At 50.0% G+C, this 60,867-nt stretch overlaps 6 protein-coding genes across 18 annotated transcripts; 4 read left to right on the top strand and 2 right to left on the bottom strand.

Moving 5' to 3' along the window:
• The first annotated feature begins 1,367 nt into the window (after window positions 1-1,367).
• LOC122367294 (calpain-B-like) lies at window positions 1,368-19,680 on the top strand. 8 transcript variants are annotated; one of them, XM_043340272.1, is made up of 18 exons: window positions 1,396-1,478; window positions 2,346-2,594; window positions 8,911-9,087; window positions 9,377-9,446; window positions 10,037-10,154; window positions 11,060-11,194; window positions 11,566-11,734; window positions 12,030-12,211; window positions 12,504-12,615; window positions 12,889-13,027; window positions 13,374-13,537; window positions 13,908-14,168; window positions 14,922-14,963; window positions 16,120-16,252; window positions 16,593-16,601; window positions 17,527-17,776; window positions 17,958-18,031; window positions 18,797-19,680. In XM_043340272.1, the coding sequence occupies exons 2-18, from the start codon at window positions 2,556-2,558 to the stop codon at window positions 18,880-18,882; spliced, it is 2,160 nt and encodes a 719-aa protein (XP_043196207.1). In that variant the 5' UTR covers window positions 1,396-1,478; window positions 2,346-2,555; the 3' UTR covers window positions 18,883-19,680. The 8 variants fall into 8 exon arrangements, with proteins under 8 accessions (XP_043196211.1, XP_043196207.1, XP_043196209.1 ...); XM_043340273.1 differs by lacking the exon at window positions 16,593-16,601 and having other exon boundaries at window positions 1,398-1,478; XM_043340268.1 differs by lacking the exons at window positions 1,396-1,478; window positions 2,346-2,594 and adding an exon at window positions 7,094-8,017.
• Window positions 19,681-19,747: 67 nt separating this feature from the next.
• On the top strand, window positions 19,748-21,618 carry LOC122367296 (techylectin-5A-like). Its single transcript, XM_043340277.1, has one exon. It carries the CDS (start codon window positions 20,065-20,067, stop codon window positions 21,154-21,156), a length of 1,092 nt encoding a protein of 363 aa, XP_043196212.1. The 5' UTR covers window positions 19,748-20,064; the 3' UTR covers window positions 21,157-21,618.
• Window positions 21,619-23,330: 1,712 nt separating this feature from the next.
• On the top strand, window positions 23,331-29,418 carry LOC122367293 (splicing factor U2AF 35 kDa subunit-like protein). 4 transcript variants are annotated; one of them, XM_043340264.1, is made up of 5 exons: window positions 23,331-23,377; window positions 25,926-26,028; window positions 26,818-27,052; window positions 27,341-27,546; window positions 28,816-29,418. In XM_043340264.1, exons 2-5 carry the CDS (start codon window positions 25,985-25,987, stop codon window positions 29,099-29,101), a joined length of 771 nt encoding a protein of 256 aa, XP_043196199.1. In that variant the 5' UTR covers window positions 23,331-23,377; window positions 25,926-25,984; the 3' UTR covers window positions 29,102-29,418. The 4 variants fall into 4 exon arrangements, with proteins under 4 accessions (XP_043196199.1, XP_043196200.1, XP_043196202.1 ...); XM_043340265.1 differs by having other exon boundaries at window positions 23,335-23,384; XM_043340267.1 differs by having other exon boundaries at window positions 23,348-23,371.
• Window positions 29,357-34,114, bottom strand: LOC122367292 (abscission/NoCut checkpoint regulator-like). Of its 2 annotated transcripts, none has more exons than XM_043340262.1 (8): window positions 33,757-34,114; window positions 32,792-32,952; window positions 32,461-32,613; window positions 31,954-32,248; window positions 31,586-31,707; window positions 31,146-31,272; window positions 30,541-30,615; window positions 29,357-30,309 (listed from the first exon to the last, which is right to left on the bottom strand). In XM_043340262.1, the coding sequence occupies exons 1-8, from the start codon at window positions 33,802-33,804 to the stop codon at window positions 30,151-30,153; spliced, it is 1,140 nt and encodes a 379-aa protein (XP_043196197.1). In that variant the 5' UTR covers window positions 33,805-34,114; the 3' UTR covers window positions 29,357-30,150. The 2 variants fall into 2 exon arrangements, with proteins under 2 accessions (XP_043196197.1, XP_043196198.1); XM_043340263.1 differs by having other exon boundaries at window positions 29,750-30,309; window positions 34,036-34,054.
• A 171-nt stretch (window positions 34,115-34,285) lies between these two features.
• Window positions 34,286-38,970, top strand: LOC122367291 (D-aminoacyl-tRNA deacylase 2-like). 2 transcript variants are annotated; one of them, XM_043340259.1, is made up of 3 exons: window positions 34,690-34,928; window positions 37,822-38,127; window positions 38,444-38,970. In XM_043340259.1, exons 2-3 carry the CDS (start codon window positions 37,978-37,980, stop codon window positions 38,840-38,842), a joined length of 549 nt encoding a protein of 182 aa, XP_043196194.1. In that variant the 5' UTR covers window positions 34,690-34,928; window positions 37,822-37,977; the 3' UTR covers window positions 38,843-38,970. The 2 variants fall into 2 exon arrangements, with proteins under 2 accessions (XP_043196196.1, XP_043196194.1); XM_043340261.1 differs by lacking the exons at window positions 37,822-38,127; window positions 38,444-38,970 and adding an exon at window positions 35,791-37,007 and having other exon boundaries at window positions 34,286-34,928.
• Window positions 38,971-40,720: 1,750 nt separating this feature from the next.
• LOC122367290 lies at window positions 40,721-60,269 on the bottom strand. Its single transcript, XM_043340258.1, has 2 exons — window positions 60,101-60,269; window positions 40,721-43,415 (listed from the first exon to the last, which is right to left on the bottom strand). The coding sequence occupies exons 1-2, from the start codon at window positions 60,113-60,115 to the stop codon at window positions 42,408-42,410; spliced, it is 1,023 nt and encodes a 340-aa protein (XP_043196193.1). The 5' UTR covers window positions 60,116-60,269; the 3' UTR covers window positions 40,721-42,407.
• Between the last annotated feature and the right edge of the window lie 598 nt (window positions 60,270-60,867).

Below are 60,867 nucleotides of genomic sequence, written 5' to 3'. Positions count from 1 at the left end.
TCTCTCTCTCTATCTTTCGCTCTCTCTCTCTCTCTCTCTCTATCTCTCCTCTTCTCCTCTCTCTCTCTCTCTCTCTCTCTCTCTCTCTCTCTCTCTCTCTCTCTCTCTCTCTACTCTCTCTCTCCTCTCTCTCTCTCTCTCTCTCTCTCTCATCTCTCTTCTCTCTCTCTCTCTCTCTCTCTCTCTCTCTCTCTCTCTCTCTCTCTCTCCTCTCTCTCTCTCTCTCTCTCTCCTCTCTTCTCTCTCTCTCTCTCTCTCTCTCTCTCTCTCTCTCTCTCTCTCTCTCTCTTCTCTCTCTATCTCTCTCTCTCTCTCTCTCTCTCTCTCTCTCTCTCTCTCTCTCTCTCTCTCTCCTCTCTCTCTCTCTCTCTCTCTCTCTCTCTCTCTCTCTCTCTCTCTCTCTCTCTCTCTCTCTCTCTCTCTCTCTCTCTCCAGCCTCTTGTCATAGGCTGGAACTGTGTCTCATGGTCCATGAATGTTTATTTGAACGCGGCTTCGGCAAAACAACAAAATATTTACATGTAACGGGCATGCTAGTGTGCTCTCCTACAAGACTCCCTGGGCCTCATACTTGTGCCGGAACGCCAGTTTGTTTGTCCGTAACAATCAGAGTGTCTGTCCCTGCGGGCCCCCAAACACCAGAGGCAAGCAACATTCATGTGTAAACGAGACGTCTGCACCTCACTCAGGCGCTAAAGTTGAACTGCAGTTGAGCGACGAGCTGAAACCAGAATATGACAATGGTGTGGAGGTGGAGGTGACGATATCGTCACACATTTTAACAATGTGAGGCATTATTCATATGAGTGTCTTGTTCATGCAGTTAAAGACCTTAGGTATTCTGTGGGCTATCGCTTTATCAGCTGATAGTGATAGTGATTTAACCATCCACTTCGATATCGATTCAACGTTTCCGCTTCGGCATTCTGCTATGATAACCCTGGGTGACTCATCATCACATGAGGGCTAACACCTGGTATTGAGGGCCCCACGCCGCACCCCGCCCGGTACTCGCCCTCTGACGATCCCTGGTGGCGAGGACCACACCCTGCACCCCGCCCAGTACCCGTCCTCTACGGTGACGCTCTCTTCAGAGGGCGCCCTGGTCGTACCGAGGCCCTCAGCAGTCACATCGGTCGGTACAGTTACTGGGACCTGTTGATCCGTCATTTCCGACAGTGGTTAGTGCGATAGCACTGACACAAAAACTCCCCAATGGCCCAATTCTTCGGTGAACGCGACAGTCATCGCCTATTGATACGCACCTGACTAGCTTCTCCCACCCCTCCTATCCCAACAATCTACCCCCAGCGGGCACTTCACTCGCTGCGCTCGGACTCTGGTCGGGTCCGATCGATAGGTCACTCTGTCCGGCACCGCGGTCATCGGCACACACCCCGCGGCTGTCGGCCGGCGCCGTTCAGACGCCAGTGGGACGCTCTCCGGGGCGGGCGACTCGCCCGGGGCGGCCGAGAGGGGTGTGTCTGTCGTGGAGAGGCGGCGTGTTAGTGCGTGCGGGTGTGCGGGTTTTCGGAGAGGTCGAGCAGCGTGAGAGCGCCTTCCCGTCGCTTCCCGAAAAGAAGTTGTGTGTTAAGTGGTCGAGGACGAAGTTGCTAAAAGTGTTGGTTCCGCGTGGTTCCATATTATATAAATCTCTAGTTGATTCTGGTCTATGGCTCACAGGATAGCGAGTAGGAACTCCTCAGTCCTCACCCTTTGTTGGATTGGAGCATTTATTGACTGCGAATCATGGTTCGGGGCTTATCACACTTCCGTGACGAGAAACATGACATTTGCCGTGACGGCCCGCTAGTGGGTCATGGGTCTTCCAGTGACACCTCATATCTTGTATTCGACTTTAGGGCAATAACTTGTATTGGATATTTTGGGGCTACGCTTCTCCCGCGACGACTCAACTGATGTCCCATTACGGCCCTAACACGTAACGCGACTGACATGAGCCTCTCCTCTGCGAACTTCGCCCGGCGAAGTGTCCCGTCGTGACGGCTCCGTTACGGCTGCGCGGCATTGACCTTCGTCACGTCTACCGGACTGCAGGAAGGTCTGTGTCGCGCGGTCGGCGCTCGCTCGACGCAGCCCGCTCTGAGCGTGCTCTGCTAACGCTCAGCGCCGCGCTGGATCCGGTCCTCAGTACTGGCTCAGACTCGGTGCGGACAGGACAGACAGACAGGGACGGTCGTGCGGATAGTGTGTGCGGGCCGTGTGAGAGGTGATGATGTGACATAGTGGACAGCGACGATTTTATAGCTTTGCGTACTCTGAGAGTAGACTTCCGCTGTAAAACTGGTTAGGACGACATAACTATTTGCTTTTGGGATTTGCAGCGTTGTAGCTGAAGATATAACAGGGTAACGCCAAGACTGTGAAATGTGAATTTACTTGCGGGGAAAAATGCAGACCAAGAACCGGTAAGGTGAACGCTAATAAAGGTGACTTATTAGTAGACGATGCAGTACAGAAGCTGACCAGTGTGATATAGCCCAGCTGTGATTGACCGTGATTTAGTCCATCTGTGATATACCTATACCGGCACAATGCGGCTGAAGATTGAAACCGTCAAACCTACTTACCGCGTAAGTGAAACCTCGCCATCGCTTGGGGTGGTGTACTGTTCATAATTTGGGCATTTTCAACATTGTAGGTATGGAGATGATGTGGAGAGGTTGTGGCACCTAACGTACTTCATCATTGAAAAGCGCACCATCTGGCGTCCGCTGGTGGTGCAGGCCCCGTTAGGCTGTATTTTGTGTCGGTCTGATAACGCACTCTGCCCGACTCGGTCCGATGGCTGTTGTAAACAGTGCGCACTGCACGGTCTGGGATAACTCAAACCGGGCCGACTTTTATCGGCTCGTCAATCTAATAGCTCTGGAGAGGAACTACGGAGTTCACGGTTTTACTCGTATTTTTCACATCCATTTTGTCGAAAAGTCCGGGATCCTGGAAAGGTGTTTTCCACGAATGCTAAATGTGTCTGCAAAGAAGGCTTATCCACTACATCTGAATCAGTCATGTGCTGGCTTCATGATGCCAGGTTTAACACTTCGTGTAACTAGCAGGAAGTTGCTATTTATATCCCATAAACCTTTTCCTTCTTTGTCGAAGGCTACTACGAATGTTATTCACCCCACAGGGAAAGTATGTACCGTTTTCCTTAAATCCGTGTAAGAAAAGTGATAAAATTGAAAATACGGCCCCAATTTCAATGCATTGCACTCACTTCTCTTTCAAAAAGTCTTTCTTTGCTGCAGGCAGGCGTTCCAACACTGTGCGCCGTTCAGCACTCGCTCGTGTACCGTTCAGAGAGAGCAGACCAGGCCCGACCTTGGTCGGATCACACACCGTGCGCCGGTGTTCCGCCGGCGGAGACAGGCGACGGAAACATTGAACAGGAATAGCGGACGGTTAGACCCGTCATGGCGGTCTTTGTGGCATAAGTTTGGAGTTCCCACTTCGTTCAATATCATTGTGAAATGTAGCGGCTGGGGTAATCGGTGACCTTGCGGAGTTGAAATTGTACTAAGGCTTGCCTTTGTCTTTAAATCGATTGCCTTATGACCTTCGGTACGGGCGTCATTAACACTATTTATCTGTGGCCTTTTAAGAGAATGAGACATTACTTTTTGTCAGATATTTTATCACCCGAAGTCCAAAGTTGAGGTGGTGATTCCTAGCAATGCGCAGATAAAAAAGGATGTGTGTTACCAGGGTTAGCCGTTTTTTTCAATAAGCTACTTGATTTTAAGATTCTTTATTGTTACGTTGAACGTTTTTTTCTGTCCTCTTAACCTACCTCGCGTAGCTACATTGAGGAGGAACGTTTCATTTTGCGAAAGACGCACCGCATTCAAAACATAGAAAATTAGGCCAACTCTAGGTATTTGTTTGCTGGGATGGAAGAAATAAGTAAATGTATATTTGAATTCAGTGTATTATCACAATTGGACTTTCCGTTGTTAACCCGCGCCCCAGTGGCGGTCTCAGCCAACTTCGCCCTAGTGGGGGGGGGGGGGGGGCATATGTTACCACCCACCTCTAACTCAAAAACTAAGAGGGCTAGAAAGACGCGGTAAAAAGCAGTCGATAGCTCTCAATGCGTACGTTTGAAAGTATTTCGGTCATTTTTCACCTTAGAGCAATATTGGGGTCACCAGAGGTCATCAAAGGTCAAAAGTTGCCAATTGTCATTATATTTTTCAGAAAACATGCCGCTATCTCAGGAACTATGGTAGCTAGAAAAACGCATGGAAGTACAAACGATAGCTTTTGAACTCTTCTTTTGAAAAGGTCATTATCAATATTGACCTCAGGTCAACGGTTTAGCCTCCAGAGAGCAAAAACTCCCAAAATAGCTGTTTTTACGAAGTGTTTTTCGACAATAACTTTCTACTACAAAAAGCCACGACATTTCTATTGCCAGAATCGTGTTCCCCTCGCCGAGACGCGTCGAATGAACTATAATTTGACCTTGAAAGGTCAACTTGAAAATATGACCTCAGGTCAAGGTCATGACCTTACCGGAAAAGGTCATGTTGCATATCAGTCGATGCGTCTCAACAAGACAAACACAATGAGACCATCCCCGGCGTTCTATCTCTTTCCACTCGCGAGTTATTGGCAAAAATCTGTTTGTAGCCTCAGGTGACCTCGGATGACCTGTCTAGAGGCTATCAGTAAAAATGACACCTTGGTCATCACGAGTGGACTAAATCATTGTGATTCTAAAATATTTGGACTGTTCCGATGCGTACACACGGATCTAGAGGCATTTTCATTTTTCTCCATTGACTTGTAATGGAAAGGTCACGCCACTGACCTGACCTTAGGTCACAGATATAAAAAATCCGAGATATACAAATTGTAGGCGCCCATAACAGCATGCAATCCACCAAGTTTCAAACCTTTCTGACAAACACTGCAGGCTGGACATGATTGCAAACTTTTTTTTAGGCTTGGTCAGTTAACTTGACCTGGTGACCTGACCTGACATGACCTGGGGTCAAAAATTTCACACATTGTCCAAAATTGATGTACCAAAAGCTACCCCAAGCGGCGCGGCGCTACGCGCCGCGGTTTTTTATTCACACGCAAAAAACGCGAGAGGGTGGTAACATATGCCCCCCCCCCCCCACTGGGGCGAAGGTTAAAGATTTGCTAACGCAAACTGGCCAAAGTTGTAGCAAAATGTTCTCCGAAGCGGAATATATTTTAATTACCTGTCCCTGCGAAGTGTAAATGATATGGATAGCTATACATTTGCCTGTTTCAGGTTTTCCGTGTCCTCACATTTTTTTTTCAAATTTAGTGGTTCACCCGTAGAAAGCCGGCGCCCGGCGTGCGGTCGTATGTGGTTCTTGTTCTCGCCACTAGATGGCAACAGTAGTAAACGCCTGAAGGTATGCTGCACCGCATGGCACAGTGGCTCGCGGGCGGAGATGAATTCCTGGAAAAGCCGTTCTATCCCAGCGTGCTAACTTTGGCGGTGATTGGAGTTAGAAATGCATCCTATCATTTCCGAAACCAGGAGTTTCGTGGCTATAAAGTGGCGGGCGAATGCCAGCCACAACTGTTCAATAGTTCCGCCTACGTGGTTACTATGCGAGCAACGTGATGCAGGATTTCGCAGACAGGGTTTGAAGTTTGTTGGTAGGCTTCGCCCAAGAAACGGCATAGTCATGGACGTAAAAACGCTTCATGTCACTTAAACGTTGTACAGCGTCACTGATTAATTAGTTTTTAAGATGCAGAAGGGGCTGAGCCTCAACGCATTGACCCAATAAAACCGCATGAATAATGGTTTAGACTTAAAGCTCATTTTTGTGTTAGTATATCGCTTGAGGGCCACTGGGAAACCACTGTCTGTGTTACTGAGCCATTGATAAACTTCTCGGACGTCACGGCACCTTTTGACGATTGTTGCGTGCCAAATTCCCATGCTGGTATACACGCAGTAATTATACTAATGGTGTCGCTGGCTGTTTTGCTGGACCACCGTCTCTGCCAGGCGTGTTGTGTCGTGGTGCTTTTGCATGTGTAGCAGCCTGTGCCAGATGATGTTTCTTAGCTTCGTGTCATAGAATGAGAATCGTGGCTTTGCAGGGTCAAGTGATAGGTATTCTGTGATGATAGTCCCACCGCCAGGAAGCCTACGTGACAACGGATGCCACTGAGGTAGTGCAACGTTATTTCGTAAGAAAAATTGCCTTTCTGTCCGAACTTGGCATCTGGCACTGCATAGCCCGCCAATCCCAGACATTTAGTTACAGCGGTCATGATTTAACACATTTTTTCAGCGAAGTGCCTATTCTACAAGGCTTTATCATAGTAAAGCAAGCTTTGTTCGGTTCTGAAGAGAACAAACTGAAAGCTTTGCTGCACAATTACCTACAGCCTTCCCACAAATCTGTCTATGGCATATTGCCTGACCCTCAGGCCACCTATTTGCGTCCAATCTCGCTTATCCGTCATTCCCTCCCACACTCACATATGCCGCCCCTGACCGTGGACACAGGCTGTATCGAGACTGTTCCGCTGGTGCGTGGTCCTATATCTGGCTGACGTACGCGATAGCGCTATCGGCTTCTCGCTCATTTCGTGGGAAATGCGGTGTGTGGCCTCTGTTACGATATGGTATCGGTATGACCGGTCACCGCCAGCCCGTGGGAAGGCGTTGGGCTGACTGATGGTCCTATGAAGCCGGGTGTCAGCCCTGACCGGGAGTTGTACTCACGAGTACTTCGAGCAGCGGCTGTCCGGGAGCAGGCCGGCTGTGCTGGGTGCTGGTGGAGCTCTGGGAGCACAGTGGATCGGGAGCCCGGGGGCGGCTATCGCACGCTGACACATCCGCTCGCGTTGTGTAAGATTCCGAGCGCAGTCCTCTCCACTAGTCCGTCGATAGCTCCCGTCTCGATCGGCTGGCTGTGCTCAGTGTCACCGCGATTCGCTCACATTTTCAGCTTAACAGTGTGGCTGTTCTCGTGTGGTCGGATGGCGCGGTGACGCTTTGTGTGAAAAGATTGTAAGACTCCTATTGTCGCCATTGTAGTTTGGTAGTCGGTCGTCCGCTGCAGACGCGCACCTCAGCACCATGTCTGAGCGGCGCTGGACGTCTGGCGGCGCCAGTCCGGCCGTCAGTGGACGAGCTCACATCTTCCGGGAGACCCTGGCGGTCACCGCCCGCGTCAGGTCGTCACAGGGTGTGGCGACCTCGGAGGACGGCACCGCTCGGTCCTCAGCCCTTCCCTCGGTGAAGCTGAACCGCAGCTCGGCGCCGTGGTCCAGCCGCAGACTCAGCGCCAACATGGAGCGGCTGAGGGCCAAGTTCGGCGGCTCGTCCGACTCGCAGACCCCCGGTCAGCCTGCCTGGTCCGACCGAGAGCGGGAGGATGGGCCTCCCGTCACCCACGAGGAGCCCAGACCGGATGTGCTGCCCCGCTACGAGCGGCACGGAAAGCCGGCGGGAGGAGAGACGAGACCGGATGTGCGCTTGGACCGTGAACTTGAGATGAGAGGAACGGAAGACGTGCATTGTTACAGTGAGTCGGTGACTGCTCGCAGTCACCTAAACAGTAACAGCAGTCGAGCTGGTGAGGCGACAGTCCGAATGGTTATGCCGCCGGTAGAGGTCCTTATCTCTGGGAGAACCACTTCGACCGTGGAATCTACTAAGTCACCAGAGCAGTCGCGCCGGAATGAGTGCCGTGAATCGGGAGACGATGTCCCGGCAGAGAGTCATGTCTCGCGATCAGAACTTCCACTAGTTGAAGCTCATGTCTCTGGGGAAGAGCCTTCTCCCATAAACTCCCGTGTCAGTTCTGGAGTTTCGGAGTCCTCCGCCGGTCTTGCCGCGTTGGAGCTGGAGGTGGTGCCCCGTTCGGCGAGCGGTCGTCGTTTGGAGTCTGGTCGGGAGAGGAGACAGACCCGGGGACGGCTGGAGGCGCCGCGTCCCTGTCGAGTGCGGATGTCACGAGCCCACCGCGCCGCCCAGGCTGTGCCGGTATGTGCGGTTAGGTCTAAATGGTCCCGTAAATTGCGATAATTACTGCTATTAGCAGAGTACGAGATAAGAGTATCTGCTTTATGAAAATGCTTATAAAGACAGAACCTTTTGACAATATTTATCCACAGTATTTCGACTGTGTCTCTCCTGTGTCCTCTCTTCTTCTCGATCCCTGGCCATGTTTTGATCTTTTGCAAACTCACCGAAACGTGATGGAAAATGATCTAGCGAATGGCTCAAACCATAAACAGTGAACACATATTCCTGGCAGCTAGCCTTGCAGCTGGGCATTTTGCACCTGCTGGTCCTAGAAGCCTCTCAGTACTTGCACACAGGCTTTGTGATAACCGCTGACCCATCATAATTTAACGAGCCCGTTGGCCAATGGATTAGCATGACATCCAACACGATCAATATGCCGATGTGTCTAATTATCCCTATTTAATATCACTATGGTTTTTGGGTATGTCTTCAGTGTGACCACTGTAATTTCACCGTGACCGATGGTTATTTTATGAGAAGTTAAGATTGGGTACCCAGAACTATCTAGGGTATTCCGTACTCACGTGGAAATACAGATTATGTTAACAGTAACTACTGGCATATACTTTATCCTCAACACAGCTTCAAAGTTCAAACATTTTATCCGTAACCCGTACTGGCTCGTACTGAGCCCTGCTGACGCTGACTTTTGCAGACTTCCCCCCCCCCCCGCTCCACAGTGTCCCCTATTGATTTCATAATGATCCCCTCTACTGATTCTCACTGTCCTTGCTTGACCTTCTCTGGACCCCAATGACCCATGCTCCTCTCCTCAATGACCCCATGGTGAACACATGCTGACCCCATTCTGAACCCATTCTGACCCCTGCTGACCTATTCGTCCCCAGATGAACGAGCGCGGCTCGGGTCTGCGGCCGCGCGGCACGGTCCAAGACTTTGACAAGCTGCGCCGCGAGTGTCTCCGCTCCGGTCAGCTGTTCGAGGACCCCGAGTTCGCCGCCGAGGACTGCTCTATCTTCTTCTCCAAGTCACCGCCGAGACCGTTCGACTGGCTCCGACCCAGCGTAAGTGGGATGGGAGGAAGTGAGGGAGGTGGGACGCGACGGGACGGGATGAGATGGGATCAGATGGGATGGGATGAAATGGGATCAGATGGGATGATATGGAACGGGACGATGCAGGATAGGAAGGATCGAACACCAGTCATCACGTTCACTCAGCAGGCATAACGCATCATGCATGGCGGCAATGCTTTGATTTTTTAATTACCTGTTGCTCTCATAGATTGCGCACGATTGGATAGCATGGATGTATTACGACGATTTCCTGACCATGACATCGTTTGTCCCGCAGGAGATAGTCAGCAACCCTCAGTTCATCTCCAGAGACGCCTCCCGGTTCGACGTACAACAGGGAGAACTGGGTAAGCATTCTGACATCATAGAGGAGCTTGTCGAACCCCAGAAACATGGCACATAGACAGCGGATGAGAACGAAATCAAATTAAAGCGTGCGAAAATAATGCGGGATTGGTTGCCTGTGTTCCCTTCTCATTTAGGTCGTCTCATTCAGCTAACCTTTTGGGTGGTGTTGTGGAAGTCACCGTCATTGTTCGCACCCTCAGTCATTAGCGCCTCTATCGGCACTCATCGATTTACTATTGACGAGTAAAGAGCTTTTTTGTGCCAGGTTCTGTAAGGCTGGGATATTCGTGTGTTTAGCCTGTCCGTGGAGCCCTCTTATGTTCAGTATAGAAGGTGTGACGTTGCGAGTCATGACTGTGGTGAACAATTTTTAGTGTCAACGTTGTTTATGCGCGCGTGACACGCCTGTCACCGCTACATATTCACCTGTTGTCTGTTAGGGTATTAGGGCCTTGTTTGTCTAATCTGCCCTCCGGTCTCTCCGGTCTGGCCCTTGGTGTGTTATCTGATGTCTGGTCTCTGGTATGGTCTCTGTCCTAATCCCTGATCTCTCCTGCTCGGTCTGAATATTCCCTCTGTTCCCCGGCAGGTGACTGCTGGCTGCTGGCCGCCGTCGCCAACCTCACCCTCAACAAGGACCTGTTCGCCCAGATCGTGCCCGACAACCAGAACTTCGAAGACGAATACGCTGGCATCTTCCACTTCCGGTGAGCTTCGTTTGTGTGTGAGACATTGGCAAATAGCTGAGTGACGAGTCCCTGCCCGGAGATTGCAAGAGAATACCGGACTGATTGGGAGGTGATAAGTCACCTGTGAGCAGGTGACTTATCATCTCCTCTAAGTCACCTGTGAGCAATCAACAGCAAATTTGATTGCATGGATAACGGGTTGTGGCGCAATTGTTTGCAATATGGCGTGTCACATCTGTTGTGGTGATAATGCGGTGATTCCCTGCTATCGTTATCATGAGTAATCCGTTTTGCAGTTTCACAGCGATGTCAGCCTAGCACCCCCCTCCCCGCCACCTCGTTTGTGCGCAAACTGCACTGTGGCGGTGGCCGATTCACCCGTTACACTTTCCTCCGCTCGAGCACAGTTATACCAACGCGTGACGACTTAATCAGCACGATCAGAGTTTTTCCAAGGTGACACCGTGTCTAGATCGCGATAAAGTGCGGTGCGAGGTTGGTGACGTCACTGTGAATGTCATCATTCACAATCAACGCCGCTGGCTCACCATACCTCACTCTTTGGTGTGCAAGAGTTGTAGTTATCGCTGAAGCTATATCGGACCCGCTAAAAGTGGACCAAGGTTTTACGAATGATAACCACAGCTTAGCATATGATACCGTCTCATTTACTCATAGCCACTTTTAGCCACACCCTGTGACGTGAAACCGTTCCCCGGTTGGTGATGTCGTTCTGCCGCTGCTCACGGTGATATGTCACCACTGTCTGTGACCTGGTGACGTGTCGCTGACCTGTGACCCAGGGACTTGCCGTAACCCGTGACTTCGTGTCATGTGACTGCGGGCGCGTCATTGTGTCATCTAACCATGACCCTTGACTCTGGCTGGCGTGTGACCCGTACCTGTGCCTCGCGTACCGCCAGGTTCTGGCAGTACGGCCGGTGGGTGGACGTTGTCGTCGATGACCGCCTGCCCACCTACAACGGCCAGCTGGTGTTTATGCACTCCGAGGATAACAACGAGTTCTGGTCGGCACTCCTCGAGAAGGCCTACGCCAAGTGAGTCAGTGGACTGCAGTCTGACCCGGGAGAGATACAGAGGGATGTTTTGTAGGAATATTCGCGACGATTCACAGGACGATGTAACACTATTACCGTGGCATAAGATGGTTGATAAGCGACACGGTGCATACAGGATAGACATTACTGGCTTATCATTGAGAATTGCTCAATCGCACGTCAATGTTCTGTTAAGTTTTGGTCATTGTTTCAATAAGAGTCGAGTCATTGAGCTATAAGTCGTTATGCTCGATAAGCTTAATGTAACACTTCAAACAATGCTCATCCCTTTCAGCTTCACAATACCATGAGTCATGACCATGGGCCTCTTGTTCGATATCTAACCCATCCCATCCCCCTGCCTCTTTCAGACTGCACGGCTCGTACGAGTCGCTGAAGGGCGGCACCACCTGCGAGGCCATGGAGGACTTCAGCGGCGGCGTCACCGAGATGTACGACATCGACAAGGCGCCCGACAACCTGTTCCAGATCCTCCTCAAGGCCGACGAGCGCAAGTCGCTCATGGGATGCTCTATCGAGGTGGGTGTGCACATGGGTCTGCTGAATACCGGGAGATGGTGATGCCCAAGAAAGCTTAAGTGTGCTGAGAGATAAGCACTACGTTTTTATTGCTGACTAGCTATCGATTTTCGTAGTGGTTTTCTACTTTTTTTTCATAGTTTTGGTAGCTTGATCAGCTGCTGTTAAATAGTCCCAATTTATTACTTTTAATTTGTTTTCTCAAGTTCTTATTTATAAATTGACATTCCTGCTCAGTGTGAAAATTATGGATTAATCCACTTTCACAAGCTCTCTCCCTGTCTCTGTGTAACAGCCGGACCCGAACGTGCTGGAGGCGGAGCTCTCCAACGGCCTGATCCGCGGCCACGCCTACTCCATCACCAAGGTCTGCCTGGCCGACATCGAGACGCCGCGCGTCAGCGGCCAGATTCCCATGGTGCGCGTGCGCAACCCGTGGGGCAACGAGGCAGAGTGGAAGGGCGCCTTCTCCGACTCGTGAGTGGAATAGGGTGGGAGGGATTAAGGAGATGGGGGGGGGGGGACAGGGGGTGTGATGTGTGCACTGGAAACTGGTGAGTGCGACATTGTGCCGCTACTGGGCTTGCTGGCGAATAACTTGGATAAGCTATAACGATATCTTCTGCTACCGTCGTCCCCCGGAAGGGGGGGATGGAAGTGTTACGTTTTTTTTTTAACGACTTGTTAGACAACTATTAGGAGCTCGCTTCTTGCACCCTTTAATGTTAAAACGTTGATGTATCTTAGGGAATCTGTGTGTTGTTCCTAGGTCTCCAGAGTGGCAGTACATCCCTGAGGAGTCCCGGCAGGAGATCGGCCTGACCTTTGACGCCGACGGAGAGTTCTGGATGACCTACAAAGACTTCATCGGTAACTTCCAGGTACGGCGGCCTAGTCAGTGACCAGTTCAGGTCAGTTCGTCTGCATATGCCAGTTATTGCGGACCATTTTGCTGAAACCATTTCACATCAGCCGTTTCGTTACGGTAATGTGTTAGCAGAAAACATGGCATCTCGGAGTCGGTACGTTCTCTCAAAGACACACGCTATAACCGCGCCTTTTACCGTTTTAGTGTCTGGAGATCTGCAACCTGCGCCCGGACAAACTCGAATCGGGCGTACATGATTTAACCATGCCTTTCACCACTGTCTTAGCGTCTGGAAATCTGCAACCTGAGCCCGGACAGTCTCGAAGAAGATGACGAGGAGAACAAGACGAAGCGCTGGGAGATGTCGGTGTTCGAGGGCGCCTGGGTGCGCGGCGCCACCGCCGGCGGCTGCCGAAACTACATCAGTAAGTCGCCGGCTCGACAGCGGGATGGTGCAGAGACTCACATTCGTCTTGTGACTAGCTCGCAACTCGGTGTGACTTAGATGTTCTGGATAAGTTACTTATTCACTCCAATATGAAGTTGAATTGCTAATATTATGTCGAACTTTTTGAACCTGATTGATTTGCTTTTATGTTCATGGTTTTATCTATTAAATTTATATAGTAGGTATTACATACTCTTCAGACCGAAGGTAAATTCCTAACTGGAAATAGTTTGTGTGTCAACCCCTAAATAAATAAACAAGTGCACGCTTAAAAATTGTCTGATCCCGTGAGCGTCAAATAACGCCCACCTGCCCGCCCGCAGGTACGTTCTCGTACAACCCTCAGTACGTCATCAACCTGGCCGACCCGGATGAGGACGATGACGAGGAAAAGTGTACAGTCATCGTGGCGCTGATGCAGAAGAACCGGCGCGCCCAGCGCAAACTGGGACTCGACTGCCTCACCATCGGCTTCGCCATCTATCACGTAAGATCAAATGGTGTCAGGCTAAAGGGGTAGGTTTTGTGTAGTTGAATTTGCGATCGGTGTCACGTGATAATTGTGTAACATTATGCGTTGCTTGCCGAACAGTTTAGATGGAAAGGAGATTTGAAATGATGTATATTGCCGAATAGTTGCAGCCTGATCTATTGCATGCACTGAGCGTAGTTGTGTTGGATATCACGTTTATCATAACTGATTATCCCATCATTGTCATGCGGAGGGGAGGGGCGCAGTAACTGAAACATCTCTCTACACACCACATTGATGTGGTGTGTAGAGAGTTTAGGTGATCACATGACCTGACCCGACCTGACACTGCCTCACGTGACCTGACCCACCCGGCTTTTCCCAGGTGCCGGACCCGGAGAGCTCCCCTGTACCACTGGACACCAGCTATTTCCGGTACAACTCATCCGTGGCGCGCGCACCGAGCTTCATCAACCTGCGCGAGGTGTCGTGCCGCTTCAAACTGCCGCCGGGCAGCTACTGCATCGTGCCGAGCACCTTCGAGCCGAACGAAGAAGGCGAGTTCATCATACGCGTCTTCTCCGAGAAGAAGAACAACATGGAGGAGAACGACCAGGAGGTCGGCCCCGGCAGCGTCGACGACTCGGTAAGTTGTGGAGGAGGAAAGGGGAGGGAGGGAAAGGGAATCGGGAGGAAGGCAAAAAAGAAAGAACCTGATTGAACGGGAAATAGGTCATTCGGTGTTTAGGAGCGTTTTTGGATGATAACGGATTCGGCGATGCCATGATTGTTACGATTGGCTAGTTCGGCAAAGTTTTGTGTCACTGTCTGATGCACCCTGATAGATTTGAATATCACTGCTTAGGCTCGACGTTCATTCCTGCATGTTTTGCTGTCTAGAGAACGGTATGGTATAACCCTAGTTCACTATAAGCATAAGAGCTTTTATTTTGAGGATGTGACGTATGCAAGCTTAGAATGGACGTATGAGCTAAAATACTAGAGCATCGATGACTTTTTGTTTCACTAATATCCTTCTTCACTGACGGCTTTTGCACTGAGTGGCCTTAGCAGCTTGTCGCCGGACCCACCACGTCTCAATCACGTTTCTACCCTTCGCTTTGCACTCGAATTATGCACCTATCCCTCTCTGACTGTTAGTCCAACTTCACTGCACCCCACAGCTGCACATCCAGGACTCTCAGCAGGACATCAACAGGACTCTCGGTCTCCACACGACGCTGTCCTACCTGGTTCCCGTTTTCCCCCATAGCACGACTTGAACAATGAACTTCATCTCCTCACATTATTGCCTGAAATCTCCGTTTTCCCACGGCACGCCCTGGCTCGGCCTTCCCTTCGACACAGCCTAACCGGGCGCTCCCGGCACCGGTTTCAGATTGCGTCTGGACTGGGCATTCGGGACGGCGGTCCCGGCGGTGTGAGTCCGGGGTACCGCTAGGGTTCCTCTCGCTTCGCTCGCTTAGCTTAGCTCGTTGGCATGCCGCGGGAAGTGGGGCTGCTCCGCTGGCATGTGGTCGTATGGTTCGATTCGGTGGTATCTGGATGTTATATATGCGTCCGGCCATGTTGGGCGTATGTAATTGCGTCCCGTTTCGGTTTGATGTATGGGGTTATCATTTGGCTCAGACTTCCAAACTTAATTAGCCTCCCAGACCCAAAATATAGCTACCTGTCGCCATGCATTGTTAGGCTGAAATGTAAACAAGTTTACCTCAGTTTTGCTGTTCCTTGGGCGAAGAGCTTTGTGCTTTATTATATTCCGCCTTATTCCTTCTGCTATAAGGGTGGCGTTTCAGGTTTAGTTGTCTCGCTGCTCGTGGGAGCCGCTTATGCCTATGATGAGCAAACTCGTTAGGTCGCTGTGCTATCGGGTGCCAGAAAAAAAATCAACGCTAAGCAATTCGTAGTTAACCATAGGCCATAGCTGAAACCGTGTCACATGTCTTGGGGGATTCATTTACCGATTATCTTTCTTGGTACGTTGCCTACTTATTTTGTCACTAAATCGCTGTGTAGTGCGCAATGCGTATCCTTTAGAGATTCTTCACTTTTTTGGTCCTCCCAGGATTCTTAGTTTTCCACACACTCATTCGTATCACGAAGGTAACGTATCACCCACCCATTCGTATATCGTCGTTAGGTATTTGTATATAGACCAGTCCAGTATAGTGTGATTATGACGCTATTTTGTCATTTATCTGAGCATTTGTGATGAGTCATTTAGGGGACCCAGAACATTTATGATGTATCGTTCAGTTTCTTTCCTAGCCAGGTAAATATTTGTCACTCACCTCCAAGGTTTCAGATATTGGGATGACGGCCGTCGTAATGTATCCAAAATAACACTGGAGTAGGTATTATAATATGGCTTTAACTGAAGTCAAGGGATAGTACGCTTGTTTAGTAGATACCAGCGTCAACAGCTTCATCGAGTTCTCCTCACGCGAGTATCCTCTCAGTAACTTTAGACAGTTCACCAGTCTCTGACCCCGGCTACCGGGGAGCAGGCCTGGGCCATGAACAGCTGTACCGTGTGACTCCTCCCTGACCACCGCGTCCCTCCCCTGGCGCAGGTGAAGCCGCAGCTGGAGGAGGAGTCCGAGTACGATCAGATGGTCCGCGAGTTCTTCAACAAGATCGCCGGCGACGACCTGGAGATCGACTGGATGGAGCTTAAACAGGTGCTCGACTACGCGCTCAAAAAAGGTGGGTGGCAACGCCAGGGCGTGTGGTTGTCGATTGTCGAGTATGGAGCCCGGCAAGATTTTCTGTTAGCACAGACCGCGGGTGTTACGATTGATGATGAACTGTAATTCATGTGTATGTGATTGAGCGCCTACAGAGATGCGCTGTAGATGCGCTGCATAGACCAGCGTCAATCGTCTAAAACTGTCACCTGTTTTCTGCAACGTTTACGCAATGCTTTTTCATATGTTTGGTAGATTAGGTGCCCCAACTGTATTTTTAGTGACCCAATCATAATACGATGTTTGGGAGTCAAGCGTGTCCCTCACTAACCTGTGTCCATTTTCACGCGGACGTGCAGAGTTCAGCCGTAAGTTGTATGACCATTCTATATATGTTGTCTCGTGATCGGTATCTCTCCACTTCACCTACAAATTTATGGCTAAAGGCACTCAATCTCCTAACCATCACTTGGATATCATCTACGCACGTCCTTTGGTTATTCATTCTTCTCTCAGTTTGGGAGGCTGATGATTGCTATCTTTGTACGCTGCCATTGATGTCGTATCTACTCTATTCTTTGAAGGAAGCTTCTTGCATGTCATGGCAAATGCTCATTTACAATCATTACCATTGACCGTCGTAACTCTTAGCTGATCGCCTACTGAAGCCGAAAAAGCGAAAAAACGAAATGAAAAACCGAAAAAGTGTGCCGTGGAGCTTGTACTTTACCTAATGTTTCGTGGCATGATGATGGGTTATGACGATCATTGAGCATGGCAGCATCTGTGTATTATATCGTTGCTATGAGCAGTCGATAAAAATGTAAGATAATTCCAACTGGAAAACTTTCTTGTGATATGAAGAGCAATGTTCCATTATAAGCATAACGCATCCCATTAGCACAGTCAATTTTAGTTTTGTTGCTATTTTGGCTTCACATAATACCACGTAGGTATCACAAATGGTTTTGGAGCCAATTTCAATGTTGCTATTTATCAGAATGATCGCTTTGAACGCAACTTCTTCATTTTTTTTAATCCGTTCCCAGTAAATATCGTCTTTGAATAAATGCCAAAATTGCTCACATACCTGACAGCGGTACCCTAGGAAGCAATGCACTGCGATTCAACGGTTACGAATATAAAATATTATCATTTCATATCGCACATATTTGCTTATATCCACTATCCAAACCCAGCACCGTGTTAGCTCGGCCCCATCCAAGACGTGTTGTATAAGCGCTATCCGCCTCTCTGCTCGCCTAACGCCGTCCGTTCGATTTCCCCTCTCAGAGTTCGAGTTTGAGGGCTTCAGCAAGGACACTGCCCGCTCGATGATCGCTCTGATGGACGTCGACAACTCGGGCAAACTCGGTCTGGAGGAGTTCAAAACTCTGTGGAGCAGCATCCGCATCTGGAAGACAGTGTTCAAGCAGCACGACGCTGACGGCACGGGCCTGCTGAGCGCCTTCGAACTGCGCTCGGCGCTCAACGAGGCCGGCTACCGGGTCAACAACAACCTGCTCAACTCGCTGATGCACAGGTGAGGCCCGGAAACAATATTCAGCTCGATGATGCACCAGTGAGGTCGAGTGACAGTCTCCTGCACATGTTTCGCTTATTTGCAGGCAGTCGCCGGTGCACGTCTTTCAATGCGAATGATCTCTGATTTGATTGATGTTCAGAATTTACTGGTGGTGTCACACTGTCAATTTGTGTTTCAGATACGGCGACAAGGATGGCAACGTGGCCTTCGACGACTTCATGGCCTGCGCAGTGAAACTGAAGACCTGCATGGGTAAGTAGTCACGAGTTGGCATTAGAAAAGCGAATGCTTTTTGTCACTGTCGCCAAGGCCACTGTCGCAAGGAATCTTCACAACAGGGCAACCAACACATGGCCCTGTTCATGAACCCCGGCGGTTGCTGCGGCCGCTGCGGTCGCTGCGGCCAGCCGGGTTGTTACGTCACAAAAAGGGGCGGGGCTCATGTAGTATGACGAATGTATGACGTCATCTTGCTGCGGCCGCTGCGATCTCTGCGGCCGCAATCCAGCGACCGCCGAGCCTCAAGAAAACTAATTGCACTGAACTTGGCGCACTGAAGTCAAACAGGCGCAAGCCGTGTTGCCATGGAGACGATTTTGTAAACAAATTATCTACCGGTGTGCTTCAGTTGTAAACAATTGTCGGAAACTATTTCGGCAGCAGACGCTGTTCATGGAACGCTGCTGCGGCCGAGTGAGTGATGACGTTTCAAAAATGGGCGGAGCTTAGAGCCTGCGGCCGGCCGCAGCGGCCGCAGACTTCATGAACAGGGCCATGATCGGCTGAGACATTGACGCCACCATAGACCAAAGTTTTGAACCGTATTATTCGACTTGCGCCTCTATAAACAATGTAATAATTTCGATGTAGCCTTTTCTTTGGGACGGCATCCGCGCTACCCTTGGCAGGCAGTGGAACGGGCGAGTGTCCTGTATTGTTCGTATAGTACGCTGCCGAACGCATTTTCTACTTCCATCGCGTGCTTTCTTCAATGCTCACTTCAACCTCTTCTTGCAGAGATCTTCCGTGACCGTGACCCGGAGAAGACGAACCAGGCCATCTTCTCGCTGGAGGACTGGATCGAGTACAACATGTACTCGTAGACTGGCCGTGGCCGAGCAGTCTCCAGTGGTATGGTGGGACATCTGGGCCAGCCAGCGCCGGGGCCCAGCCTGCGGACACCAGTGACAGTCCGACAGCCGTCCGAGCGAGCACAGCCCGCACCACCACGGCGCGCGGCCGCTGGCGCCGACGCACCCACCGAGACGTGGGCACTAAGACCTCGAGGTCCGAGCGGGAGCCTTCGTGCGCGCTGCGGTCTGAGCCGGACTCTCGCAGAGCTGGGGATCAAAGCCGGGTGCCGCCGGTCGCTGCCGGCCGATCCCCAAAGGTGCGCCACAAACGGATAAAGACTCAGAGAACTGTGCGTGTGCTCGAGTGTGTGAGTGAGTGGTACTAACTGATACTGGTCACAGACGACGAGTCGGTGTAAAAGTCCCGCCGCTGACTGTCGCGCAGTGGCGGAGAGCGTTCTGCTTGCAACACTTCTTCTCTGAACTATGTGCTCGGCACCGTCCTCTCGGTCTCTCCTGTCGAGTCGAGCGCGCCTCCAGTTCAGTCGGGCGCGCTAATGTGTCGTCAATGCCAGGGCGTCGATAGAGAGGTCCGGGCCGCCTTCTACAAGGTCACCGTACCGTGCTTTGGTGTATTTCGACTCGTGTTGGTCGAGGCCGACGTGTATTTCGAGTCGGTGACTGCAGCTGCTGAATCGGGTGAACAGCTCTTTCTGCGATCGCAGTGCCTGCCTGCTGTACCTCGCTTGTTTTTGGTCTTGTGCGCGAAGGAAGCTGTTATGTTAGGTCAGATTCGCCTTAGCTCTAAATATATTTTGAATCTGGTCACTGTTGTTTCATGTTTGCATGCTTATAAAGCTTTTAAATTATATCCTCGAGAAGAAGACACATATCAACTCTCCATGTTGCACATAAATATGTGTCACACTGCAACTGCAACTGTTTGACCCTCGGCCCCTCAATGTAGCACCGATCGCGGACTTGTCCCCGCGGCGAGCCCGTGGAATGCCACGCTGACGGTTGTATAAATAAACTGCCGATCATGTTTGCGTGATCGGCAATCGGCGCCATAGCTCCGCCGTTCTCAGCGCGTCAGTGTCCGTCCCCGCTGCGCCGTTGACCGCCGCGTCTGGTGGCTCGGTATCTGGTCTGTAGTTACCGATTAGCCCGTTCGACTCTGCTGCAGCCTGTGAAGCCGACCTACCTACCGTCATGCGGCGGTTATCTCAGCGCTGCGTTCCTGTCCTGGTTGCTCTGTGGTTGGTGAGCTGGTGCGGAGCCGACCAGCCTCAGCCAGTCAGCACCAGCACCAGTCCGGGGGAGGTGGTGCGACTTCTGGAGCAGAGGGTCACAGCTTGGCTACAGCCAGAGATCGGCAGTCTAACTTCCCGCGTGGAGGCACTCGACTCGCGACTCAACTCGGTCGACTCGCGACTGAATACTCTTGACGCTAGACTTCTGGCGCTGGATTCTTCCCAGAACGTTCTCGGTTCCCGAGTGGACGATCTGGCCTCTCAGCTCGCCACGAAGACGGCGGATGACGGCGGACTGTCAGCCCGGCTGGGCGGCCTAGCTGCGCTCCTGGCAGCCCAGCAGTCCCGTCTGGACGGCTGGGCCGCTCAGATGGCGGAGCGGTCGTGTGACCCGTCCCCGCTGCCCCGGGACTGCAGTGAGCTGCCAGCGGGCACCGCCAGCGGCATCCAACTGCTGCAGCCGGGCCTGGACCGGTCCGCGCCCCCCACTCCGGCCTACTGTGACCTGGAGTCGGACGGCGGAGGATGGACCGTCGTCCAGCGGCGTGCCGACATCCAGCCCCGACAGGAGTTCTACCTCGGCTGGCAGGCGTACCGCGAGGGCTTCGGCGAGCTGGACAGGGAGTTCTGGTGGGGCCTGGAGTCGCTGTGGAGGATGACCAGTCCGCGGGACCGCCGATACCAGATGCGCGTCGACCTGGCCGACTTTGGCGGAGTGAGGCGATTCGCCGTCTACCAGCAGTTCCGAGTGGCGTCCGAGGCCGACGGCTACCGGCTCTCGGTGGCTAACTACAGCGGCGACGCCGGGGACAGCTTCAGCTACCACAATGGCCACAGGTTCACCACCAGGGACAGGGACCATGACCAAAGCCCAAATAACTGCGCTCAATTGTACAAGGGTGCTGGCTGGTACGACCATTGCTACAGGCAAAATTTAAATGGCCAATACCTGTCTGGAATAACCGACAATCACAATGGTGTCAATTGGAACCACTGGAGAGGTGACAAGTATTCCGTAAAGGATGTGGTGATAAAGATAAGACCTGCGTAGGTAGCGAAATGAGACAGTGGGCGGGCAACATATCACCACAAAAACAATAGCTGTTTCGCATCGCCTCACAGTTCACACCCTTGGGCCTTGATGCCAACGTAACAGCATTGAACACAAGACTGACTGCCCATTGATTTCTAACTAGATAGCTATTAGAAGATTCAGGTGAGTGGTGACCTCAAACAGGAAGCAAACTTAGACCAAATCTTCAACAGAGTAGCAGAGCAGTGATCATCCGGACCCGAGCAGGCTCGAGTGGGAACGTGGAAGCTTTGTTTTGAATCTCAATCTTGGGCAAGGTCTTGGAGGATCCGTGCGCAGTCATAGATGAGCCATAGGCTTAGATCAATATGCATACATATGGCATACCTACATGCTAAACACTGGTTGAAATATTTGCCAGCCATGCGGATTGAGTGCTGAGCAGTGAGCAGTGAAATAAACATGAACGAAAGTACGAAATATAAGCCCCCAAATGGTACCATGGCCCGGCCATGGATGAAGTATTTATCACAGAATAGTATTTATAATCTTTATCCTAATGCCCATACCAAGGCTATGTGCCCATACTTACCTAATCGAATACCTAATCCAAACCTAATCCCACGGTATATAGGGAACTCCTAACTTGGCCCGGCTCAAAGGCCCCGGCTCGAGGCATCAACTAATGACGTCATTGGCCCAGAAGTCTTCAAAGTTATGCTCAATTGGACAAACGCTGAATATAAAATCGGCGACAAATACGACGCAAATAAGTGGCGCGTCGCGTCGTCGCCTGCTGTTCGGCAGCCGGCTATTTTGTGTGCAGGGTATGACGCATTCCGCGAGCCGACGTCACGGGCGATGACGTCGGCTCGCGCGCGAGCCGAGCGCCAGCGACAAACTAACGGGAACCCTCGGACACCCTCGGGGCATAAACTGCGGAGTAGCATATTGAGCGAGTCTTTTAAGGGAAATTCATATAGTTTCGTTTCTCAAATGATAATCAGGGTGTCTCTTACCTTTTCACGCATCATTTAGGCTTACCTAACACTTAAGTTGCCAAATATCTGCAATTTATTCAAACGAAGGTATTTTCCGTAAATATCAATACTATAGACCGAAATCTTTTGAATAAAAACTCCAACCAATAGAAATAAAAATAACTAATTTTATTCCAATCATTTCCTCGTCACTTTTACACACATCATTCATAATAAAGCATACTAACACGCCGTTTTTGACAATTGCGGCGTTGAGTGGCGCGCTGCTAGCGCTCTTTTTCGATCGCAGGGACCCTGCACGCGCGCGAGCACACTACGTCACGTCCGGGGGGCACACGTATATGAAAAATCGCAGTGACGTAACACTTTTCTCGCTTCTCATTGGTCAATAGCCCGTTGCCGGGGTAACGTGCACGTATGTGAGCGCGGGCAAGAGTACTAGCCGGCCGCCGATCAGGGCCGACGGCGTCGTCGCACGCGCCTGAATATACAGAATATATTACACAGGGTATATAGAACAACGGGTACACCAACGACGCGGAAAGCGCCCATTTTACCTGGATGAGTTACATGGAAGGTGATATATTTTTTGAATATGGAATAAATACAGTATTCCATTATGACGAGTAAAGCGAAATTCATAAAGTTGTTATTTTTAAAATATATGAACCAGAAATAACATACTAACCATAGTTTAAAACTTAGAATAAAGTTAGTTGAAAAGCCTATAGTTGATACTAAGATGGAAGGAATCTATGGAAGGCGGAAATGGCGCAGCTGTTTCATTCTAAAAATGTGTTCGCAAGCAGGATATACGTGATGCTAGCGACATCTATTAAGGTAATCGGGGACGCTCATTGGCTGATCGAGTCCGTGAGCAGTATCGCTAACTTACGCTAGTACAGGGTTGAGGCAATGTGCGCATGCGCAGGAACTAGTGCCCTCATGGAGGGGCTTTTGGTACCTCGGGCAGCGCCCAATGCTTTTTGGACCTGTTATGGCCTCCGCATCGAAAAACGCTAGATAAAAAGGTTGTAGAGGAAGCTTTAGGCTACCTTTCCCCACAATAATATTGGCAATTTATCTTTTAGCTTACGTGTGGGGCTCGCTTGAAAAAGGTCGATTTAACATGTAAACCCTATGGGGTAGTAGTTTTTGAGCGCCCATTTGGCCTAATGCTACCAACTGTTACTGGCTACCCCTGATATTACACACACGCCGGTGGAAGATAGGTTGCTGTAAGTGGTGGGTGTTTTGATTTTTTTACATTTTATCGCTATTATTTTAACATGTCGCATAATTCTGTTCATTGTGGCGAGTTCAGTCATGTGTACTTTAAGATATTTGACTCCCTGAGGCCTGAGGCCTGAGCAGTGCAAGTGGGCATTAGCACTGGACTGGGCATGTTTTGTATCTATATTTCAATTTGTTGGTGTGACCCTGTGCTATAGATGACTACTTTCCTGACATTTTTGTTTGAATTGGGTGCTTGTTGCTGGTTAGATTTATGGGAAATGTTTCACATGTTTAAGGTCAAGGTGGTACTTACCTACTGTTGTTATTAGTAGAGCAGACGTCACACGAAGGTTTTCCGGTATTTATTTACTTTAGGTCCGCAAAACAGGGGTAAATAAAAGTCATTCACACGATACTCTAAGACCTCCTGATTTCATTTCTGATACTTATTCCTTCTAGAAACCAATTTAAAAGCACCAGTACGGTAGTATCACCAGTATCACCACCAACGGCCCCACCTCCGACCGGAACTGCACGTGTCATAAGACCGTCTGCGCGGCGCACCCGCTACAAATGGTCCAACCAAGGTTGAGCGAAATTACGGATAATAATAAATTGTAAGGAAAGTGACGTCAAAATAATCGAGGCGGAGCGGTGCAGTGCCGAAGGCAATGCCTTAGGAGAGATTACAGGCAATGGTAAGTCAAATATTTTTAGGTTAAGTGGTTATGCATCAGGCTTCAGGCCATTGCTTGCAATCTATTCATGCAAGTCACTTTTTCCTTTTCCCCCAGTAGGCAAACATCAGTAGGTCAGGTTAGGTAAGGTTTGGTTATGTTCTGATCATTTTCTCATGCTCTATTACCTTTGCTTAACATTTTCTCTTTTTTATTCACCGTTTTTCTTGTGCTTTGGTATTATGACGTCATTTTCATAACGTCGAAAACTAATGAATATCTGCATCATTTTTTCTTTCTTTTATAGGGCAGCGTTGTATGTTTCGTTTTTGTCGCGGAAGCGTGCTTTCTTACACTGAAGAATCTTCAGTGTATATTGTGCAGCAGTGCGGTGTAATGTGCTGGGGTTTTACTTAGTATCTTATTTTACATTTTTGATGCATTTAAGCATCATATCTGAATTCAGGACATCAAATAGTGTAAGAATGTGCATTTTTTCTTGTTAAAATAATATTGCGGACCTTAAGTAAATATTTACCGGTTTTCCAACCAAGGAGAGGCACCATACCCAAACCCAATGGTGTTTTTTTTTCTAGGAAAACCTTAACAAACCTAACCTGACCTGACCCTTGGCTGGAAAACCTTCGTGTGATGTCTGCTCTACTAATGTCCTACTAGTTTGGGCAGGAGGCTAATTTGAGCATTGCTTTTTATTGTTCATCACGAATCTTTGTCCATTTGAATGTTTGTGTAGAATTTCAGCATTGGATCAAGGTAACGCTGCAACATGCTAGTTTAGGTAGGTGTAGGTCAGACCAGGTCAGGTTGGGTCAGGCTATGTTTCTGATTTATACTGGCTGAAAGCAGCCATAAAATGATTTGTGCTGATGGAAATTTGCTAGGTAATAATATGGGTTTTTGTTTTATTAACAGACTAGTGTTGCTTTATCACTTTGTGTGCGAGCCAATTTATCTCAATTAATCGAAATAAAACTGCCAATTTTGCATGCATCTGGATGAAAATCACAGTAGGTGCTCAACTGTGCTGGTAGAAACCAACAGTCTGACATGTCAATGTTGATGTCTCATGTCACTGACATGTGTGCAGTCTGACTGCTGACATGTACATAAATAAGCTTTAAACCTTCTGCACTTGATAAGCTTATTGTTCTAGTAACTGGCTGACAGCTTTGCATGACACCAACTGTCAGAAAAAAGTCAATTGCAGCATATTCCTTAGTCAGACTCCAAAGTAGGTGGGTACAGTAGTCGAGTAGTGTCAACAAAATCTCATTGTTGGGTCACTTTGACTTTCTGGGGCAGATTTTCGAAGGCAGTTTGAACATCCTAGGGTAAGCTCTGTCCTGAATTTTGTAGCAACTGGTGTAATGACTTGACTACTCACCATATGAATTGATGCCAATGCTGAGTTAAGACTTCTTGGCTCTGAGTCTCACCAATGCTAGTAAGACAATGTTTTTGCTTATTTCACTCAAGTGAGGATTGAGTATAACTTACTTATATAAGAGTGATAACTTTCTGATAGCCTCAATGAGAGTGATGAACAGGATGCACATTGGGCCAGGCTGCAGCAAGCAAATCACTTTGTTCATTGTTTGCTAGTTGTTTACCATGGGCTGGTGTGTAGTTGTTTTCCTGGCTAGTGAGTTTTTACTAGCCCTTCTACCATACTTTGCTCCATGTCTACATTTTATGTATATTTCCTGTATGCACATTAGCAGAAAAAAAAACATTAAACTATATTATAAAAGAGTAGCATTTTAAAAACAATTGTCATTAACAATAATAGGGTTAGTAATGTGCACTTGTCTGTTTAGAATAGATATGTGTTTAACCGATTTGTTTGTTTCAGTTCCCCTGTTAATGGAGAAGTGAAGCAGGAGTTCACCCTGCTGTCACACATCTGGCAAGATGGCTGAATATCTTGCCTCCATTTTTGGAACAGAAAAAGACAAGTAAGTATGAGCTTCAGTTTGAATGATGGCAAGAGCTTATTGTTGGCTTGGTTTGTCTGTGAAGTCCCGATGGTGGTAGGGTAGTCATAAGATAATTGTTTGCTTTGTTTGGTGTATCAGTGTCTAATTCATGGGAATGCAAAACAATAAAATGATAATTATGTCACCAATCATGAGATAAATCTTATGAAAGGTATCCTACACTGAAGCTATGTACTGATTTTACCAAGCTTCTTGCATTCTGTGGTGGCGCTGTAATTATCCTAGTCCTGGATCATGGCAGGTGTCTTGGCCTTTGGGCAAAATGTGATCATTCAACTGCCCGATGCCTATGGTATGATGGAGTAATTTGAAGCTGCATTTAAAGCAACAGCTACATGGTAAACATTGGCTTCTAGGTAAGTCATGGTACCTTGTAACCTTTTAGCTAATCATTTATTTGTGAGGTTGGATGGACAAGGACATGTATGTTTATCGCTCATGTTAATGAATTGAACTTGAAATTTATTTTTGATGATATCTTATATGAAGCTCATTCATTGTATTATGTTAAGTTGGTGTTAAAGATATTCTGGTGGGCCTACTGAATTGATAAGTATATGGCTTTTGTGCCAGAAGGAGCAATTTTTTTTTTTGCCTTTTTGGTCATGCTACTTGATTGAACCATCCACTAAGATGGCTTTTCAGTCATTCTTGTTCAGCGAGTAGTGTTATACTCTGTAACGGATGCAAGCTGCTGGTGGGAGCGCCTTCGCCAACCCCTCTCACAGTGCTGCTCCCTTCCACCAGGGTCAACTGCTCGTTCTACTTCAAGATCGGCGCGTGCCGTCATGGCGAGCGCTGCTCCCGGCTGCACAACAAACCCACCTTCAGCCAGACGATCGTGCTGCAGAACCTGTACGTGAACCCGCAGAACTCTGCCAAGTCGGCCGACGGCAGCCACCTGGCCAACGTGTCCGACGAGGAGATGCAGGAGCACTTTGACAACTTCTTCGAGGACGTGTTCGTCGAGTGTGAGACCAAGGTGCGTTCGTCCGACGGCTCACCACGTCCCTGCGGTCAGGAACTGGGATTACAGTGGCTGCTTTTTGTTATTGGTACCTAGTTTTATTTATTTTATTAGCTAGTGTACCAGTCGTGTACAGCTGTGTACATTGCCGTGTTGTTCGTCATTGTAGCCAATTGCATCGATCGTTTCCTGCGTGCGCCATTCGGTGGTTGAACAATTGAGCCATTCCTATCATTATCCATGCGTCTGTTTGCCACCTCCTGTAACGCTCGTCTCACTTCATCCCTCTCCCCCCTGCACCAGTTCGGCGAGATCGAGGAGATGAACGTCTGTGACAACCTGGGCGACCACCTGGTGGGCAACGTGTACGTCAAGTTCCGCCGCGAGGAGGACGCCGACAAGGCGGTGCAGGAGCTCAACAATCGCTGGTTCGGCGGACAGCCGGTGCACGCCGAGCTCAGTCCCGTCACAGACTTCCGCGAGGCCTGCTGTCGGCAGTACGAAGTCGGGTGAGTCATGATTGAGTGTGTCGCCCGCGGCGTGTAGCCTAAGCCTGTCTGATGTAGGATAGTTTACGGGGCTCAGTGTAAATGAGGTGTTCGTGTTGACCCAGCTTGTAGTGTTCTGGTTTTACGCGGATGGGATTGCTCTGGCCATACCGAACGTCAATTACCCGATCATGCCACATGATAATTGAATTTAGTGCATGTTTACCATACTCTCTGATTGCATGACTCCGCTGTTGATGCGCTCCTAAACCCCAATATTTACCCCTAATGTTCCGCCCCTGGTCATTACCCAGCAATTACCTACCAGTAAAACGCCTTTTGGGCGAAGAACGAGCGAGCGAGATAGTGAGCCCTGCACGTGCAGAAGGGCGAGAGGGTACTTCCAACGGGCTTGTGCAAAGCACCCTTCTAACGGGTCGCTAGCGGTGTACCAAATTTGAACGCAATCGGCCCAGCCGTTCCTGAGATCTGGAAGCGGCATTCTGCACGTGCGCACGTGCAAACGGGGTCCAAAATGACTTTTGCACGGCACCCTACTAACCGGTCCCCAGCCGTGTACCGAATTTGAGCGCAATCGGCCCAGCCGTTCTCGAGATCTGGAAACGCCCCCTGCACGTGCAGTAGCACCCTAACCGCAACACATGGGAATGCATTGCCTGGTAGGTGCCTACTGCCTACCTGTATGCCAAGTTTCAGCGAAATCGCCCCAGTAATTACCGAGTTACTGAAATGGGAACAAATTTGGCACCTCTTATTGTTGTATTTTGCACGTGCAGTGGGGGTCACTCACATAGATGAAGAGTATCCGACCTTTGGTAGAAGGGATGCAGCTACCCTATAAAAATGACCGCAAGACAATCGCTCAAGCCGCTGCTGAGATATGGGCCTCTCAAAATCATTACTTTTGCAAAACTGCTTGAACACCCTTGACTTTTCACGTGGCACGTGCCACGGCGGTCACTGAGATGTATCAAAAGTAGTCAATTACGGGGTAGAAGGGATGGGGCTACCCAGCAAAAAAGACCGCAGGCCATTCGGTCCAGCGGTTGCTGAGATAAAAGCCTCTCAAAAGCGTTACAGGCCGGGCCGGGCCGGGCCGCTCATACTGAGATTTTTTTCCGTTATATTGAAAAGACTTCGCTTCGCTCGCTGCGCTCGCTCGCTCGTAATAAGGTGCCTTACCCATGTATAAGGTGACAATTTTCTACAGCTATCTGACCAAGTCTGCATCACCTACTAGACCCTGACACCTTACGTCATCTGTTTCAGCGAGTGCACGCGGTCGGGCTTCTGCAACTTCATGCACCTGAAGCCGATCTCGCGTGAGCTGCGGAAGGAGCTGTACGGCCGGCGCGGCCCGTCCTATGTGGGCGGCGGCCGGCGCCGGTCGCGCTCGCGGGACCGGGACGGCGGCCGCGGCTGGCGCGGGGGCCGCGGCGGCGGCGGCGGAGGGTTCGGCGGTGGTGGCGGTGGCCGGCGCCGCTCCCGTTCGCGGGACCGCGACCGGCGCCGCTCGCGCAGCCGCGACCGTTCGGGCCGCGCCGGCCGTTACTGAGTGGTGCTGCCGAAGTGCGGACCAGGGTCCGTTCGCTGTGCTGTACTGTCTCACCCGCCGGCTGCGTCTGTCGCTGACGAGGGGACGCCGTGCGTCACCCCCGAGAATAGCTGCCAGTTGTTGTGGTGTGGCACGCCACGGCGGCAGGGCCGAACCTGACCCGGAACGGGCGGGGAACGCCCGAATAACGAGGCTCGGCCGCCGACGTAGCGCCGGGGCCTTTTCATAACGCAGACCACGTGGATCACATTGAGCTGTACACATGATTTTCTCCGTAATTACACTCAGTACAACAAATCAAATAAACATTTGTTTGGGATGTGTTTGTTACTAATTGAGTCAGGAGCCAGAAGCAGTTTAATATGATCTCTAAAAAAGTTGGCATTTTTGTCTCACGCGGTGTTGAAGCAATGCATCGTGTTTCCTTTCTTGTTTATAGCATCCATGTCACATCTATAAAGCATCATATCTACGCTACCGTCACACAGTATAAAAGCTAGTTGATCTCAGATAGCACCTTGCATTATAAATCACATCGCTTCACAAGCAATAATAAACAATACTGTAATACACACTAAGAGTTGCGTACGTACCTAATCTACCATACGACTGGCGCAGTGAACTTCACTGTCGTTAGTCACCCGTGCAATGTGCAAATAAGGCCCGATATAGCGATTCCCAAACCCGGGACAGGAACAAACGAGTAAAGCCACCAGTAAGACTGGTTTATGACGAAGGTGAAGGTCTAGCCGGACCGTGGGAGACACCTCAGAAACGCGACGGTCGTCAGCGGATCGACATTGTAAGGTCGGACGGGCACCGCACTGCTAACTGCACGAACAGGCTCCGGACGCGTGACTCCAATGCGCCTGCGTTTTGCCGAACAAGGCAGGCGACCATCCCAGTAAAGGCGTGTGGTGAGCGCATCGGCCGGACAGTGCTGGCTGTGAGCTCGTCCCGCGGGGTAGCACTAGACGTAGCAGCACTAGCAGGCCAGCTACTCTAGCAGCAGCAGTGTGATCTCGGGAAGTCAGCTGGCTGGTGGAGGATCACTTGGACTCCTTGGGTGCCGGGAAAGGGCTCCACTGGTGGTCGGCCAGCTGGTCGTTGTGACCCTCTTTGAAGCAGGAGCGGCAGTAGAGGTCGCCGGAGCAGCCGGCGCAGCGCACCGCGGCGTCCTCGTTACAGATGCAGCACCAGGGCAGCTCCTGTCGGGAAGGGAGGAGAGCAGTCGGTCAGACAGCGCAGTCGTGAATACTGCAATAGTTAAAGCATAGCTCGAACACTGAACACAGACGGGCAAATTATAGGACTAGAAATACAGCGAACACCACAAGCGACAGGCTTGTAGTGATTGGTGATATGAAATTATTGAGTTCGTGTAAATTGGGTGAAATGCATCCAACGGCGAATAAGAAGTTGCGGTCGGTACTACTCACTTCATCGTCCACTGATGAGATGGACTCCAGTTCCTCGTTCAACTCTTTGTCTTCCAAGGCCGCCTCCTCCGTCACCTGTAAATCGAACAGGATTGTTGGCGTTTTGTTCGCTGTAGGGGTTCAAGGCTGGGTCGACAGCGGAGGAATTATGCGCCTCACCAAAAACGATATACTCGTATTGCACGGCTGCGCATAAGGTAAAGCATTTCAACGTTGTCTCCCTCTCCAATACACAGGCGTTAAGCTGGAAGACAAGGACAATATGCCAATAGAATGTCTCGTTCGACTTCGTTATAACCAGTTGAAGCATCTCCAGTCAGCCCCAATGATGACTGATTGCTGATTGACCGTATAACCACCTCTCGTTCCTCGGTGGAGTCTGAGCCCCTCACGTATCCTAACCTGTCTAATGAGTCGCTGTACCTTCCGTTCGTCAATGGTGACTCTGACGATTTATCACCTGTCTAATGAGTCGTTGCACCGTCTGGTCCTCACAGTGTTGTAGAGGTCCTCACATGTCGGATGAGTCTGAGATCGTGTTCTCACCTGTCTGATGTGTCGCTGTACTTCCCGTTCTTAAACTGTGGTCCTCTCAGTGTCCTCACCTGCCTGATGAGTCGCTGTACCTCCTGATCCTCACTCGGGTCCTCCGTGTCCTCCCCAGCGCCGGTGGAGGAGGTTGCCGGGCCGCCGCGCCGCCCGTCCCGCGCCAGACCCTTCACGTCCTCCAGCCTGCCCGGATACGTGCGTTTTCAACATGTTTTTAGGCCAGCGATTCGCTAGCCAAATTTATTGCCAAGTCCTACGCCAATGATATTTATGAAACATCTTAGCTATATTGAAGTAAGCAACAATTCGTAACTTCAATTTTGAGTAGCAAATGTTCCAGCTGGTAATAGAAATTGCCATCTCAGAGCACGGTCTCCATGCTTTTGAATCACCATCAAAACCGACGATTTCCTCTCGCCTTAGTAACAACTCCACCTGCACACGTACCATCGCAGCAGCCAACCCCCCCCCCCCCCCCCCACACACACACACTGACCGGTGGTGAATATCGGCGACCTTCTGCGCTATCTGGTTGGCGCGGTCCACCTCGGCGGCCACCTCTGCGCTGACGGCCGCCACCAGGTCGGCCGGGCTCTGGTGGTCGGTACTGGCCAGAGTCTGGTGTAGAGAAGACGGCGTGTGGTAAGACCAAGGCACAGCTGGGTAGCCAGCGCCAGCGGTACACAATACATGTACATAGCAGAGTTCACAGAAAGATGCATTGAGCGGTATGCAGATCACATTCAGAACAGATGAATTACGCAGAAGTTGGTACCTAAATTTCGTTGCTTGGTCGTGCGCGGTCACCGGACCGAGTCATCGACACATCGCTGACTGACCCCCCACCCCCTTCCCGGCCCTGACCTGCGGGTGTCTCTGACCGCCTGTCTCGCCGGCTGCCGTCGTGGCGGGGGCGGGCCCGGGGTCGGCGCCGCCGCCGCGCAGCCGCTCCAGCCGCTCCTGGAGACCCTCCTCGGGCCGGTAGCGCGCCTCGATGGCCAGCTGGTCTTTGGTCTCAGCCAGGAGGTCGTCCTCCTGCTCCGCGGCCGTGCGCCGCTCCGGCGGCGGCAGGTTACCGGACGGACCGGAGGAGCTCGACGGACACGGCTCCCCCTTCAAGGCGGCCAGCCGCGCCGCCATCTCCGACTCCGTCGGCACGCTGAAAGAAGCGGAGATCAGCGAGAGACAAAAAAAAAATCTTATGAGCCATCCACTCAAATGAGTGACTAAAACATAGATCAGACCGGTGCGAACGCATGGCGTACCGCATAGTGTAACATTAATTGTCGTCAATAACCCACCGCCAAATCACTAGACAAGCGACGGCCAACTTATACCTCAGAGAAGATGGTTAGCAATGAATGCACTTACTTCTTTGCCTTGCGGTCCGCCTTGAGTGCCTCGAGCCGGTCGACGAGCTCAGAGTCCTGGTGACTGAGGCCACGCTTCAGGCTGGCGGCGCGAGGCGACTGCCGGTACACCACGATCGGCGGGCGGGCAGGATTCTCCAGATCTTCCAGGCGGCTAAATGGGCAGGACCGGGCAGTGTTACGTGGACGCAAGGGAGCGTGTGTGTATGTGTGTACGCGAACAAAAGCATACCTTTGACTACGTACAGGGGAAAGTAGGCTAAAACGAGAGGTACGCAAGCACTAATCCAGATCAGGCTGTTGGTATCACAGCGGCCATTCGCAAAGTTTACCGTTTGAGTGCCTCTGGCGGCACCAGGGGCGGAGCCTCGTCCTCGATGGTCGTCGCCTTGTTGTAGCACTTGCGGCATACCGACTGCTTCTTGCCATCGATCGGTAGTTTTTCCGGCAAGCATTTGGAGCAGAGGGACATGTGGCATATTGGACAGCCGTGCTGTTGGAAAACAGGCGATGCCGTTACCGCTCGCATACTTTTAACATTTGATTATTTTTTCATCGTGTCTCTTTTTTAATCCTTTATTATGATATTCGAGGAGTGTCACCAGCATACACTCAGCGGTCGATAAACATATGTCATGCATTCAGCATGACTGCCGTACAAGAAAACAAAACAAAACTTCGGCAGCCAGCCATAAGACATCAACAAAACAGTCACAAAACAACAACATCACGTCCACGCGCGAAAAGGCTCAGCCACCGACGCCGGCTGCGACAACGACGGCGGGACCACCAGCCACGCCCCTGGCGGAGGCCGCCACGGCGTCGGCGGCCAGCCCGATCTCCAGATCAGCGCGCAGCAGCTCAGACCGTGTCACCTCAAGCGTGGCAGCGGGACGCTCGGCACCCCCGCACCCGCTGCATCACAGGGCTTGGGAAAGGATTGGAGTTTTCATCGTGAGGTTGTACATGCAGTCAACTTCTTGTTCAGCTGTTCAGCTGAAATGAAGCATGCTGCAGCACACATACCGTGGTAGTTTCTACACCAGCTAGTCCTGCCCACACCCATGTGCCACCCAAGACACCCAAACAGCCCTCTGAGCAGTCACTTAGGCCAGGGCGCATTCACAGTCTCCTCGGACGAAGAACATTCTACGTCATCCAGCCAATCCCATTTGATAGCTACAGCCAGGCTGACCTTGGAAGCCATTGGCCGGACAATGTATAATCTTCATCGTCCAGGAGACTCCATCCAAATCCGGGGTTATACTTCAGGGTAGGTACCTATTTATTTGCTCACCTCTCGGAAGAAGAAATTGTATTTTGAAAAACAACTTGAGCAAGACATTACCCAAACTCTAGAGTGCTGAGACACTCAGGTAGTCAGAACTGATGCTTTTTAACCACTTCTTTCCTATGAACCTTTGACAAAAGTCAAAACCCAGTTAAACTGATATTTATCTTTGCATCAATACTATGCTGATCCTAATCTGGCACAGCCTAACAATTTCAGCCACTTCTTCTTTGTGGGTTTAGGGGTTAGGGCAATTTCAGCCACAGAAACAATCACAACCTGACCCCAGTGTCTTCAATGCACCAAAATTGATCTTCAAACGTGCAACCTGCAACGTAGTAAAGTAATATTGGTGCAATGGGGCAGATACAATGAAAACTAATGCAGTGGAGAATATAGCTGTTTTCTTTTCATTACCGGCTGCAAAAACCGTCAACGTATCCCTAAGTTGACCAATGCACAGAGAACAAATGAAAATATGACGTCATCGTGAGCAGTATTTGAACATATAAACGAACCGTCTGCGCCATTAAATGAATTTGTACCTCTAAAAGCCGGACCATCCCACCTTAACATTAGTTTTGAGTTGAGATAGCCAAGTTTGCGGCCAGGCTCAGAAACCACCATTTATCCTGGTCGCAACCCCCGCAGCTTTATGGTGTTCAAGAAATTTCTTCCCTTTACTTGCAGGGTGGGACCAGCGTGGTCCCTATCTCTTAACCATTACGGGAATCTGATGACGTCATCAGGCTTTCGAACGTCCGTTAAATGTTTGACTAAAACGTTTTGTATCACGCGGTGGTATATGCTGCTTTGCGCGCAACAAATGCCGCACTTTCAAATAAAGTCGCTAGGAACAGCGGAGATCCCAAAAAGTAAACAAAAGTAAAAGTCTAATATCTTGAAAACCGGTGAATATTTTTCGATGAAATTTGGTAGATATTCGTTTTTGCTCTTTCTGAACCGAGCGACATCACTTTCATGCCAATTCATTAACTTTTTTGAAGGTGGGAGGGTCCCTTTAAAGTACTGCAAAAAGTGTTTTTGCCTTGCTATTTTGCAGTTCACTGCAAGGTTCACTGATCCCGGCTTTGGGTTCCTGGAGGTTCTGGTGCGTGAATAAGCGAGGTGAATTCCTTATCGTAATTCATCGCAAGGAGTTAGGACCGACGTAAAAGGTAGGAATTAAGTCTTGCTATGCCATGATAAATCAATCGTACCTACCAGGCTCAGGCAATGCTGGAATGTTTTTTTTTTCTTATTTGAGTTTGAGTTCCTTGGGTTTTGGGAATGTCAAATATCAATTATCAATAGCAAATTACAAAAAAAATACAACCTTAAAATTAATAGAAACAAATGGGAAAGTTTGAGCAATCTTATTTAATATATCTGTGTGCAATTGCTTGCAGAGCATTTTGCTAAATTCAAGTTCCATTTATTGGGTGTTAGGTTTCAAAAGTGTATGTTTGTAGGCAAGATAGGACCAGATTTTTTAGTGATATCCATTTACATGACAGTAACGTGATCTGTAAAGTGTAACATGACAGCACTGCTGCCCAGTGTTTCTGGTGAAATGCCCATTGCATCATATTGATGTATCAAACATCAAGCTTTGAGGCTAATTTAGGTAGGTAACAGCAAAGCATTTCATCCAGCATGTCAACATTTGTTCATGGTATCCTCATATATAACCGGACCTGATCTGTAGGCAGAGGCCAAATACAGCACAGGCCAGGGAAAGAGGTCTTATCATTGTATAAGACCTTACTCACTTCTAAATGAAATGGAAGTCTGATAATTACATACACTGATACAACTCTTTCTCATGGCAAGGATAGTTGACAATCGAAATTTGAAATATAACTTATCTGTTGATAGATAGGTGCCTACAGTGTCTGCTTTTGACGTTTGAAACATAATGTGATAGCAATAATAACATTTGCATAAATATTCAGAATTCATAACAAAGCAAATGATGTTTTGTCATCCAAACCTTATGCTCTGCATCCACTAAGCTCAGCCTTCTGCCTGGGCTCTCAGCCACCATGCACATCACAGAGGACCAGGCAGCAGCACTGGCCAGGCTGGCGCCTACTGAGGTTGGCCCTGTGACCGAGAGTGCCCTCGCTGAACTGGAGAGCCCCGCCGAGGGGCCGGCGCGACCGCCGGACCGCACCCTGGCCGTGCTGGCCGTGCTGCTGGCGGCGGCACGCGCTCCGCCCGCCGACTCGGCGCTGCTAGCCGCCGCTCTGCAGGCCGCCTCCGTGCCGCCGGACGTGCTGGAGTCGCTGCTGTCTGCTGCCGCCGAGAGCCGGCCGCGCGTGCGGCGCGCCCTGCTGGCCGGCCGGCCGGAGCCGCAGCAGCTGAGCGGTCTCAGCTGGCGGCTGGCGACCGTGGTGGGCAGCCGCGCGCTGCCGACCCAGCTGCGGCCCGAGCTGCTCCTGCGGCTGCAGCTGATCCAGCAGCCCCGCGAGCTGTCGCTGCTGGTGGAGCCGGCCGACTTGCGACACATCACGGCCGAGCTGGAACGGGCGCTGTCCCGGCGGCCGGTGGGACATCGGCTCGGTCCATCGGCCCCAGCTCCGCCACACTGACTGAAACACCGCCAGCGGGACAGGACCAAGGACGGGGCTGCCTGCGACACCGCACGGACGGTGTAGTGTGGATAAACTCTCATAGGGACTTCCCACGGGCTGAGCAGCCGCAGTGATAGTAGACGACATACTAGCGACATCGAGACTGGTCAGTGCGCTAGGGGACCACTAGTTGCTAGGGCTGCTCGGTGTCTATTCTGTGCAGGGATGGTGGACCACTGCGTCAACTAGACCGGACTCTAGATTCGAACAGCCTCTGGTGCACCGCTCGTGTGACGCCATACGGACGTGGGCAGTTTGGGAGCGGATCATGAGTGCGAACTTTCGCGTAAATATCCCACTGAAAAAGTGATAACATCTTGCATAGATACATTCAGATGCATGTTGTGTATTGTGCAAGTGTTCGGGTTGATACTGTATTTGTACTTGGAAGGCTTTCCATTTCAAATGAGGCATGAGCATCAAGGAATGAGTCAGCTAGAAGCTGGAAGGACCTCGATGAATGTGTGTGCCGGTTCTCAGACTAGCGCGGGCATACCAGACACGATGATCCCAGCTCTTAGCATTGTGTGTCTTTTCGGCGTATGAACCTTAGAAAATGCCTGGAGGGCGGATCGCTGCGTGCCTTTGTACCGAATCTATGATATCGATATTTAGCAATAGGAGCACCACATTGTGCAGCTGGCAGTGTAATTGACCAACCATGTCATGAAGTGGGCTGGCTTCTTAATACCTTTTTGTTCTTAGTGGTTTGTGAGTTGAAAGAGAATGCATGAGATTATTTTGAAGATGATTCATTCCATGATTGTTGGTTATGCTGATTGAAATTGCTTGATGTCCGTCTTTCTTTCCTTGGTGTTTCGCTGTGGTTTCCTGATTTATATTAGTTTACGTCTTATTGCTTTTAGTGGTCATTCATGATAGTCTTGCTAGTCGCTTTGATAGTTAATGACGGTGATAATCATAAATGTTGCATGCGAACGATGCCAACTACCTATCGTTCATATTATCCGATAAAGTTGTGTGGCTTATCCGAATAACCGTGGCATTGCCTTCTTTGAATACATTACGTGCTACTAAGAATCACAGCAGTTGTGTGTTAGCATTGGCGGGACTCAGGAGTCAGGATCGATGTGAGGCTTATCCAAGAACAACGATATAGGGAAGTGCCCAATGATGTCGGTCGATAGCGAGGTTGATGAACGCTGTGCCACATTGTTGTAACGTGCAGCTGACGGGGACTTAACGGCCTTACTTGTAACTTTGCATTCAACGCTAACTGCTCTCTAATTTCCAGCTAGGCATGACCCACCGTTTCTAAAGTTGAGCTAAAAGATGCGATCGCGCCAGTCGCTAGTGTAGACGAGTCTCAAGTTCTGACATTGTACGTCATGTCATCAGCCAGCTGATGCAGTGTACTCTCGCCCTCCCGTGCATCGGTCCTTAAAGCATGCTGCCGGTGGGTCGTGCGTTACAGCGAGGGACTGTGGTTCAGCCGTGGTTCAGCCCACCTGGTGAAGACTGAGCCCAGGAACGAGGAGCGCTTCACCGGCTCATCCGGCTCTGGAGGTTGACCTCCGTGGTCGATTGCGACGTCACTGGTGTGCGATCAGCTACTCATCTGCCACTGACCATGCCGGAGAAGCGGCTGGTGCGACTGCTGCTGCAGCAGTGCACCTCCGCCCAGCTGGACCTCCGGGGCACAGGCGCCGTCAGCACGGAGTCAGACGCTGACCTCATACTGGAGCGGTGCGGCGCTCCCGATGACGACGGGTTTCTGAAGGTTAGTTTCGTAGTCCCTAGGCGATACGCTCACCTCTACCTAATGGGCGGCTCTTTCCTAGATAGTCTACAGATACAGATAGTGTAATGCCGAACATATGGCACCTGTGGAATGTGGATACTGGATAGCATTGTGGCATTTGTCATTTAACTCGTCATTAGCTAAACGTTTCGCAGTAACTGGTTGGTACTTAATACTTTCCTGAGGTCGTATATATGCCACCAACTCCATGTCATTCATAGCTGCGTACTGCGTCACGACTCGTGTCCTGTATTCATATCTCCGTCTAAACCTCACACCCCTCTCTCCCTGTCAGATCGGCCCCGGCCTGGTACTCTTCGTCTGCTTCCTCTCGGGCTGTGACGAAGCCACGGCTCGGCGCGCCGCCACCACCGCGCTCTCGGCTCGTCTGAGCGAGTCTGCCGGGGACAGTCGGCGAACGGCGATCACCTCTGCTCCTGGCGACATCCTGGTGGTACCGCAGGCCACACTGGGCGGTCAGCTGAAGGGAAAGCAGTTCCAGTACCACGGTAACGTCTCTAAGGCGGACGGCGCTCGACTGTATGCGGTGTTTGTGGAAGCGCTGAGCGAGGCAGCGGCGGAGGTCGACGGCTGGAGCCAGGCGGGCTGCAGGATTCGGTGTGGGAGGTACGGGGCCAGGCAGGTGCTCAGCTCGACCACCAATGGACCGTTTTCACATGTGATAGAGCTCTGAGATGGGGTGGAGTTCGGGTTCGTGAGAACTGAGTTCAGATTTGTGTCTGCATTTTGTGTTTTGGGTTTGATTGATTCCGTGTGATTTTACTGAATCGCTTACCGGTATTAGATTTGTCATGAAGACGAGTCATATCTGACGTACTAGTGTAAAGTATGACTGCATTGGGTTCAAGGGTGGTGCATCGCCCTAAATACGAGGGGTGTTCAAAAAGTTCTCGGCCCAACCATGAAGGAGCAGAGATACGACGTCGACTTATTAGACCAAAAATGTTCATTGAGTCAAATAACCAGCGTTAAGACAAAAAATATTTCGCGCAGCGCTTCGCGAGAGGCCCCAGGGTCTCCATAGCCAAGTGGGTTTTGGACCCATCTGGCACATCCAAGACGGCTGCTTTTGTCTCCTTGCTGTCAGCGAATTTGCCATTGCTAAGCAATTTCCTTATGTTTGGGGAAAAGGTGGCAACCAGAGGGTGCATGGTACGGAGAAAAAAGTGGATGTGACAGCAACTCGAAGCCACAGCTCACTGCTTCGCTGATCGTCACCCTGCTCATGTGTGCTGGTGCGTGGTCCTGCAGGATCAGGCGCACACTTTTAGTCAGCTTCCCTAGTCTCTCCTCTATATCTGCTGCTCGCAACTATTATCGAAGGGAGGTGTAGTATTCATTAGAGGTGTCAATCGGATACCAACTGTTCGGTATACCGATACCAAACCGATACCAACTTGGTATTTGGTATTTCAAGGCGAGTGCATTTGGTATTTTGTTGGTATTATGAATCCTCACTATAATGTACAAGAGGCTGAGAATTTGGTAGAAACTTGGTATTTTCCCCATATTCCCAAGTCGGTTCGGTTTCGGTATTTTTCCATGGATATTGTTGGTATTTGGTTTGGTATCGGTATCACGATTTTCCGTAATTGACATCACTAGTATTCATCATCAATTGTGCGCCTCTGTTTTAAAAAGTTAACCAGCAGAGCCCCGTCAGCATCCCAAAATGCAACCACTGTCACCTTGCCGACTGACTTAAACGCGTGCACACATTTGGTGGCCTTTAATCAGTGTGCTTCCACTTGTGCAACTCGGTCACGCCCTTAGGGTCAACGTGTGACACCCACAATTCCTCCACGGTAACAAGTAGTTCAATGGCCTCTTTTGGATCTTCGATATAGGGGCCAAAATGTTCTCGTTACGCCTCCTTACGAGTTTGCCTTTTCTCTGGAGTCAGCAAATGGGGGATGCATCTTGCAGAGATCTTAAACATATTAATACGCTGTTGAAGAATGACTTTGAGGAGCCTGATAGACACCTCCGCTTCTGCTGCGTTGTTCAAGACCAGAACATTTGTCATTTTTCACAAAGAAGTGCTTATTTTTCATATTTTCTTGAGACAATGCTGTTGATGGCTGGCCACTGCGGGGGTGACCATTAATGATCTGTTGACCAAAATTGAACAGAGATGCCCACTTTTTGACGCTACTGTAAGAAAGACAAACCTCAACATGTGTTGGCACTAGCTTTTCGTGAATAACGTTTGGTGCATTTTTCTGCAATGCATGAACCAAATCACTGTTCTCTTCTGGGCGTCGCCCATTCTGACCGGGAATGGCAAACTATGTTACGATTAATTAGCAGCCTGAACCAATCACAGGGCAGATTGGTTACTGGCTACGTAAGTGGACATCCCAATAACACATCATTGAATGCACCGCGTTACAGGCCGAAATTCCAACTCCTTCATGGTTGGGCCGAGAACTTTTTGAACGCCCCTCGTAAGTATTGCTGTGGGCCGATATCACCCAGTTATTCCTCCCACGCGCGTAAAGGTGGTCTTATCTCCCATTCCCCTCAATCACAGCCAGTGAATACAGTCAGCTCGCGGTATGACCTCACGTTTATTGGCCGTGGGTGACACGTATGTACACACGCTAAGTACAAAACAGGCGTTACAAACGCTGGCGGCACCGGCTGAGCTCCGTCGGTGGCGCTCGGGCCGCGGAGCTGACCCGTCCTCTGTGCCAGAGGCTGGACTGAGACTGAGGCGGGCCGGGCCGCTCCGCACCCAGCAGCTGCTCTAATGTCGTCCCCTGCTACTCAGATGCGTCGCAGTCATGGGCTTTGATTATGGATGCTTGATATTGTGACAAATCCGGCCGGTATACTGCGACAATATCGGCGCCGTAGTTGTGCGGCCCGCAGCCCACGCGCTCCTAATGGCTAACCTACGTCACTAGCTGCAATAAATAAATCAAAACATGTTCAAAATCGTCATGCGCTCCAGAGCAATACATGCCTGAGCAGCGCCCATCGCTCGGCACAATTTGTCAGTGTCTCGCAGCACATACACCGCGACTCAGTTCATACAGTGAGCGGGCGATGTCAGGCAGTTGAGCCCAGTCGTACTAACCGACGTCCCGTAGCACATACCCCATCTGGCTGGCCCTCAGTGCGAGGCGACTCGCGATCAGGGGCTACAGCCTCACGCACAAACAAGCACGAACAGATATTTAAAATAAATCTCTCAGTCGCCATACTCAGTACATTCGCTGTCCAACAGAGCAGACCTGTGTCCCGACAGCGCAGTTCGGTCGGTCAGACGGCGGCAGTGTTGGTACCATAAAACCGGCCGCTACCGGCGGGTATGACACGTCTGGTGGACTCGCGGGCCGCCGAACGCGGCCCTAATCTCGGTCGTCGCCGGAACCATTCACACAGCGACGGTGGGCCGCAGCACTCCACAGCTACCTGTCATTGAAGGACACACCCGCGCGGCAGCCGCCCGACACCCGGTGAAGCTCATTGGGACAGCACGCGGACCAGAGGGCGGTACTTCCAACCGCAGCGAGTCGGCGCGGCAGCAGCGGATGGCACAGCGCACCAGGCGGCCGCGCGAGCCGTCTTATGTGCTCTGGTGGGCAGGACCGTTGAGCGTCGCTTATTGCTCCTCTACGCGGCGCATCTTTGTACTCGAGTCGGACAGATGGCGCCAACAGCCACCAGCTGACCTCAACTGACCCGAACGGCACCCGGTGACCTCAGTTGACCCGACATGACCCGGTCGACCCTCACAGCCCGCTGCTGCCCTGGCATTCGGACGTAACGACACCTTTGAGCCTCTCAGCGGAAAATCACTATACAAAAAATACAGCTGGCGCGGCCCAGCCGCCGGTGCTACCACCTAGCGACTATGGCAGGTACTCGAAGTATCACAGCGATCCACCAACAAGGACCGGGGCGAGCCCAACAGCGGCACTTCCACAATATTGCGGGTATCGTGTTGAACTAAATCGGAACTGGTCAGCAGCTATGAGTGCGGGTCAATAAGTGGTCAGGGAGATTAAAACCGAGTTCATAGAAGAACGAATGAGTGACCTGAAAATTACTTGGATGAGGAGAGTTGGAGGTTTCCTCCCTTTACTCAAATAAAAACAGCGTAGGACACATCGTTTACGAGGATTTAAGTGAATTTCTCAGCTCTTTTGAGGACGTAAGTGTGATCCAGTTACCCGTAATACAGTATCGGCGCCGTCCGTCAGAGCTCACCCCGTCCGGGCGCGGCTCGGCTATAGCGCCAGCAGCGAAGAGAGCGCCGCCGCCGCCGTCGCCGCGTCGGGCTCGTCGCGCCGGTCTGCCGGGAAGGTGCGCAGCACGTCGTCGGCCGAGAGGGGCGTCAGCTGCCAGCCGGTGTGGGCGTCCAGCGGTACCAGCTCCAGCTCCGGCTGGCTGCCCAGGCTCAGCACTGAGCTCCAGTTGATCTCGTCCTCGCCGAAGCCGCTGTCTCCGCAGGGGGAGGCAGAGACGGCCGGTGCCGGTGGTAGGCTGACGGCCGCCGGAGGTGGCGGCGTCTGCGGTGGGGGAGGCGGGTCCAGTGTCAGAGGACCGCTGTCGAAGTGGTGCGGGTTGAAGGCTGCTGCCAGAGTGAGGCCCTCCTGCTCCAGCTCCCGCTCGATGTGCCGCATCGTGTTGAAGAGGAGAACCGATTTGCGCAGCGGAGGGTCGACCATGCGCCGGTGTCTGCTCAGTTTGAGCATGGTGGTGTGGAGCGCCGTGAACCTCTGGTACCGGTACAACTGGGAGCGCTCCCGCCGCGCCGGCACCGCGCCCAACTGGATGTAACTCTTACCGTCACACTCGACAGTCTGGTTTTGTGGCCGCTGGCCGGCGCCACCCTCCGAGTACCACCCAGAGTAGGTGGCTCGCCCGAGCTCGCAGGCCGGTGAGTAGCCCGACTCCGCCGACTCCGGGCTGGCGCTGAAGGCGGTCCGCTTCTCGGAGAGCAGGCACGAGGCGAGGATGCTGCCCTGGTAGCCGCGCTCCTCGTCCTCGTCCTCCTCGTCCTCAGACTCGTCCTCGCTGGCCTCGGAGGAGGACTCGTGCGGCGAGGGCGGCGGCGTCTCCTGTCGCCACACGGGTGCCGGCCGCAGCCGTTTGCCGGGCGGCGGCGGCTCGGCAGTGTCCAGCGGTCGCTTCCGCAGCTCGTCGGTCTCCTGGTGCGCCCGCGCCGCCTGCTCCAGAGGACAGCCCGCTGACGCAGGCTGTACGTGACCCATCGCCGCGTCGGAGACACTCAGCTGAAACAAACAGACGTACAGACAAGGTCAGACACGAGGAAACTAGCCGGAATAAGCTAAAACACACATTGATCGAGCAAAAAAAAAGCCATTGTGGCTTTTTTTTACAGGCAGAGTTCAACTCCCGACCAAAGCCTCCAAAAATGCATATCTGTTTCAGTGTAAAATTGGCGTACGTGGTAAGCTTGATCGAGACGACTGAGACTCAGCTCCCCAACCCAGCTTTGCTACGCATCTCCCAAGCCTCTAGAAACGACACCGGTAGTCAAAACTAGAACCTATAGTTCACCCAACCACCGCCAGAGGCGCCCGGAGCAGCGCCGATGACTGCGCCGTGGGCGAGCCAGCCGGGGCCGGGGCCGGGGAGAGAGAGTGGGAGGGAGGGGAGTGCTCCACTAACGCCACCGTCGGCTCAGGGCCGCCTCCCAGCCAGCCAGCGCTGGCGCGGCGGCGCAGCGGCGGCGGGGGACCGTACCGACCTACCGACCGCCCGGCACCGAGCGCCGCCGGAGGCACAGCGCGCTACGCTCCAAGGACCCCTGCTATATGCACGCTGAAGAACATACGAGTATAAGCTGCAACATATCCAATATGGATATTGGATAACTTATTCACTTCAGTATAAATATTTAATGATATGCTGGATTTTTTATATATAGCGGTTCGTTGTAAAATATTTCAATATACCCATGTAGGTATATTTTACACGTAGGTATATTTTACACAAGTTTTTTTTTTTCTTCAAAATAATTGTAACGGCCTGATTGGAACTTTTTAAAAAGTCAAGTCTTCTCCGAAATTATCCCATCAGGTGTGGGAACTATTTCCTTTTGGAAATCCTGCCGAATCAATTTAAAAGATGGCATCCGCATAAAGGTGTAAAAATTTTTGTCATTTTAAATATTATACGTATCATGAAGTAAGTATCAAGAAGAATTAGGTATAGTACGAATCTTCTTCACTGTGGAATTAATACTCTAGTCTGGCTAGCCATATCAGCGTAACTTTTGTTGCGCCGCGCCGCTTGGAGTAGCTTTTTGTACATCAATTTTGGACAATATGTGAAATTATTTACCCCAGGTCATGTCAGGTCAGGTCACCAGGTCAAGTTAACTGACCAAGCCTAAAAAAGTTTGCAATCATGTCCAGCCTGCAGTGTTTGTCAGAAAAGTTTTAAACTTGGTGGATTGCATGATGTTATGGGCGCCTACAATTTGTATATCTCGGATTTTTTATATCCGTGACCTAAGGTCAGGTCAGTGGCGTGGTCTTTCCATTATAAGTCAATGGAGAAAAACGAAAATGCCTCTAGATCCGTGTGTACGCATAGGTACAGTCCAAATATTTCAGAATCACAATGATTTGGACCATCCGTGACGAGTAAGGTGTCTTTTTTGCTGATAGCCTCAAGAAAGGTCATCCGAGGTCATTTGAGGCTACAAACAGATTTTTGCCAATAACTCTCGATTGGAAAAAGGTATAACGCTGGGGATGGCTTCATTGTGTTTGTCTTGCCGAGACACATCGACTGATATGCAACATGACCCTTTCCAGTCAGGTCATGACCTTGACCTGAGGTCAAATTTTCAAGTTGACCTTTCAAGGTCAAATTATAGTTCATTCGACGCGTCTCGGCGAAAGGAACACGATTCTGGCAATAGAAATGTCGTGTTTTTTAGTCAAAAGTTATTGTCGAAAAAACACTTTTCGTAAAAACAGCTAATTTTGGAGTTTTTGTCATCTGGAGGCTAAACCGTTGACCTGAGGTCATTTTTGATGATGATCTTATCAAAAGAAGAGTTCAAAAGCTATCGATTGCTTTTCCAAGCGTTTTTCTAGCCACCATAGTTCCTGTGATAATGGCATGTTTTCTGAAAAATATCATGGCAATTCGCAAATTTTGACCTTTGATGACCTCTGGTGACCCCAATATTGCTCTAAGATGAAAAATGACAGAAATACTTTCAAACGTACGCATCAAGAGCTATTGACTGCTTTTTATCGCGTCTTTCTAGCCCTCTTAGTTTTTGAGTTAGAGGTGGGTGGTAACATATGCCTCCCCCCCCCCTACCACTAGGGCGAAGTTGGCTGAGACCGCCACTGGGGCGCGGGTTAAAAAGTTAATTTAGGAATAGTTTCAACATGCAAGCGACTGAACATTCAAATATTCCATTACGAATTTCTAATGGGAAAGTTGAAGTAAGGTTCACACGTTTTTATCTCGGAGACGGAAGAATGTCGAAAATAAGGGCTCCTCATTTAGGTAATATATTATTTCTTAACCTTTTCTCTTATCCTATATTTCTAATCCATTTTTAAACACAATCAATATGGTGCTGGTGAATTTAAACAGAGCTTAGGATATTCTGCCTCATGATAAGCAGATTTTCTTACAAAGAAGGCAGATAAAATTGTAATCGAATCATTCATTCGAATATGGACTTCTAACTACTCAGCAACCTTTATAAATTCTTACATATTCATTCATCGTACCATGGCCATAAGTAAGACCAGTAAGACGCCTTTTTTTGGGGGGGGAGAGGGCAACAAACGAGCAAGCGCGAGTCTGAACACTGCTCGATCGTTACAATCACATTGAGCTTGCCTCACACAAGCGAAGTGTAGCACTAAATAAAAGTCGTAAAGAACTTGTATGAATGTCCTGATCTACCGTTGTTGATCTGCAGATCAGCAACGGTCGTTTTTGGTTGGAACCCTCAACCTTATCGCGAATTATAGGTAACGGATGCCTATTTTTTTTTTCGCACTTAACTGATAAAACATGTCATACTGTTTATTATGCCTCCTTATGTCTTCTATCGAAAATCATAAATGAAACGCAATTTAAGTACAGTCCTCTCATGTCGTAGGCAAACGACTTTTATCATGAGAACATTTCACCAAAATTCATGGCAGAGAAGGCAGCGTAAGAAAGGTTCATGCATAAAAACTACATCAATTCCTTTTTGAAACATACCTAAGAATATCTAATTAAGAAACGAGCATTCGTAGAAATGAGCATTCGTTACTAAAGAAGTAAGATGGTATGAATAATTTCTAGAAGGTGAACGGCATCCCATTGCTCCCCCCCCCTCCTGTTGAACTTTCGGGTTTCGTGAGCCGTTCCGTTTCGGCAATTATAAAAAAATACTTTGGGAACTTTTGGAGTGGTGGGTTTAATACCCAGATAAGTGCTAGAACTACGCATTTACTTAATAACATTACGAATAAGAAAAACTAAAAAAGGAAGTCAGTGGACAGTCGACACGTTCGCGGTGCGGGATGCCTTGCGGTCGCCCGTGGCAGGACAAGGTGTGCTAATGATGCACCGTGTCGACAGGTTGATGAGGGGCGGATGTGGGGGTCAGGGGGGGAGGGGCGGGGCAGACGGTCCAGCCTGTCTGACGGGTCGGTCGGGGCGGCGCTGCAGCCTGCAGTGGGCCGCCGTCCGACCAGCCCGGCCGGTGCCGCGCGCTCGGCCAGAACGGTGAAAACTGGCCGGCGGCCGCCGCCGCGCCGACCGTCCCGGCGGCTCCGTCCCGCCGCCGAGCCGACCGACCGACGGCAGCTGAGGCAACGGGCTGCCATATCACACCTGGGCGCTGCCATATCGCACCTATCAGTGCAGCCCGGTCATCACAGTTGTATCGTGCATTGAATCAGCGCCGGTGCAGATACCGTCAGACCGAGAAGTCCCCTCGGACAACCACGACTATCAGCGCGACCCGGCTGTTAATTCTGCTGTTCAAGAAAATGCTATACTATACGTTTTCCATTATCCATGCCTCAGCAATACCAATACGGTTCGGAGATGTTAAAATTAATTTGCAGCAGATAATAACACTTGGAAATATTAGTATGATAAAACAGTAGGTATAGCATCGCAAACGGCAATAGTCAATACTTATTAGGGGAAGGTGGGGTAAGACGGACCAGCATAAGGTTTGAGGCCGCATATCTTGCTACACTGCTCTCGTAACTCATATTGTTTATAGTCTTCTGAATGCTCAATCCTTCCTCTTTTGATATGTGCAAAGACTGAATTCAAAATAAAGCCATCTAGGTGGTGACTGGTGGATGCTCTTAAAGGGGGACATGTCGAAAACTCAGATAAGAAAAAACGCGGGGTAAGACGGACCACCCAGCAGTGCCTGCTATCCATTCATGCTTGGTACAGTTCTAATCTGTACTCGAGTAAGTAGAGTGGTAAAATAACAAAATGAACCTTTATTCTATACTCATATGTTATGGAAGTGCGACTAAATACTGGGAACATGTGTGTTGATTGTCGTTTGGCATGAATGCATGCTAGCTGAGCATTTGCAATGGTCCATGTGCAACAAAGACTCCTTCCTGAAGAATTGGCCTACTGAAACTTGTGTCAATGCTTTTTTCAAAAGAATTTTCATATGATGGGTACAATGGACCGCCGCAGGGTAAGATGGACCACAGTGGTCCGTCTTGCCCCAAATCTAAATTCTGTCATTATCATGACGTGTATGTCAAATAGTCCAACATTGCGAAACCTTGCCTGTTCTAAAGTGTGACTATAACCAAGTTTATAACTTTGTTCTTCACCGTAAAGTGCAAAATAGAAACTAATCATGCAATAAAGGCGCCAAAATTGAATCACCCGTAGACCTCTTATATTAGATCGGTTTGACGAAAACAACACTTTTTTCAATAACTCAAAAGCTATGCATCCTAGCCTCATGAGCTCAAGGTGGCCATTGTTACGAAGGGAAACAAAGGTAGTGAGTGCATAAAGCAGTAGATAACAGCAGCGGTTCAGCCGGGAGGGCTGGTGGTCCGTCTTGCCCCGCTGGGCCGTCTTACCCCACCTTCCCCTACTTATATTGTAAGCGTTTCGCATTCCATGGTTTTACATGGATGCCTTTAAATATTTCCCTGTTCATATATACTGATGTTACTCGGGATAAGACTGCTTTTTTCACACATCAAAGGAATAAACTTCCGATCCGATATACAAAGGAATATAGGGACCGCCCTCACGGTTTTCATTTTCGGTTACTGTTTTACCTAGGTAATAAGGCTAGGGCATTTATCGAAGCGGACGAACGCACAAAACATCACCCCATTGCCAAAGACATGCACAGTGCCACAATCGGCTACCGAATAGAAAGCTCGTGCATATGTGCTAATATGTGTAAAGCAATAAGGTGCAGAAAAAATGAAAGCTGGATTGAATCTGCAGCCTGCACAGAGCACAATACCTAACGAACTAACGAACGAATTATGAAAGCGTGACGGGCGGAATTCATAAAATAAGAACGACTCATGATGATGACATCCATATTAGGTACTCCGCAAATTTTTGTCTACAACAAAATGAAAGTTGGCCGTTTTTTCTTTCCTTCTTCCTTTTGGTTAAACGTTATGCTTTATGGTCCCTGTTCCCAGAAATTAAAATTGTGCTTAAAGCAGGGATGCGGAGCCGTGACAATTTCAGACGGCTCCGGCTCCGGCTCCGGCTCCGGCTCCGGATAAAAAAATCGGCTCCAGCTCCAGCTCTGGCTCCGGGTGAAATGTCATGGCGGGTCCGGCTCCGGCTCCGAGTAAAATGATTCGGCTCCGGCGGCTCCGGCTCCGGCTCCGGTTCCGACTCCGACTCAGTACATCCCCTATGCCGTTAAAGTTAACCACTTAAATGAATCTAAAGACCAGTCATGTCACTCCAGCGCGGAGAGAGACCATATTTTACATCGAATATACTGTTGAACCTGAACGTATATTAGGTAGGTTTCGAATAAAATGCACTAAAAATACATCGTATCTACTGTTTTATTTTCTCGCCTTTCCGTCTGCCTGCCAGGTTATCGAGGGCACCGACTCTGGAGAAGGCCATTAGTTATGTACCTAAATCTATCGGACTTTTACACTAAATGGTGTAGAAGTCGGGCCTTTTGGATTGACAGCCAAACAAAAGCAATTATCAATGCTCCAAACTTGTCGGCCTTGGGAACATGGTTTAAATGAACCAAAAGAAAATATCAAATCCATCCGAAGACCACAGCACCTGACAACGACAAGGCTACGATTTCATATTTTGCATCCGATTGGCAAAACGAATTTAGCCGCATTAAATAACCGATTTGAACACGGCGCCAAATCCGCTGAGTTTGCCCTCAGTTCCCCTGGGCCGGCCGGTGGAGGCTATGTCGGTCGAGGTCGGGTCTCGGCCATGACCGCGCCGACCCGTGACCCTGCGGCAGGCGGCAGCGGCGGCCTGCGCAGCGGCCGACCGCCGACCTGCCTGTCCTCTGGCGGCGGCGGCGGCAAACACTCGGTGCGCAGGCACCGGCCGCCGCGCCCCCGCCGAGAGGGTGCTGCACGGGGTGTCGCCCGCGCACTGGGTGGACGGTAGAACACCCGACATGGGAGAGACAAGGGATGCAGCTAAACCGATACACGCAGAACACGCAGGAGTTGGCTATTGAAATTTCGTTTGATATGATTCGCTCCAATAGACGGATTGACACTCAGAGACGGAGCTCGCGCTAAGCACATGGGGCTTGTAGGGACCCTTTTCTCTACACTGTACAGGAGACTGTCGAATAGAGAAAGGGAGCGCGTATTTCTAACAGGTACAAGGTTGATCGAACCAGGTAACCGAGTCGTTTTCTACATTAGAATAAATTGCTTGATTTATCGAAGCACATACTTCTCTATACATACTTCTCCATATTCTTTATTCTTTTATTTATTCATATTCCATATTTTTTTATAGGGAAGTCTGTGATCGAATGCATGGGAAACGTTTACATAATGATGCGATAAAAAAGAGACTTTACAAACCATGGGTGACGTTTACATGTGGAAACGTTTACATTAAACGTTAATAGGTATGTATATGAGACAATTTTATAGGTTTATAGGTATTGTGATTAAAGGTTTATATGGATGAAGAGGTACCAACGAAGAAAGAATAAAACATGAGGTGACGGTTACTTTTCAACGTAACGTTTATATTTATGTAATTACATGTTCGGGCGACATTCATGAGCACGTAGGTATGGGATCGACTACGACATATAGTTATGACCAGCATCGTATTCGTGTAGCAAAATAATTAAGCTCTTGTGTGACAGGTAAATGCAAATATGCTAAATTTCAATGTCTATAAAGTACAAAGTACAAACGGTGCTTATATTTTAGTCTCATGCTATTCCAGTGCGTATTCTTCAGCAAATGTTAAAGTCAAAATTTCACCATTCCTCAGATAGAGATATTGCGCAAAATGGAAAATGGAAGCAAATGGAAGGTTTTGGTGCCATAGCCAGCATGTGAAACTCAGCTCAGCTAACAAAAAAATCAGCTAACACTAACATGTGAGATGTATGTCAAAATCAGATTAGATGCGACAGGGGACAGTGAATGCCTATACGTAAACCACAACCTCAAACTCAATTGACGGAAACTTTGAAACGTTAATCTAATAGGACAATTTCATGAAACAGGAGAAATAAAGGCAAAAGCTTCTGAACAAATCAAAGCAGAAGCAACAACATTTTAGATATACCTACATCAAAATGACAATTAGGCATCGCCTATGAAATGCGTCTTTCATAAAAGAGGACTAATTAAGACACGGGTAGTGTGCACCAATTTGTCGTAAAATTGGCATCGTTCGCGCTCGCCGGACACAGGTATATGTCAGACGCGGCGGGGATCGCCGGTGGGGTGTCGGTAATGGCGCACACTGCACGGGGCAGGTACCGGGCTCAGGTCGGCTGCGGCGAGCGGCGGCGCCTCTGCGACTATCAGTGCCGCCGCCGATTGTGACAAGAGAGCCACAGACGGTCAGACGGACAGCGCCTCAAATCGTTCAGCGCCGCTCAACAGGTATCAGAGGAGACCGCTCAGCGCCCTCTTCCACCTCGCATTGCAGGCCGCGCCGATATCGTACCTGTTTACAAACGGCCCGCCTCAACAGCTGATTCTCTTTCATAATTTCCCTTCGCATCAGCCAGCCTAGCGGACCGCCTCGGCGCCTTGGCAAGCTTCCAAATGGAAGTTCGGGCAGAAGGCGACCACGTAAGGCTCACAATCGCCTGCGCCGCTGCCTTGGCAACGGCGCAAAACAAAAACGTTGGGCCCTATCGACTGCGAGAATAAACGTAGGCGGTCGGCGCCAGCTTCGATCTGGCGCTAAGGCTCAGAATCGCGGCGCCGGCTGCCGGGGGATGGCCGCTCGTGGCAGAGCCACTTTGGTCGGCGGCCGCCAGAGACGGCAGCGACGTCGCCGGCGCGGCGGCTGCCTCGGCGCAGTCGACGCGGCGCCGGGGAGCGGGCAGTTTCGCCACTGCTCCGATCGGAGAACGATGCAACGGGCCGGCGTGAAATCGCCGCGATGATTTCAATGTTTTTTTTTATTCTAAACGACTAAGTCGTCAAGACGACAGTCCTCTCGCATGACACACACCCTGTATTTCAGTCTCCCCTGTATTCTCTGGTCAGTAAGTTCCCGGGTCTCCCTCTATTCCAGTCTCTGCAGAGATACCCAGTCACCAGAGCGGCTCCCCACTTCGGCGTTTTCCCTCGGAGGGTCGCGGTGAAAGCAGGGGCGCGAGCGGCGCTACGACTCCCGAGCCCCTGCCGCCCGCGCGCGGACGCCGCCCAAGCGGAGGCCTGGTCCGAGCTGACGTCACGGCAGCTGGCCAAGGTTACCGCGCGCGCTCCAGCCGCGCCGCTGCTGGCGAGAGCTGCAACTCGGCGAGCGAGCGCGGACCGAGCGCCGGCTGAACACGAGCCGTCCAGCGTCGCTGCCGACGGTGCGCCGTTCGCGGCGACGGCGGGTGCGTTGGCCGACCGGCCGGGCCACGCGCCGCCGTCGTCGCTGGCCGGCGACCCACCGCTCCGTCGGCCGCCGGTCAGACAGGGCACATCGAGTTTTTGGTGCGCGCCGCTGCCGCCGCGGCTCGGTGGCGCTAGCGTCGCCGTCGACTGGTTCGCGGAAAACCCATGCTGGCCAGCGCTGAGCAGCGGCCTCGTCGAGCGGCAAGCCGGGCCGATAGACGAAACTTTCAGCCGGGACGCACAGATGGCAGTATACGACAGCGTAACTATGACAACGAGCTCGCGTCGTCTGCTGCGCGGCGCGCGCGGCCTAACGCGCTGCGCTCAGCACGCGGCCCCGGGTCGGATCCACGTGCCATGTCCCGGCGCACAGAACTCTGTGCCAATATACTCGTACTAACTGTATCAGCCACCTTCTGAGCCCCGTTCTGCATGGAGTTTAGTACATCGGACAGAGACCGGTACGGTCACTCCACTCCATGACACAACATCTCGTCAGGCAAGGGTGAGACTAAATGCTTACTTCGAAATCTAAGCTGTGTTGCGGCATTGGCGGTTATGTGCGGCGTGTATGCCGCATGATTAGTAAGCGGCGACCACTAAATTAAAGACTTAAACGCTCCAACCTGTTTTCAATGAATAACACTGCATACCAAAATGCCAATCGCTCTCGTCATAAGATATTTAGATTTAAATAACTAAGTTATATGCATTATCATTTTGAACCAAATTAATGCTTTCAACTTAGTACTCACTCATTCCTTCCTTCGTTGGCTCCAAACAGTTTTTCGATTGTCTGGAAATCGTATGCCAAATCCCGCACCTGTATACGACTGGTGCATATAAAGGCCGATGTAAGAATTTCAATAGGCTCTCGCATGCGATTTCCAGGCTACCCAAAAAGTCTGTTTCAGTCATGCTATCAAAACATGGTATGTCAGCCCTGTCACCAGCTTATGACTGCTCTGCTTGTAGTGCCCCTGACCGTCACCGACTCCCTTCCCTCCTTAAAAGCCTAGTTTCCCTCCATCATCTCTACTAGATTTAGGTGATGCTCCGACAAATTCACAAACAAGACCGAACTTGTTCGGAGTTCGGACTGTGAGTTAACCCTCGCACTTTAGGGGGGGGGTCGAACGGACTCCCCTCGGTTTTTCGCGAATAACTCGCGTAAAAAGCGGCCGATCACGACGTAACTTTTAGTACCCTCGCGTTGATCAATTTTACACCTACCCTGAAAATTTCATGACCCTGACGCAAATAACCTTTGACCTGTGACCTACTTTTCGAGACCATGTTTGGCCGGAACCGCGATTCAGCGTATGTCGGCTCGCATTAGCAGCGCGTTTGCAGTCTTTTCGTAGTTTCAAGCGTTCAAACACGTGATATGATGTTGCCCCCATGCATTAGGGTGGGTGTCAAGGTCACCTGAAGGTCAGGTCAGTCATTGACCTTTGGTGACCTCGGTTCACTTTTTCGAGTTTGACATGTTTCTAGGCCAGTTTTTCGAGCTGAATTCGAATTTAGCAACCACATGAACGTTTACAAAGTAGTTTTGGTGCCTTCGTAACATGTTACGAGGCTGTCAGAGGCGATTGAAACCTACTACAAATACCCGGCAGGACCTCTACTGGTTGACCTGACCTGGCCTGACCCGACCTGGCCTAAATGAATGAAGACATCATCCGTGATAAAAACTAGCATGATATTCGTGATCAGCACCCCGAAAAAAAAAACATAGCAGCCACACTACGACGTTCTAACAGGTCCCAATTTTCCGCCTTTTGGGTCATTGACCTGACCTGGAAGGTCAACCGATGACCTAGGACCTTAAAATTGGGTAGCATCGGCTTCCTCTCGTCACGGGCAACACGCTCGTTTTTTCCGCGAAGCTCTAGCTTGATCAGGAGCGAAACGGCAAGGGGTTATACCTTATACGTTCGCGGCTGGAAAAACACCAATACGGGCGAGGGTCAAGTTGAAAGTATTAATTTGGTTCAAAACGATGATGTAAATAAGTTAGTTATTTAAATCTCAATATACTATGACGAGAGCGATGGACATTTTTGGTATGCAGTGTTATCCATTGAAAAGAGGTCAAAGCTATTGAGTTTTTAATTTAGTGGTCGCCGCTTACTAATCATGCGGCATACACGCCGCACATAACCGCCAATGCCGCAACGCAGCTTAGATTTCGAAGTAAGCATTTAGTCTCATCCGGAAACAGCACATGTCGGGTTTGCAAAATTCCCCCGACACCCCCGGGCTCTTTGTGCGCCGGGGAGACGGAGGCGAGCTCCGCCGACCTGCCACTGAGAGCCCGTCCCTCTGCGTGCCGGCGCCGCCGAATGGGCCACGGCTGTGTGTTGTGTGCAGCGGTGGCGCCGTGCACGGAGTGGGGTAGGTCGCGGCCGTTCGCATGGCACGCGCCGTCACCTGACCGGCCGTCCATCGGCGGGCGTGGGTCCGCCGTCCGGCGCCGCCAGCGGCGGTCACGGACCACACAGCTGAGGATGAGCGGAGCGGAGGGCCCTGCAGTCTGCAGCCTCCCCTCCCCGCTCGGCCACCGCCCGGCCGGGACCCGAGGGCGGTGCAGGCAGAATCTCACTGCATGCTGACTCCTAATGGCACCTGCTGGTGATGTCAGAGCTAAACATCTCTGATCGGGATCACAGTTTGATGTGATGTGTGCAGGTGTGCTCAAAATTGACTGGACAAAAGTAATGAATTATTGACGACATATAGTTATCGGCCAAATGAAAATGTCTGTCGGTCGTTCCTTTTTTGAATTAGTAATTGACCTAAAACTTTGCACTTTTTGTGTCTTACCTATATACCGAATTCTAAAATATTCTGAAACATTTTCAAGCTTATCAAGCCCCTGTTTGTGTTTCATGTGCCGCTATGAAACTGCCAAAGGTCAGGGTCATGCAAGATTATCTTAGCTAGAAACTATTTCGCCGATTAGGCGCTAGCTACTCAAAAAGGCACGACCGACCGACATTTTCATCTGGCCGATGTAGGGAAACGTTAACCATTATAATTCAACCGTTTTTGCTATCCTGAGACCCGAGCCCCGCGGGGGGGGGGGGCAGAATCTACCCTCTCCCGCTTTTCGCCAATAACCTCTAAACGCGTTAGGCCAGCGACGTCAAACTTTCAGTACCTTATCATACATCAATTTGACACGTTCCCTGAAAATTTGAGCGAAATCCGTCGGAAAATGTTTGAGAAAATGACGTTTAAATGACGTCATATCACGCCATTTTCGCCTCAAAAACGGCAAAACTTCAAGCGCCGCTAACATCATTTTTAAAGGAATCAAGACGTTACGAAAACGGTTATACGTGATTTTATTTTGTCTATCAAATGGCTATCTCGTTTTTTTAAATTTTCGATTTGGCCCAATTTAAAAAAACTGACTTTTTTGTTAAAATAATTATAAAATCCAAAATTTTGAGTGTATCGAAAAAAATGGAATAAATGTCAGCGAAGTGGTCTTTGTGCACCTACACACCAATTCTTAGAAGAATCGTTTCAAAAATGTGGGAGTTACTCAAAATTGTATGACGTCACGACACACAATTTTTTGAAAAATGATTTTTTGGACGGTCTAGACCTCGTACGGAAACAAAAATAGCACCATTCGATTCGCTTAAGAAACACGGACGGGAGGGATCTAGCCCCATCCTGACAGCGGGGCACGTATTTAACCTGCACCCAGATGGGGTCTCAGCCAACTTCGCCATGGCACCCCAGGTTATCTAGGAAAGAAAGAAAGCTGGAAAACACGGAAAAAATCAATCTTATAGCTCGGTATAAGATCTTTCAGAATCATTAAGGTAATTTTCGATCAGGCAATCGCTGAGGTCACTGAAGGTCACCAAATGTAAAATTATCACGAATTTTCCCCGATTTGACAAGTCCTCGCAAATCGGCGCACAACGTAACAGCAAATAGAGCTACAGTGCCGCGGAAAAGCGCATTCGATAGTTCTTTCGAAGCTCTTTCTCAATACTGTTCTGAGAATTGACCTAGGGTCAACGGTTTAGCATCTAGAGGGCAAAAACTTAATTTGACGTTTTTGTGGAAAAGTTTTTCTGCAATAGGTAACTCTTAACACCAAGCTTGTAGTACGTTGATTTTACTGGCATCGCGTATCTCCGTCCAGACGCATCGAATGAACTACCTATAGGTTGACCTGAAAAGGTCAGCTTCCAAATTTAATCTCAGGTCAAGTTCACGGAAAAGGTTCTCATGATACATACTAGTCGATTTATATCGTTGAGTTGAACGCATCTAGAGCGTTTTCGTCGCTCCAGGATGTTTCTATGTAACGTTATTGTCAACAAACTGTTGGAGACGTTTCATGACCTGAGATGACATCATGGGCATAAAGATGGGTGACTCACGACTCACGAGTGTATTTTTTTTTATACAGCGTGTCGTGTTTACATGTACTCCGATGCTTGACAGTGTTTTCGTCCTGAAGAAGAGCATTTTAATTTTCTCCATTGACTTAAAGGTAGAAGAGAAGGTCGCAAAATTGACTTCACCTTAGGTCACCGATATAACTTTCCGAAATATACAAATTACAAATTGTTGATACTGATTTGTCTATATCAAAACGCCCGAGTTTCAAATTTCTACGATAAAAAATGTAAGAATGACGGAATTACATTTTCTAGAGATATTGTCGCCTAACTTGATCTCGTGACCTGACCTTACGTAATCTGGGGTCTAAATTCAACATACGATGCAAACTTGATGCATCATACGCTATAGGTAGGTACCAAATTTCTGGGAGGTATGGCACCCCCCCCCCCCCTTCCACCCCTCCCCCACCCCCAAGCCCACCAGGGCGAAGGTAAGTGATCAAGCGAATTGATATTTTTAATCTTATAAAAAAGGCCGAACTTGAAATAAAATGATAACGCTTAGCTAGGAACCATCATGAAACAATATGAGCTCTTATTGAGCTAAAAAAGGATTACAGCTTGCGTATGGAAAAGTCTGAGCCGTGATCATTATTAACCCGCGCCCCGCTGGGCTATTCAGCCATACGCGCCCTGCTGGGGGGGGGGGCAGATTCTGCCCCCCTGTCTAACTTCCGAACCGATGGTCGTAGAAAGACGGGGAAAACGGCAATCGAAAGCTCTCAACAAGGCGGATCTAAATAGCCCAAATTTTTTTGCTTAAGTAGGTCAGAGGTCAGGTCAAGGTCAGGTCAAGGGTACAAAATGCAAGTTTCTACAGTATCGGCCTTGCACCGTAGTTGCCGGAGAATGGACTGAGACTGATTGCCCAAAACGTGTTCTTAGACTACCAAGACAATATTCGTTGCATACAATGTCATTCAAAGGTCAAGGTCAAGGTCAGGTCAGGTCAGGTCAGGTCACCAAAAACAAAATATAGAAAAGGGCATGTGCGACACATGTTTTATGGGTCATTTTACTCATAGAATTCAATAGGCACACTCAATAAGTGATATGGACCACCTCTGGATGAATTTCAGGTCGAGGTCAGGTCAAGGTCAGGTCAAGTGAGGTCAAATTTTGAAGTTGGTTGTTAAGGCCTAAAAAGCAGTCTATCTGATGCAGTTTTTCACGGCGAATCGAATGGTGCTATTTTTGTTTCCGTACGAGGTCTAGAACTTCCCCCCAAAAAAAAAATCATTTTTCAAAATTTTTGTGTGTCGTGACGTCATAAAAATTTGAATAACTCCCACATTTTGAACCGATTCTTCTAAAAATTGGTATATAGGTGCACATAGACTACTTCTCTGACATATATTCCGGTTTTTTCGATACACTCAAAATTGTGGATTTTATAATAATTTTCCCAAAAAGTCAGTTTTTTGAGAAAAAAAATTCGGCCAAAATCCAAAATTTTTAAAAAACCGAGATAGCCATTTGATAGACAAAGAGGAATCACGTATAAACTTTTTTGTTACGTCTTGATTCCTTTAAAAATGAAGATGTTAGCGGCGTTTGAAATTTTGCCGTTTTTGAGGCGAAAATGGCGAACATGACGTCACAAAAACGTCAATTTTTCAAAAATTTCCGACGGATTTCGCTCAAATTTTCAGGGAACGTGTCAAATTGATGAGTGATAAGGTACTGAAAGTTTGACGTCGCTGGCGTAACGCGTTTAGAAGTTATTGGCGAAAAACGGGAGGGGGGCAGATTCTGCCCCCGGGGGGGCAGATTCTGCCCCCCCCCAGCGGGGCGCGGGTTAATGCGCAACCTTTGAAATACCTTTGTTACGGAGCGAGCGAAGCGAGCGGAGTTTTACGTAGAATATACGGAAATTTCTGAGTATGAGCGGCCGGCCGTGGTCACGCTTTTGCGACGCTTATATCTCAGCAACACACCGATTTACATGCGGTAATTTTTGTAGGGTAGCTTCATTCCTATTTCCTTCTACCAATTATTGGACTATTCCCGATCCATGTGGGTAACCCCTTATGCACGTGCCACGTGCAAAACGAAGAGGTGTCCGTTTTGCAACAATTGCAATATATCGGTAATTACTGGGCCGATTGCGCTGAAAGTTGGCATGTAGATAGGTAGGCACCCACTAGGCAATGCGTATCCATGTGCCACAGTTGGGGTGCAGCTGCACGTGCGCACGTGCAGGGGTCGATTCCGGATCTCGAGAACGGCTGAACCGAGTCCGATTGCGCTGAAATTTGGTATTATATGATTAGGGACTAGTTCGTAGGGTGCCGTGCAAAAGTCAGTTGGGACCCATTTTGCACGTGCGCACGTGCAGGGTGCCGCTTCCAGATCTCGAGAACGGCTGGGCCGATTGCGCTCAAATTTGGCACATCGCTAGGGACCGGTTAGTAGGGTGCAGTGCACAGTTAACTGGAGGTACCCCCCGCAATTTCGGACGTGCAAGGCCCACCCTCTCGCTCGCTCCGTTGTTGGTCGCCCCAAAAGGCATTTTACTGGTTTGTAGCCTATCATCAATACCGTATAGCACGAAATGAAACTATAATCAGTAAACACAATCGCCTACCGTACCTATACCTACCGTACCTACAAGGCACAGGCAATTACGTTTGGCGTAGAGCGTACGTATTTCTTCCTACATCTTTAGTCATACGCCACATATTAGTCATGCGGTATACGCACTGTAACTGCAGCTTGTCGGGCCTTTTTGCGGCAAAGGAGTTTGAAGAGTGCTGCATAACCAGTTGCATTGATGCATTATAAGAATTTACTGAATAAGCGCGCTTTTTTGCATATACGTACGCATAAACGTACATACCCTACTTACTCTTACCCTGTCCTACATACCATGATGAAAATTTGTCCCTAAGCATGTTTCATAACGCATTTAACCACAAAAAAAAAACATATTTTCTTTCGGTTAGTTAGCTGTGCACTAAGAAAATCTGGCGAGCACGTGAAATGAATAATTCTAAGAGAAAACGTGCGCACAGGGTTATACCTAAACTTATGTCAAATAATCAAAAAAGTATGCCTATAAAAGTTACGCGCAGCAGTCACCGGCATATCCCAATGTATAAAAAGAACACGATCTGCATCAGGCATGGCCACTGCCCCTCCCTCCCCTCCCCACCCGAGCTCTCACGTGGCGCTCGTCTCATAGACAGCACCCGAAGACAACCACAGTTCACAACTATCCGCTAATCAACACAAACGCTTACGCAAAGCAGCATGCACCAAGCTCAGTTCTATCAGAACATAGCCCTTCAAACCACCGACTCCCGTACCCCATCCCACCTGTGACCCAGCCGAGGTCACGGTCCGACCCGAGACCACGTGACCGGTCAGGGAGCGGGGTGGGGAGGAGACGCCGGTATAACGGCCCACACGGCTGCCCCGGGTCGGACTCACCTGTAAATCACTCATCGCCGGCTGCCATGATCGGTATAGGGTCAATGGTGGCCGAGCGCACGGTTTCTGTACTGCGGACAGGTCGGTCACAGCCCCGCTCCGTCGAAATGCCGCCTCAGTCTGACGGCCGCCGGCGGACCGCTCGGCTCCCCGCTCCGCTCCGCCCAGCCGAGTCGGTGACGCATGCGCAGATGGCGCTGCCGGCGCCGGCGGCGGACGACAGTCGGACTGGGCTCGGCGGGCTGTATGGGCACGGCTCCTCCAGGCAGGGGGTCAGGTCGGGCCAGGTCAAGTCAGGTCTGGGGACCTGGGGTATGCTAGAGCGGTATCCGCTTCGGTGTCATACATCGATCGCAGCTGACAGAGTTAGCGACGGCGGTCCCGGTCGGTGGGACTCGCCTGGCCAGCCTCGGCCCTGAGCTCCCCAGCGTTCCCGGTCGCATGGTGGTGCGACGGTGGAGCCGGCCTTGCGTCATGCGGCGCATGCGCACTGGACGAGTATGACGCGCCGACCAGCGCCGTGCTGGGCTGGACCGGCTGGGCTGGTCGTCCGACGGGCTGACGCCGCCCGCGCGCTGGTCCCGCGCGGGCAACAACTGACAGCTAGCCTCCGGATAGCGGAATACGGCAAGGCTGTATGTAGGCACTTACTCAAATGTTTTACGGTCGGAATTTAAGTGTCACGGAATCGTTAAATTAATTCAGGATTTTATTTCATTCGAGGGTTCTCGGCAAGAAAAAATGCAATGTCTGTAAGCCCGCACTCT

This window comes from Amphibalanus amphitrite, unplaced genomic scaffold (genome assembly GCF_019059575.1).
Source record: "Amphibalanus amphitrite isolate SeventyFive unplaced genomic scaffold, NRLGWU_Aamphi_draft 000861F_arrow, whole genome shotgun sequence".
Lineage (NCBI taxonomy): Eukaryota > Metazoa > Arthropoda > Thecostraca > Balanomorpha > Balanidae > Amphibalanus > Amphibalanus amphitrite.
Note: the sequence above shows the minus strand (reverse complement) of the source record. Positions and strands in the feature narration are given on the sequence as shown.

Coding starts and splice junctions, on each gene's coding strand:
- LOC122367293 (XM_043340264.1), top strand. CDS start 25,985: ATGGCTGAATATCTTGCCTCCATTTTTGGAACAGAAAAAGACAA. Junction 27,053..27,340: donor TCGTCGAGTGTGAGACCAAG/GTGCGTTCGTCC, acceptor CCCCTGCACCAG/TTCGGCGAGATCGAGGAGAT. Junction 27,547..28,815: donor TGTCGGCAGTACGAAGTCGG/GTGAGTCATGAT, acceptor CATCTGTTTCAG/CGAGTGCACGCGGTCGGGCT.
- LOC122367292 (XM_043340262.1), bottom strand. CDS start 33,804: ATGTCTTGCTCAAGTTGTTTTTCAAAATACAATTTCTTCTTCCGAGAG. Junction 31,273..31,585: donor GTCGCCGATATTCACCACCG/GTCAGTGTGTGT, acceptor GTATCCGGGCAG/GCTGGAGGACGTGAAGGGTC. Junction 30,616..31,145: donor TACAGCGACTCATCAGGCAG/GTGAGGACACTG, acceptor TTCGATTTACAG/GTGACGGAGGAGGCGGCCTT.
- LOC122367291 (XM_043340259.1), top strand. CDS start 37,978: ATGCCGGAGAAGCGGCTGGTGCGACTGCTGCTGCAGCAGTGCACCTCC. Junction 38,128..38,443: donor ATGACGACGGGTTTCTGAAG/GTTAGTTTCGTA, acceptor TCTCCCTGTCAG/ATCGGCCCCGGCCTGGTACT.
- LOC122367294 (XM_043340268.1), top strand. CDS start 7,109: ATGTCTGAGCGGCGCTGGACGTCTGGCGGCGCCAGTCCGGCCGTCAGT. Junction 10,155..11,059: donor GCTGGCATCTTCCACTTCCG/GTGAGCTTCGTT, acceptor GCGTACCGCCAG/GTTCTGGCAGTACGGCCGGT. Junction 12,212..12,503: donor AAGGGCGCCTTCTCCGACTC/GTGAGTGGAATA, acceptor TGTTGTTCCTAG/GTCTCCAGAGTGGCAGTACA.
- LOC122367296 (XM_043340277.1), top strand. CDS start 20,065: ATGCGGCGGTTATCTCAGCGCTGCGTTCCTGTCCTGGTTGCTCTGTGG.